The sequence below is a fragment of the Doryrhamphus excisus genome, linkage group LG14 (genome assembly GCF_037039965.1).
Source record: "Doryrhamphus excisus strain RoL-2023G ecotype Guam linkage group LG14, RoL_Dexc_Guam_v1.1, whole genome shotgun sequence".
NCBI lineage: Eukaryota > Metazoa > Chordata > Actinopteri > Syngnathiformes > Syngnathidae > Doryrhamphus > Doryrhamphus excisus.
Window position 1 is genome coordinate 2,881,378 of NC_136370.1, and position 70,982 is coordinate 2,952,359.

The following is a 70,982-nucleotide window of genomic DNA, read 5'->3' on the forward strand; positions in this document are numbered from 1 at the left end:
GGAACATTCTTAAACTTACTAAGTTGGTTACACTTTCACAATTCACCATGTCTGCACTTGTGTGTCAGCCATTACTGTCTGTTCACTTCCTGTGTTTAACATCATCTGTTACTATGTTCTCACGACGGACAGAAAGGTTAGTTTATGTCGCGAAGAAGGAAGTGTTAATGTCTCCTTAACAGTAAGACTGTGTACCCACAAGGACGGTCTGCCTGGTTTACCCCAGACCCCCCCTTTGGAGTTAACAATGACTTACATGAAGTGTCACTTTATGTCTTTGCAGGTTGTCGCCACACGAGTCGAAGACTCGTCCAAACACGGGAAGCGGAAGAGTGACGACACGAGACGTGAGCGAGGACGAAGAAACGAGAAGGTAAAACGCGTCTGAGCCTCAAAGCCTTTGTTGACGTTGACAAAAGAGACAGCCGTCACGTTCGTCAGCCCATTGTGTCGTTGTCTTGTCTGCGTGGGAAACTGTCATTGTCAGGTCATGTGGGAGGCAGGAATAATGAGCAGGTACCATCATGCGGGGTGACCGGGTCGGTAAATCACACCGGCACGAGAAAAGTCGCCATCAGCCGAGGATTTCTTTTCTGTTAGCTTCAGGGCTTGTCGGTTTTTTAAGTAGTCACTCAAAGTCGGTGTAGAGCTTGTTTAACAATGTAACTTTACTGTCCCCTAAAAGTAAGCCAAGACAGCCATTGTGTCTAAACCACTGGCTGGCGGGAATGGGGAGCTGCTGTGTTAAATCCGTGCTCTCATACTGGTTCCTGGAAGGTGACCAGTATAGAACATAAAGATGTTCTGGGATACAAGATTACCAACACCCTGAAACTGCTGTAGCCTGGCCTTGTAAGACCGTAACTTGAGTTGGTGTGAAGCAGTGATTCCCAAACTACGGCAGGACATGTTCCAGGTCGCTGCGATGGTCTCTCCATGGTCTCAATGTACCTCCAGACAGTGGAGCTTGATGATGGCATGGTCTCCATACTGTAGCTTTTCAGGCTTTAATTGTTGCAAAAAAAATCATCAAGCTTCCGTTTATCACAGCAAGTCTTCCAGGTCCTGAAGCACCAAAACCGCCCCGGACCGTCACACTACCACCACCATATTTTACTGTTGCTGTGATGTTCTTTTTCTGAAATGACTTTTCCGCCAAATGTAATGTCTGTCTTGTGTTTGGATTTATTCATAACAAGTGGTGACAGGCTGCGGTAAGAAGTGGTGAACTGTGATCTTCCAGGTCCTGAAGCACCAAAACAGCCCCGGACCATCACACTACCACCACCATATTTTACTGTTGCTGTGATGCTCTTTTTCTGAGATGAGTTTTCCGCCATATGTAATGGGGGACACACTTTCCAAAAAGTTCAACTTTTTTGGCTTTAATTGTTACCAAAAAAAACATGTCTTTTTTTCCCAACTGCATATATCAGTCTGTGGGGGGGGGGGGGGGGGGGGCGTGTCTCCTGGGATTTACTGTTCTAGAGTGGCCAAACATTGGTCTGTCTTGTGTTTGTATTCATTCATAACAATTGGTGACAAGCTGAAGAAGAAGTGGTGAACTGTGATCTTCCAGGTCCTAAAGCACCAAAACAGCCCCGGAAGGTCACACTACCACCACCATATTTTACTGTTGCTGTGATGCTCTTTTTCTGAAATGACTTTTCCGCCAAATGTAATGAGGGACACACCTTCCAAAAAGTTCAACTTTTGTTACGTCACACAGCATTTTCCTAAAGGTCAGTTGGGTTTGAGGGTGTGGGGGTGTGAGCCAAGTGTAAAAAGTAGAGTGGGTGGTCTGACTGTAACCTTCGTGAGTAGTGGGAACTACTGTAGTATAATGTTGTCCAAAATAATGTAAACCCAGTTCCTTAACTGATAAAACCCGTAAACGGCTGTGGCTCTTTCTTGTCTGCGCGGCATAATTCCTCTCGAAACGAAAGCCTTTTGCTGAAGGGAAGGAGTAACGATCACGTTCAGAGGCGTAAGAAAGATGGTCTATGGTCTCTCCATGGTCTCACTATACCTACAGACAGTGGCGCTTGATGATGGCATGGTCTCCATACTGTAGCTTTTCTGGCTTTAATTGTTACAAAAACCAACTGCATATATCATTCTTGGGTGGGTGGGGGGTTCCTGGGATTTACTGCTCTAGAGTGGCCAAACATTGGTTTGTCTTGTGTTTGGATTTATTCATAACAAGTGGTGACAAGCTGCGGTAAGAAGTGGTGAACTGTGATCTTCAGGTCCTAACGCAGCAAAACAGCCCCGGACCGTCACACTACCACCACCACATTTTACTGTTGCTGTGATGCTCTTTTTCTGAAATTACATTTCCGCCAAATGTAATGGGGGGCACGCCTTCCAAAAAGTTCAACTTTTGTTACATCACACAGCATTTTTCCTAGAGTACAATTGCTTTCCTGTGAACTGTGATCTTCCAACATGGCATCCAAAGAATAATGAATAAAAAATTGCAACTAATAATTATCAAAAACAAAGTTACACAAATCGATAACGAAATGAACTCAACGGGAGGCTCATTACTCGGCTGAATAGACGTATGAGCTCAAACGGCATGAGACTATGCGCCCCCGAAACAAAACACAGAGCTAACATTATTAAGCCTCACCTCTACGTACTTAAGCACGTCATTACCATCGTTGAACAAGGACAAGGTGAAAGGAAGAATAGAGAATACCGTGCAGCGTCTGAGGAAGTCTTTCACATAAGTCTCAGCCTTCCTCACACAGCACGTAACTTTAGCGTGTTCAAGGATGGCCGAACAATTAGTGCTAAAAAAAAGACATAAGTGAAACAGTTTGGCTGTGTGACCTTTGACTATTTGCTAGAAAGAAGTAGTAAAAGTAAAAGTAATGTCGTAGTGTCGGTCAGATGCTATGAAAAGGATGACGAGGTGATCATTCGACATTTGCTTTATTGGTTGTTGGCGGCCACAAGGACGAGCGAGCACGTAAGCTGGAAGAATAAGAGAATCTACTCAACGTAATTAACTCTCACCCGATCGTCCCCCCACACACCCTCAAAGCCCCTCCCTTTGACAACGCACATACTACAAATCACTGGGAGGGATGCAGCACCGTGGTGTTCAATGTCGCCAAATATCCATCGTTCCCCTTCATTGAATACGGCCTTTTCAAATGATAGTGAGAGCGCCATGTTCCATGATTTGATAGCCCCCCGAAAATGATGGCTTCTTTTTGCATGATTTGCATTTGTGTCAGGAGCCTGGATGGGAGAATACAAATAAGGGCAACGTGCTGAACTCCAAACGTGTACCATAACACGCACATACGTAGAATGGGGCCCAGCCTACTACTGTCTTGGGTCGTGGCGCCCACCAGTTTCTGTTTGTCGCATGTCACCAATAATATGACGTTGCACAAACATTTATTAATAGCAGTCGGCTCGAGACGATACAGGATATTGGGTTCACGAGATAGCTGCTATGACATGTTCCTATACATAGAATTTTGTATTTTGATCCGGCAAATCTCAAGTATGTTTAATCAAGTGTAGAATTGCTACAATTGCTTGGACATTAACACAACTCAGTTCATACAGCTTAAGTCTTTCTCCTCCGACCCCTCCCCAGTCACCACAGGTGTGCCCCAGGGCTCTGTCCTGGGGCCCCTTCTTTTCATAACCTACCTTCTCCCCCTCGGCCATATCTTCCGTAAATTTAACATTCACTTCCACTGCTTCGCGGATGACACCCAGCTCTACCTCTCTTCCAAACCTAACTCGACACTCCCACCCCCCTCCCTCACCTCCTGTCTCTCTGAAATAAAATCATGGTTCACCTCCAACTTTCTGAAACTTAATAGCAATAAAACTGAATTCTTACTCATTGGCACCAAATCCAGCTTATCTAAAGTTGACTCCTTCTCTCTCTCCATCGACAGCTCCTTAGTCTCCACCTCCCCTCAGGTCAAGAGTCTGGGTGTCATCCTCGACAGCACACTATCTTTCCAATCCCACATCAATAACGTCACCAGGTCAGCTTACTTCCATCTGCGCTCCATTAATCGTCTAGGGATAATAATACATTTTAAATAAAATGTATTATTATTTATTATTACAACGACAACTGTTGAACTCCAATTGGAAAAAAAAAATCAAGCAAACAAGTGAGACTGGGAACACCAAGTGCAGGTTGTATAGCAAGGTTTATAGTGTCCAGTTCCCTGTCACTCCCATACTGTGTGTATTATGGTGTATCACAGTTCACACCAGCGGGTGAGGTGACTTTTACAACAAAGTATCAAAACTTGTCCTGCGAAGGAGAAGGATACTGTTCATGTACAAATAAGAGGTACGACCTTAAGTATCTGAAAACTGACATATATATGTAGAATAAATGAACGCTAAAGAGCACATAAGGCACTTCACGTACCAAAGTGGATGGCTGCAGCCTTCCTTGATTCATAAGAGACCTTTGCATCATTGTCTCGAGGCTGTCAAATAGGCCACAGTGGGGAATCGACCCCGCCATCCTGTGTGAGTCCATTTAAGGACAAAGCCGTTCTCCTTAGATGAGATTTAGCGCCGTGTTACTCCGCTTTCAGGCTGCATTGCATCACTCAACAGGTAGCGAAAGTCCCGCTGAGAATGCGCCGCATGAGGTGACATCACAGATAGAAAACTAAAAAAAAATATTTTTGAATTGCAAGTAAATAATGTAAATGTACCTTTAACATGATTGTTTAACACATCCTGTCTGGATGGAAGGATGGATGGATGGATGAATGGATGGATGGGTGGACCACAGGTCAACCAGGACCAGTTAGCGGAGGTGATTGCAGATCTTGTAGTTGTTTGTTTGCTTCGTTCAACCAATTCCAATCAAGCTTGTGGCCGGTTTACTATCTGTCAGGAGTCTAATTGCTAATCAATAGTTATATGCGGGGGCAGGGTCGCTCCTTTTTAAAATGAAAGCACAAGCACCCCCCATTGTGACAAAATAAGTGCAGACTAAAGAAAGCTTTACAGCTGAGTGCAACGGTTCTTTCTTCAAACATTTAAAAAGGAGGCGTTTGATGCTCATCCATGTGTTCCACTTAGCTGGCAGGCACAGAATCAAATATTTTATTTCTCTGGCTGCTTATTTTTGGGGATGAATGATTGAATCGCTGAGAGAACAATACGCTTTTAGGGTTGCTTGAGCCCCGGCCCAGCCAATAGCACGCCAGATTGGAGTCATTATTCATAATCTGCCTGCGGAGGTTTAAGGCTTCACGTCTCAGGCTATTGTGTAGTTGAGCTAAATGGACTTATTTGCAAAACAAGACCCGGCCTTAAACATTTAACACCTGTGAAGGACTATAAAACGGCTTTGTAAGCGCTAAAAGGAGGTCAAGCCTCATCCGCAAGTTTTAGCGACGTCGCTGGGAATTAAAGGTGCATCCTTGGGTTCTGTTACTGAACTGCTGTGGGAGTGGCCTTTCCCTGCATGTCCGAACTTACGCCTACATTAACGCATAAGTCGCTCACACTGTACACAAAACACACGAAAGACATGCAGATATAAGAATTTATTCATTCATTCATTTTCTACCGCTTTTTCCTCACGAGGGTCGCGGGAGGTGCTGGAGCCTATCCCAGCTGTATTCGGGCTAGAGGCCGGGTACACCCTGGACTGGTGGCCAGCCAATCACAGGGCACATATAGACAAACAACCATTCACACTCACATTCATACCTATGGACAATTTGGAGTCGCCAATTAACCTAGTATGTTTTTGGAATGTGGGAGGAAACCGGAGTACCCGGAAAAAACCCATGCATGCACAAGGGAAAACATGCAAACTCCACACAGAGATGGCCGAGGGTGGAATTGAACCCTGGTCTCCTAGCTGTGAGGTCTGCGCGCTAACCACTCGCCGCTATGCCGCCCTATAAGAATTTAATCAAACTGAAATAAAAAAAGAACTTCCTGTTATCCCTGTGCTCGTTTTGCCGGCCTGTGATGCTGGTGCATGTTTATCCTGCAAATGTTCCCCGTGAAGAATCCCAAAATAGTTCCACGTTTGTCTTTGAGGGATTTTGTTTACACTTAATGGCTTTGCCAGGCTTGAATGTTGGATGTTAAATGTTCTTTCTCCTCCTTCCTCAGCTGTGCTCCACATGCTCTCCTGCTTTTTTTCCTGTTATTGGAGAGGAGCAGCATGATGGATTGGCTTTATTCCCGAGGAATCCCCGCCCAGCGAAGGCGGCATCATCATCATCATCATCATCATCATCATCAGCAGCAGCAGCATGCGTGGCGGTGAGTCAAGGTGAGAGGAGTCAAGGTCTGTAGGAGGTGTGGGATCAGAGCAGTAATGACTCGATGTGACCCTGGTGCTGGACTCCATAGACATTTTCTATCATAATCCAGCTGTGAAGGGACACTTTGATGCTGTTCAATGTTATTGTCCTGGTCAAGGGTGCTTTAACAGTGTTGTTGTCTCTTGATGGATGCACATGGAGTACACGGGCTCCAAGGCACCCTGGACCTGAACCACTAATGTCATTGTTGCCTCCATCATGTGAGAATCACACAAGGCCGGATGTTGTCTTGATTGGCTGGTGAATGCAGATTTAACCCGTACACCAAGTCGAGTATTCGAGGAATACAGTCAAGCATTGGTTTCAAAAAATCAAAATGTGCAAAAACTGAAGCAATTTTTCCCTTAAGAAATCATGGAAATCCAACTCATTCATTCCAGACAACCATAATACAGAAAAGAATATGAAATCATTATGAATGCAGAAGGTGATGCCAATACCGATCACATGGATTACCGTATTTTCTGGACTATAGTCACTTTTTTATAGGTTGGCTGTTCCTGCGACTTATACTCCAGAGCGACTTATAAATGAAAAAAGTGTTTATGTTCCATAAACACTGAACACCTTTTGTGTTCATGTTTATTTTTTGTGTAGCTGAATAAGCATTGTGTTAGCATATCTTACATCTATTCAGCCTGTTCTCTATTCTTTTATTAATGTTAGAACTTGCCTTCCAAGAGGACGTAATGTCTGTTTTGGTCAAGTAGTTTGTAATATGAATTACCTGCAAAAAATGCGACTTATGTATGTTTTTTTTTACCTAATTATGCATTTTTGGCCTAATGCGACTTATAGTCCAGAAGATTAATTGTAATTGTACATTTTTCAATGTATCCATCATGAGTGACATTGGCCAGGGGCGGCGTACAAGGGGAGAAAGTTAGGACAGTTCCAAGGACCCCTGACTGCTAGGGGCCACAAAAAATAGGTACCGTGGTGCCTTGGTTAACGTTATTAAACTAAACCGTTCAATTTAGACAATGGCTACGTTTACATGCAGTCAAATAACCCTATCATAACCGCAATAACCCGGTTGTGCACGGTTTGAAAACCGGAATATTGCACCTGAATATTGGGTCATGTATACGCCAAAGGAATATTGATTTGTGTTCTGTGCATGTTCCATTCGAAAGAAATCTTGGGTCTTTGACAGGAAGTATTGAATTTGAAAATTAACCATCTCACTAATGAGGTGAAAGACAGAAAAATGTCCTTTTTATAGAGATTCTACAGACGCCTTGTCTGTAGAAAAGATGTTGTTTTTGGATACAGTAAGAAGAAAACCTACTTATGAAAACTGCACAATCCATCAATATCAAATGAAAGCTTTTTAAAAAAAACATGGCATGGTGCAGGATGCAAACTTCACATCAGTCTCACAACAACTCCCTGAATGCTTCCAAGCATATTTTTCCGAAAATACAATCATATTTGGCATGCTATTCCTCCAAAATATAAAACTTGACAGGCCTTGACATCTGGCGTACAGACGGCAAATAAAACATGTGACCTTAGCATGCTAACGTGCATTATTTCTTTATCCCAGCTGGGGGAGGTACATGACTACATCCTAGGTTTTGTGCTGTATTTATTGGAAGTATTACATTATACTATACAAGACTTTATCCTGACTGAGCACCTTGTATAGCCAAGGTAAGCTAACAGCTGTCCGTGCATGCAAATCCCCTTTTTTCCCCCGTTGATCGCCCAATCATCCCGTCCTGTCACCCCTTGTGTGACTGCACAGTGTGTTGTATATGCATGGACGGATGATTGCACTATTTGGCTTGTCCTTCTGTAGAAGTGACAAGAATAAAGGCTCGTTCAGGAAGTTGTGGTCATGCACGGTTCACAGGCTGCGATGATATGTTGTAGTTTAATTTCAGAGGCAGCTTCTTCTCTCCCACGGGCAAAAAAAAAAGGATGTCCATCATCGCGCATCAGACGCGCATCTGCTAAGAGCGCTAGCCTTAAATAGCAATTTGCCAGTTAAGCGCTTCTGACAGTGGTGCCATTGGGTGACTCTTCCGAGGTGCAGCGTGGGATCACTCTGTCGTCCTCGTTCCTACTGTACCCGGCTGGCGGGATTAGCGTCAAAGCCTTCCTCCTGTAAAACCCTCAGCGGGGGGAGTGCAGATGCGCAACCTGCTGCGCCCCCTCTATTTTTTATTCCTCCAGCTCTCGGTGCTGAGCATTAAGACACATTTGTAGCTCAGTGAATGGAGATGGGAAACCGTGCACAGCAAAATTAATAATTCATACTGATTAGCGAAGAGAGCACAAACACCACACAATAAGTGCTTCCCAAAAGTGGAGGCCTGATAACGAGCGTGGCGGCCATGTTTTTTTTTTATTTTGACACTCTCACCTTCCAAAGACTTGCCACCAAAGAGCAAAATGAAGAGGTTTACTGCCTCATTAAACTGGCGGGATTTTTAAAAAGGATATTAGTGACTGTCTGGAGGCAGATAAGCATGCAGATTAGCACCCTTGTTCACGTCTTTAATGCAGCTGACAAAAATGCAATGCAAGTCAATGACGAACACATTTGGAAGGTACATGGAAATTAAGTGGTGGGGATGAAGGGGGATTAAATAAATACATCGCCGACGAACTTAGTCATTGATTTAAAGCGGGGGTCTCAAACTCAATTTACCTGGGGCGAGTCTACGTGAGGCTGGACGGGAATCGTGTTTCAACCATGTGTCAACAAACACGACCCGAAGCTGGCAAGCCTCAGCTGAAAGTCATACAAATACCAAGTAAAAAAGTAAGAGTACTTTTACACTCTAAAGATTACCAAGAGAGGCAGCAGTGGCTAGCGGCTGGCTAGTGGCTAGCGGCTAGCGGCTGGGTAGTGGCTAGCGGCTGGGTAGCGGCTAGCGGCTGGGTAGCTTCTAGCGGCTGGCTAGCAGCTGGCTAGTGGCTAGCTTCTAGCAGCTGGCTAGTGGCTAGCTTCTAGTGGCTGGCTAGCGGCTAGCTTCTAGCGGCTTCTAGCGGCTGGCTAGTGGCTAGCTTCTAGCGGCTGGCTAGCTTCTAGCGGGTGGCTAGTGGCTAGCTTCTAGCGGCTACTGGCTAGCAGCTAGTGGCTAGTAGCTAGTTGGTTCAGGCAAGCTTTTATTTGTAACGTGGCACCAAAATCAGAGCAGCTGGCTTCAAAAAAGACCAGAGACGAGTTCTCTTAGAATAATGAAAGGTTCAATTTCCTAAAAGTGACATGCAAGGAGACAAATCAATGGCACCTAAACGGACGGCCTCTGGAGAAAATGTCTAACTTCTCCAAAGTGTAATGTCATTGTTTGGAGTCTGTATATGCGAGGGGAGGAGTCCTTTGAAATGAGAGCCTGAAGCGATAATAAAATGCCCAGACGCCCAAGGCTGTCGAGTCTGAGCACGTGAAGGACTTGTTCTGGTGACAAGAGGCTGCTAGCCTCCAGCAGATACTCCAAGCAAGTCTGTGTATCACTGTGTTACATAGCTACATGTGGTACTGTATAGTTAAATCATTTGTTAAATCATGCTCGAAATTTAGCTGAGGGGCTGTCAGAATGGTATACTTGCTCACGGTGCAACAAAACAAAAAAACCACAACACATTCAAAGCGTTCACATTCAAGTGAACGCATCATATAAATAAGTGACTACTATGTGGGTGGTAAACATCTAAGCGCAAAACATGTTATTTCCAAATGCCCGCAAAGCATGCTGGGTAGTCCAGCTGTAACAACAACATTGAGCGTGCCACAATAGCACTGCAAGTCACGTCGCTGGCTACAGTTTTCATGTTAAATGTTTAAAGGAGGAATTTGGACATGTCCGGAAGGCCGGATTAAGACACTTGGCGGGCCTGATGTGGCCTGCGGGCTGCAGTTTTCATACCCCTGCTGAGGGTTATAGGGAAACCTCCAATAACGCAACCTGCCAGTGGGGGGCGAGGGGGGCGGGGGGAGGATGACAACCTGTGTTTCGGTTACGTTCCATTTCAGAACTCCAGAGAGGAGAAGAAACACCCAGCGTTTTGTTTTTGCTCCCCGCAAAAGACGAAGTCAGAGCGCCCCTCGACCCCCGGCGCATCTTATCAGCTGTTCACTGGGCAATTTGGGAGTGTGACAGAGAGAGACAGCCTTGTGATGTGAGGACTGGAGCGCATCCATCTTTGCTTGGCGCTGTCCTCCGCAGTCTGTCCCGCCTTTGATCATCTCCGGCTTTGCACTGAGTCAGACGCACAAACCCACACATGTTCCTCACACACACACACACACATACATATATAAAGCATTGAGCACTCCTATTGACAATATGCAAATAGTTTTATTTTCACATTCCTCCTCACACTTTAGCCCCGCCCCTCACGCTCATCTTTACCTTAGAAGCCTCGAAAGTCTTAACTGCTCTGCAAATAAAACCCGCACACACTTGCAGATGGAGCTTAGTGCGGCTAAGCTGATGCAGTTCCGCATGAGCGCTCAGCCTCCTGACGCGTCGCTTCACACCTGTCTGTCTGCATCCAGGTGGGCATCCGTGTCGCTGCACTCGAACCAACGCTAAACCCCTCTAACACACGCCGGTGTCAACACTAACGCGACATTGTCTGCACGCTGCTTTTTCTTCCTGAGCCTGCAGAAATGGCTCCTCGGGATGAAGTGTGTATGCCGGGCCAGTAGATGGCAGCGCAGTGTGCCTAAGCCTACTCAAGGTGACTGAGTGAGCGCATACTGTACATACATACACACAGTACAAGTGTACATGCTCTCAAGAGTGTAAATGTAGCTTGTTAGTCCATCATAAGTTGTAAACCGAAATAACGATAAAATAGTTTCTCGTCACATGGCCGTATCTCGTTTTTTAAAAGTGTACAAACGATAAAAAACGACACATTCAGATTGTGATTGCAGGATTCTACACTGGTCACTAGGTGACACGTACAGGCTATGAACATGGTAATGGTTCAATTTCATTTGAACATGCATCAGATTCCAATTGAGTGCATCCCATAATCAGTTCCCAGTTCCACATGTCCAAAAGAAGTAGGAAGAAGCAAAGCTTATTAAATCCTACCCCTCCATCTGGTACTTTTACAATCAGTAACTGTTACATTTGTTCACTTCCTGCTTTCCTAATATAATTAAAAATCTTTTTATTATTTATTTATTTTTGTCTTTATTTTATAATTTTATTTATTTTTAATTTTTGTATTTTTTAATAAAAAAATGTTTTTAAATATATATATATTTTTCATTTTATCTTTTAAATTTCTGATTGATAACAAATTTTGTTTTGTTCAATATTGAAATATTTCTGGCCACATATTCTATGAAGAAGGAACCCTTGAAGGAAATTCACAAATTTGGACAGTACATAGAGTTCCACAAGGATCTGTGTTAGAGCCCTCAAAGTTTTTCAATAAAACAGTCAAAGAGAGGCCAAAAATGACCCGCGTCTTTCCAATCTTTGTTGCCTGTCCTGTGAGATGCCAAACATTGATCTACAGGCTATGATAATGATCCGGTATATGATTGTAATTAACAAGCATAACAATATCTAGTATGGTTTGTTGGAGAGAGTAGCAAGTGTACATGCTCTCAAGAATGTAAATGTAAATGTACATGGTAATGGTAATGGTTTTATTTAATTTGAACATGCACCAGATTACAATTGAGTGCATCCCATAATCAGTTCCCAGTTCCACATGTCCAAAAGGAGTAGGAAGAAGCAAAGCTTATTAAATCCTACCCCTCCATCTGGTACTTTTACAATCAGTAACTGTTACATTTGTTCACTTCCTGCTTTCCTAATATAATTAAAAATCTTTTTATTATTTATTTATTTTTGACTTTATTTTATATTTTTTAATTTTTGTATTTTTTAATAAAAAATGTTTTTAATATATATATTTTTTATTTTATTCTTTTTTAAATTTCTGATTGAGAACACATTTTGCTTTGTTCAACATTGAAATAGTTTTGGCCACATATTCTATAAAGAAGGAACCCTTGAAGGAAATTCACAAATTTGGACAGTAAGTGGAGTTCCACAAGGATCTGTGTTGGAGCCCTCAAGGTTTTAATAAATCTTTAATAAAACAGCCAAAGAGAGGCCAAAAATGACCCGTATCCTTCCAATCTTTGTTGCCTGTCCTGTGAGATGCCAAACATTGACCTACAGGCTATAATAATGATCCGGTATATGATTGTAATTAACAAGCATAACAATATCTAGTATCGAGTATGGTTTGTTGGAGAGAGTAGCATTTGTCTGTTGTTTCTTAACGCTGAGCCTAAAATGCACCTGAAGTAGCATTATGTTGTCTTACTTGTGCAGATTTCCCAATCCATCGTTCCCTGCTACCTTTACGTTTAGCACATAAGGCGACACAAAGAGTGGCAACACAAATCCGCAAACCTCGACTGAACTCGCTCATCTGGAGGCGGTCGGGAGTCAAAATGTGCTCTTTATCAGCCACCGAGCAGAGCCTCTTTTCTTTCTCTCTCCTTTTTTGGCTATAAAATTGGCAGAGGTAGAGTGGGAAATTGTCTGCATGAAAGCGGCCGCCGGGATTGTGCGGAAGAGCGTGAATTTGTGCTTTTGTGGTGGCGGTCGCGGCCTAACGAGAAGGTGTGAAATTGTTGGTGCATATGCCGTGATGTGAGTTTATCCGCAAGGAGAACCTTTTAGGCGCCCACCGTCTCCCCACTCCTCCACGTGATGGTGGGCTCGGCTTTGTGTGTTTGGTCCGACCCCATGTTTGATTTGAGCGCTGCTCGATCCTCCGCCTGATAAACTATGCTCTCTCAGCGAGCCGAGCTCGCAGCTGCTTCCCGCTCTTGTCCTCCATCTTCCACCCTTATTACCTTTCACGCTTACTGGCTTTTATGGAAGCCATAAATAAGCTCACGGTGTCTCCATGTGTAACTCTGTTTTAGAGGCCGCCGGAGCAATGCTAACATCACACTTTACTAAAGCGCAGTTAATCTGGCTTTCATCCCTTCTGTGATATAGATCGGATTAGCTGAGTTTATCGTCAACTAGCCTAACACGTCTTATTTTATCTCAATTTAGACCAACTTAGCTTTACTCTTACTTTATTTTAGCCTTGTTTTTCTTATCCTAGTCTACAGCAAGGGTGGGCAAACTTTTTGACTCGTGGGCCGATTTAATTGATTTAACTAAATTGACGAGGGGCCAGACTATATAGCACCATCGCTCAAAAGTTTGGGATCACTTGGAATTTTTTTGGGCCAGTCTGAGATATGGCTTTTTCTTGGCAGTCCTGCCATGAAGTCCAGCATCCTGAAGTGGCCGCTTCACTGTTGATACTGACACTGGTGTTTGACGGCTACTATTTAGTGCAGCTGCCAGGTGACGACCTGTGAGGCGTCTTTGTCTTAAACTACACACTTTGTCTTCTTGCACAGTTGTGCAGCGTTTTTCTGTCCTTGTTAGACCCAGTTTGTGCTGCTCTCTGAAGGGAGTAGTTAACAGCATGGTAAGAGATTTTAGTTTTAGTTCAGATTTTTTTAGATGGGTTTTCTAATAATCTATTAGCCTTATAAAATGATGAACTTGGATTAGCAGCCATACCAGGAGATTGATGCAGAGGACTGACAGTTGTTGATAGTAGGCCTCTATGCAAAAATGTACTTCCTTCTTTGAAAATCATCTGATTCATTTTCATTGTTTGTGAAACCGGCCAATTTATGTACACTTGTAATAGTCCTATGAAAAACGGTGAACACCGAGTGGACATGTCCTGGCAAAATAAGACTTCTGGTCTCCCTAGTTAAAGGGATAGTTCTGATTTATTGTCATGAAGTTTTGACATCTTCATCAGCAGTGTAGTACATCTACGGTGACATTTCTATCCACTTTGTCCTGTGAGCCAAGTTGTGGTTGGCATTCTGTGTTCCTTGCTTCTCAAAACAATATGCGTTCAAAAGAGTCATTTAGAGTACCGAGCGACGTGAGGCTTTGGCAGTCGCTGAGGCAAAAACTCGGACTTGGGGAAGCCCTAGAGAACAACTGGAGGAGATAGATTTGCTGTGGCGACCCCTGAAGGGAAAAGCCAAAAAAGAGAAGAAGAAGAAGATAGAGAACCGCATCCAGACGGCTTTGAAGAGATTCTGGACCGTTGTCCCCCTGTCTCAGGAGGGGGAAGTTGCACGGTCAACACAAGCTATGGAGTGGATGGAATACTTGAAGTGAAGAAGCAGTGTCTGAGGACTCTATAGTGGGCTCCTCCATGGCAGGTTGAGATCCACCTGGAGTTCCTCAAGGCCCTGGATGCTGTGGAGCTGGCTCGGGTGACACAGCTTTGCAGCACTGAGTGGACATCGGGTGCCTCAGTGCCACCCGGTGGTGGACCGCAGAGCGAAACCATCATGGGATCCGCTTCTCAGAAACAGGCATGATTTATTTATTCATATAGTTTTGAAAAACCGCGATGTGGCGACGGACATTACGTATATAGAAAAATGAAAAAGATAATTCTCTCAATTCCGTTGTGGTTTTGTTGCTTGCTTGATTTGTAGCGTGCAGATCTTGGCATCTTCTGTTTGGGTGCCACCAGCAGTGGGACGGTACCTAAAAGGTGGCGGATGTACAGGAAGTGAAATGTTACAGCCAAAAGCCACGATTGAGCCAGAAAGCGCTTGCGTGGTGTTGTTGTGTCGCTTCCAGAAGAAGACTTCTTCCTCGATTGTGCACGTTGAGTCTACATCTGACATGTGGGATGTGGAAAGCTGTTTTGGGCTGCTGCTTCCCTCCTAAAAACGCTAGCAGTGAGTCATTATGACTAATTTATTTAGTCCAACTGTCACAGCGAGCACCTGCCTCCCACACGTTAACGCGGGGAATGAAATTTGGCACAGGACTGTCACCGAGCGGAGTATGCAAATCATTTGGCGGCGTGGAATCATTAACGGCTTCTTGTCTTTCTCAGAGCGGAGGACAACGACGTGGGCGGCTAATTATTTTTCCCAGCCTCTTCAGGATCAATTGATTGCACGTCTTTTGAGGCGTCGGTGCTGCCACGCCGGCGTCACAAACGTTGTTATTCGCCGCACAAGCTTGTCACTTTCTAATTAAATGTTTCCTTAAGCTCTCCCCGGGAAGTCTGCAAGACGCCCTCGCCGCTGCCTTGAAAGAACTCATTATTTCCCCTTTTGCCCACTGATGTCCGACCACCAGACCACCCTGTTTCATCCAGATAATACAACTATTTCATTTCAGTGTGTTGGCATGCTAGCGTGTAGCGCTCCAGATAATGCGCGGCAACAAGTTGGCTTAAAATTAACTTCTGTCAGCCGCCGGAGTGACGAGGCCGGAGAGCGGCGGCTTGTTCGTCACTGCCGGTTCTGCTGTGACGACTTCTGGATGGAGGTTGAAAGAAGGGCACGGCCACCAACGTAGGACGCGACGTTTCAACTCGTTAAAAGTTTCCACTCTGCGGTACACTTTTGTTGTAGAATTCTTCAGCCAATGGATACTCCAAAGACGCTATGCCGCTAAGAACGGGGCACCGAAAGGGGCGGTGCTAAATCATTTGATTGGTGGGCAAAAACAATAAGCTGGCCCGTCTTACTTCATGTAACTTCCTGTTTATACAGTAGATCCCTGCGTTTATACCACCACCAGCCAATGATGTGTCTCTCTTCAGTTACCATTGTTCGCTCATGACGCAATGCAGGTTTAAGCCCAAAATATAAATTTCCAATGCCGCTTATCCTCACGAGGGTATGCTGGAGCCTATCCCAGCTGACTTTGGGCAAGAGGCGGGGTACGCTGGTCGCCAGCCAATGGCAGGGCACATATAGACAAACATTTATTCATTTTCTACCGCTTATCCTCACCAGGGTCGCGGGGGTGCTGGAGCCTATCCCAGCTGTTTTCAGGCAAGAGGCGGGGTACACCCTGGACTGGTACTGGGACAAAAAGACAAACTCACATTCATACCTATGGACAATTTGGAGTGGCTAATTAACCTAGCATGTTTTTGGAATGTGTGAGGAAACCGGAGTACCCGGAGAAAACCCACACATGCACGGGGAGAACATGCAAACTCCACACAGAGATGGCCGAGCGTGGAATTGAACCTGGGTCTCCTAGCTGTGAGGTATAAACAAACACCCATGGACATTTTGGAGTGGCCAATGAGCATGTTTTTGGAATGGGGGAGGAAAAATGTGTGAGGAAACCGGAGTACCCAGAGAAAAAAACCCACTCACACACAGGGAGAACATGCAAACTCCACATTTGAACCCAGGTCCTCCTGATCTCCTGGCTGTCCGGCCTACATGCTAACTACTCGTCCAAAGAAACGGGATCAGGCGTCACAAAACGTCCTATTAGCATCCTATTAGCATCCTATTAGCTGGCTACCAAAATGGAAACAGAATTCTTGACAGTAAAAAAATGTTAACTTGTGACTTAAAACATGGCTTACACTTAATGAAGCAGCACCTCAAACCTGATAGCTTCATCATTAAAGTCTCCTGAAGTCAGCTGAGAAGTCCCTACTTTTGACGGACAGTTAGCCCCCACCACCATTCATTATTCAGTCCTCGCGCTGCGTTTTAGGTGAAAACACATACATTACAGTTGAAGCAGGAGGAAGGCGCTGCGGAATCACACCACTATATAAAGACCCACAGTCATCAACACTTACGTGACTCATTGTTGAATGCATGAACATCTCCAGCTGCATGGTCACAACTCCACCTCGACAGCAGAGGAGAACGCTGCCAACGGCTGACAATGATGATCTGATTGAGTTCTAATTACCGGCAATTTCAACAACAGCAGTTGTTGGAGTCTAAAAATGCTGCTGCCGCAAAGTCCAGTGGAAACTGTCGTTCACTATGTCTTGCTAAGATTGGAATGGATTGAGTAAGGAAATCAAACAATGCACAACGATGAGCCAGTTCAAGAAACAATACAAGCAGTTGATCACTATATTGACACTTACTATGGTAACCATTATGTCATTGGATGCTCATATCCAAAATAAAAATAAAAAATTAATTAAACTATATTAGGAAAGCAGGAAGTGAACAAATGTAACAGTTACTGATTGTAAAAGTACCAGATGGAGGGGTAGGATTTAATAAGCTTTGCTTCTTCCTAGGGGCGGCACGGCGATCAAGTGGTTAGCGTGCAGACTCACAGCTAGGAGACCAGGGTTCAATTCCACCATCTCTGTGTGGAGTTTGCATGTTCTCCCCGTGCATGCGTGGGTTTTCTCCGGGTACTCCGGTTTCCTCCCACATTCCAAAAACATGCTAGGTTAATTGGCCACTCCAAATTGTCCATAGGTATGAATGTGAGTGTGAATGGTTGTTTGTCTATATGTGCCCTGTGATTGGCTGGCCACCAGTCCAGGGTGTACCCTGCCTCTCGCCCGAAGAAGAACTCTGGTTGATTAATAGTCCATGTAGTATCCATTATTACACAAGTATATTTCTGTATGGCTCCAGTCGTTGTTAACATTTTGTAAGTAAAAAGCGCTGAACACGCATTTCCTGATCAAATACAAGGCGGAATGATCACAAGATGAGGCTGCCTCGAGCATCTCTTCTGTTTAGTACGCAAGCCTTTGCTGCCAGTTTCTGTTGGTCAGCATGCTGCTGATAATATCATTTATTATCCAGTACATCGTGACTTTTTACAGCTCACTCATTCACTACTGGCCATTTTGATTGATCTTTCAAGGCACACGGAATATTATGTGCTATGTTTATATAAACATGGAATCCACCAATACAAAGATTAGACTCCCCTTTTTCATCAGGAAAACAAGTTTGTTTCTACCTTTTTCCGTCCTGTAGTAATCAGTAGTCAAAAATTTGGTGACTTTCAGGAAAATATCAGCTCCCAACTAAAAGGGGAGAAAACCAGATTTTTGTGAAATTATACATTTCAAGCCTAACTTTCACTTTGACACCGTTGGTTTTGCTTTTGTGAAAGCTCAAATATTTAAACAATTATACCACATCAAACAACAACATTGGGTTGTTTTACACCAAAATAATTTATTCACAAATATGAACTATTTCAGATAATTAAAAAAACTAGGGGGCTGCATGGCGGTTGAGTGGTTAGCGTGCAGACCTCACAGCTAGGAGACCCTGTAGGTTTTCTCCGGGTACTCCGGTTTCCTGCCACATTCCAAAAACATGCTAGGTTAATTAGCCACTCCAAATTGTCCATAGGTATGAATGTGAGTGTGAATGGTTGTTTGATTATATGTGCCCTGTGACTGGACACCAGTCCAGGGTCGACCCTGCCTCTCGCCCGAAGACAGCTGGGATAGGCTCCAACAACCCCTGCGACTCTTGTGAGGATAAGCAGTAGAACATGAATGAATGAATGAATAAAAAAACTAGGACTAAGAAGTATTTCAACACAGTTCAGATCCTCACACCTGGTGGGCTATTTCCCATAAAATGTGTAACACTGAGGAGCTAAGTACTGTGTCTCCAGTGGAATACTTCCTTCAGATCATTGCAGTAAGTGTACCGTGTACACAACCTCCGCTACGTAGCAGAGATGGCGACTATTCAGGGTAGTAAGTGTCCATCACTGCTAATTCATCATTTCATGACGAAGCGCTCAAAGTAAAGGCTCCATCATGCTACAGCATCACGGCGTCGACATAAGGGACACCGGTTTTCGCCTGTTCTTCGTTGGAGCCGAACGTGTACTTCCAATCGCAGATATATTTGATTGGCTGGCTTTTTTTAGTTCATCATTTCTGTTTTTTCCCTCCCACAAAATTACCAAAAAATCCAACAAAACAGAACAAATAATACGCAATCCTTCCATTTGATGGTGGAGTACTCATAAAATGTCAATGTTGGCAGGATGGATGGATTTAAAAGGATTCTGCCCTTCACCTGCCAGTGAACCCCTCGTTTGACTCATGGTCATTCAGAGGGGAAGTAATGACTGCTGACAGTCATCATGACATCAAAGACAGAGCGTGATGTCATCACTTTCCAGTCAGGTCAATGCTGATCACCGGCGTGCGGCTGTAAAATCGATATGTGTGTACTTATCTCTGCGGATGACGCCGCACTCTGCTGACAAAACAAAACAATGTTTTGCCTTTAAATTATGCAGCGGCTGCGAGCCGTCGGAGCGGCCGGCGATGCAGCAGGGTCGTTATTTATCAGGCTGGAGGAGAGCGGAGAGGACAGGACGGTTATCTCTGCCGTTAGAGGCCACGCCAAGAAGCCTCGCCGACGTCGTTTTTAGCACCGGTCTAATCCACTGCCGACACGGTGGCATCATCAATCTGGGGTGCGACGTTATCCTCTGGCCTCATTTATAAGACCATACGTTACTTTGGCTTTTCTCAAGGAGCTGCTGTCACTACACACTACACAATTCCGCTAAGGCTGCATCCGCATCCGCACCAACGCCAAACACCTCTCCTCTCTGGTGTTAAAAACTGGATCTCATCTCTCGCATCCCGGGATCGCCGACACATCACCAGCGTGCCAAGACGTGACATGGATAATGGATGAGACGTGAAAAAAAGCTGGCAGGTGTATTATTTTTTGTGCGATGAATGTGTCGTAGCGTGATGGCAATTCACAGTGAAAAAGGAGCGAAGAAGAGGAAAAGGGTAAATACCGCCATAGTCAATTTCCGTGAGGACGCAACACCAGTAAATAGATTTGGGACAGCAGCACACAGGAACTAAATTGGTCTCCAATGGAATACTTCAACAAGTTTACCGTGTACACTGATTCTATTCAGGGTACTAAGTGTCCATCACCGAGCACTCACCTTTTCCAACGACTCTCAGGCACTGAGAGACATTTATGGACTCAAACACTAAAGGCCTGAATATGTTACATAACAGACGCTGAAACAAAAGACACAATGGCTCAATTTGAGGAGAATCCTGCCATCAAAATATGCAAATATCAGCACTTATACGACTATAAAATAACAGTGAACAGTTTTTCAGCACATGGAAGAGATCCATCTGGACGTTGCTTCTTTCACTCACCATTGTTTACTATTACACACAGGAACTTAAATAGCTAGTCAACAAGAGTTGTGGTCGTTCATGCACACAACGTGCTCAGCCCCCCCGCCAAAGCACTATGAAGCATTATGCTAATGCTAACATAGTCACCAGAAGCATTTAGTAGCGTTTTAATCGAGAATGATGGCCGTAGAAGTCTAACTAGTACAACATTATATGGTGGAACCTCGGTTAGTGTACATCCTGGTTAGTGTATTGTTTCCCGGTTAACAATCAATTAACTAATTCAATCCCAGACATTTTTCCAGGCACAAAGAATATTGTGTTGTCGGGCTATATAAACATGGTACCTACCAAAAGATTACAATCTCATCTTTCACCAGAAAACAAAAGTTTATTTCTTCCTTTTTCTGTTCTTAAGTAACCAGCAGTAGAACATAGGTCACTTTCAGCAAAATATCAGCTCCCAACAAAAAAGGCTTTTTGTGAAAAGAACTTTCTCTCTGAAACAAATGTAGCCATATATATTTAGCCAAAACATACCGTATTTTCCGGACTTATAAGTTGCACTTTTTTTCATAGGTTGGCTGTTCCTGCGACTTATACTCCAGAGCGACTTAGAAATGAAAAAAGTGTTTATGTTCCATAAACACTGGACACCTTTTCTGTTTATGTTTATTTTTTGTGTAGCTGAATAAGCATTGTGTTAGCATATCTTACATCTATTCAGCCTGTTCTCTTTTCGTTTATTGTTACAACTTGCCTTCCAAGAGGACGTAATGTCTGTTTTGGTCATGAAATAAATTACCCGCAAAAGATACGACTTATACTCCAGTGCGACTTCTCTATATTTTTTCTATCTAATTATGATATTGGCTTTGTGCGACTTATACTCTGGAGCGACTTATCGTCCAGAAAATACGGTACCCACAAAAAATGAGTCTTATACTCCAGTGCGACCTATGTAAGTTTTTTTTATACCTAATTATGCATTTTTGGCCTTGTGCGACTTGTACTCCAGAAAATACGGTACCCGCAAAAAATGCGACTTATGTATATTTTTTTGATCTAATTATGCATTTTTGGCTTTGTGCGACTTATACTCTGGAGCGACTTATCGTCCAGAAAATACGGTACCCGCAAAAAATGCGACTTATACTCCAGAGCGACTTATGTATGTTTTTTTCGACCTAATTATGCAGTTTTGGCCTTGTGTGACTTGCGACTTGTAGTCCAGAAAATACGGTATATACTGTATTTTCCAGACTATAAGTCACACTTTTTTTCATAGGTTGGCTGTTCCTGCGACTTATACTCCAGAGCGACTTAGAAATGAAAAAGTGTTTATGTTCCATAAACACTGGACACCTTTTCTGTTTATTTTTTGTGTAGCTGAATAAGCATTGTGTTAGCATATCTTACACCTATTCAGCCTGTTCTCTTTTCGTTTATTGTTACAACTTGCCTTCCAAGAGGACGTAATGTCTGTTTTGGTCATAAAATAAATTACCGCAAAAGATACGACTTATACTCCAGTGTGACTTCTCTATATTTTTTCTATCTAATTATGATATTGGCTTTGTGCGACTTATACTCTGGAGCGACTTATCGTCCAGAAAATACGGTACCCACAAAAAATGCGTCTTATACTCCAGTGCGACTTATGTAATTTTTTTTTCTACCTAATTATGCATTTTTGGCCTTGTGCGACTTATAGTCCAGAAAATACGGTACCCGCAAAAAATGCGACTTATGTATATTTTTTTGATCTAATTATGCATTTTTGGCTTTGTGCGACTTATACTCTGGAGCGACTTATCGTCCAGAAAATACGGTACCCGCAAAAAATGCGACTTATACTCCAGAGCGACTTATGTATGTTTTTTTCGACCTAATTATGCAGTTTTGGCCTTGTGTGACTTATACTCCGGAGCGACTTGTAGTCCAGAAAATACGGTATATACTGTATTTTCCAGACTATAAGTCGCACTTTTTTTCATAGGTTGGCTGTTCCTGCGACTTATACTCCATAGCGACTTATAAATGAAAAAAGTGTTTATGTTCCATAAACACTGGACACCTTTTCTGTTTATGTTTATTTTTTGTGTAGCTGAATAAGCATTGTGTTAGCATATCTTACATCTACTCAGCCTGTTCTCTTTTCGTTTATTGTTACAACTTGCCTTCCAAGAGGACGTAATGTCTGTTTTGGTCATAAAATAAATTACCCGCAAAAGATACGACTTATACTCCAGTGCGACTTCTCTATATTTTTTCTATCTAATTATGATATTGGCTTTGTGCGACTTATACTCTGGAGCGACTTATCGTCCAGAAAATACGGTACCCACAAAAAATGCGTCTTATACTCCAGTGCGACCTATGTAAGTTTTTTTTCTACCTAATTATGCATTTTTGGCCTTGTGCCACTTATACTCCAGAAAATACGGTACCCGCAAAAAATGCGACTTATGTATATTTTTTTGATCTAATTATGCATTTTTGGCTTTGTGCGACTTATACTCTGGAGCGACTTATCGTCCAGAAAATACGGTACCCGCAAAAAATGCGACTTATACTCCAGAGCGACTTATGTATGTTTTTTTCGACCTAATTATGCAGTTTTGGCCTTGTGTGACTTATACTCCGGAGCGACTTGTAGTCCAGAAAATACGGTATATACTGTATTTTCCAGACTATAAGTCGCACTTTTTTTCATAGGTTGGCTGTTCCTGCGACTTATACTCCATAGCGACTTATAAATGAAAAAAGTGTTTATGTTCCATAAACACTGGACACCTTTTCTGTTTATGTTTATTTTTTGTGTAGCTGAATAAGCATTGTGTTAGCATATCTTACATCTACTCAGCCTGTTCTCTTTTCGTTTATTGTTACAACTTGCCTTCCAAGAGGACGTAATGTCTGTTTTGGTCATAAAATAAATTACCCGCAAAAGATACGACTTATACTCCAGTGCGACTTCTCTATATTTTTTCTATCTAATTATGATATTGGCTTTGTGCGACTTATACTCTGGAGCGACTTATCGTCCAGAAAATACGGTACCCACAAAAAATGCGTCTTATACTCCAGTGCGACCTATGTAAGTTTTTTTTCTACCTAATTATGCATTTTTGGCCTTGTGCCACTTATACTCCAGAAAATACGGTACCCGCAAAAAATGCGACTTATGTATATTTTTTTGATCTAATTATGCATTTTTGGCTTTGTGCGACTTATACTCTGGAGCGACTTATCGTCCAGAAAATACGGTACCCGCAAAAAATGCGACTTATACTCCAGAGCGACTTATGTATGTTTTTTTCGACCTAATTATGCAGTTTTGGCCTTGTGTGACTTATACTCCGGAGCGACTTGTAGTCCAGAAAATACGGTATATACTGTATTTTCCAGACTATAAGTCGCACTTTTTTTCATAGGTTGGCTGTTCCTGCGACTTATACTCCATAGCGACTTATAAATGAAAAAAGTGTTTATGTTCCATAAACACTGGACACCTTTTCTGTTTATGTTTATTTTTTGTGTAGCTGAATAAGCATTGTGTTAGCATATCTTACATCTACTCAGCCTGTTCTCTTTTCGTTTATTGTTACAACTTGCCTTCCAAGAGGACGTAATGTCTGTTTTGGTCATAAAATAAATTACCCGCAAAAGATACGACTTATACTCCAGTGCGACTTCTCTATATTTTTTCTATCTAATTATGATATTGGCTTTGTGCGACTTATACTCTGGAGCGACTTATCGTCCAGAAAATACGGTACCCACAAAAAATGCGTCTTATACTCCAGTGCGACCTATGTAAGTTTTTTTTCTACCTAATTATGCATTTTTGGCCTTGTGCCACTTATACTCCAGAAAATACGGTACCCGCAAAAAATGCGACTTATGTATATTTTTTTGATCTAATTATGCATTTTTGGCTTTGTGCGACTTATACTCTGGAGCGACTTATCGTCCAGAAAATACGGTACCCGCAAAAAATGCGACTTATACTCCAGAGCGACTTATGTATGTTTTTTTCGACCTAATTATGCAGTTTTGGCCTTGTGTGACTTATACTCCGGAGCGACTTGTAGTCCAGAAAATACGGTATATACTGTATTTTCCAGACTATAAGTCGCACTTTTTTTCATAGGTTGGCTGTTCCTGCGACTTATACTCCATAGCGACTTATAAATGAAAAAAGTGTTTATGTTCCATAAACACTGGACACCTTTTCTGTTTATGTTTATTTTTTGTGTAGCTGAATAAGCATTGTGTTAGCATATCTTACATCTACTCAGCCTGTTCTCTTTTCGTTTATTGTTACAACTTGCCTTCCAAGAGGACGTAATGTCTGTTTTGGTCATAAAATAAATTACCCGCAAAAGATACGACTTATACTCCAGTGCGACTTCTCTATATTTTTTCTATCTAATTATGATATTGGCTTTGTGCGACTTATACTCTGGAGCGACTTATCGTCCAGAAAATACGGTACCCACAAAAAATGCGTCTTATACTCCAGTGCGACCTATGTAAGTTTTTTTTCTACCTAATTATGCATTTTTGGCCTTGTGCCACTTATACTCCAGAAAATACGGTACCCGCAAAAAATGCGACTTATGTATATTTTTTTGATCTAATTATGCATTTTTGGCTTTGTGCGACTTATACTCTGGAGCGACTTATCGTCCAGAAAATACGGTACCCGCAAAAAATGCGACTTATACTCCAGAGCGACTTATGTATGTTTTTTTCGACCTAATTATGCAGTTTTGGCCTTGTGTGACTTATACTCCGGAGCGACTTGTAGTCCAGAAAATACGGTATATACTGTATTTTCCAGACTATAAGTCGCACTTTTTTTCATAGGTTGGCTGTTCCTGCGACTTATACTCCATAGCGACTTATAAATGAAAAAAGTGTTTATGTTCCATAAACACTGGACACCTTTTCTGTTTATGTTTATTTTTTGTGTAGCTGAATAAGCATTGTGTTAGCATATCTTACATCTATTCAGCCTGTTCTCTATTCTTTTATTGTTACAACTTGCCTTCCAAGAGGACGTAATGTCTGTTTTGGTCAAGTAGTTTGGAAAAGAAATTACCCGCAAAAAATGCGACTTATACTCCAGTGCGACTTATGTATGTTTTTTTTCTACCTAATCATGCATTTTGGCATTGTGCGACTTATACTCCGGAGTGACATGCACACAACGTGCTCAGCCCCCCCTGCTGAAGCACCGTTCCAAGGTCAAGATGTAGTAATTCAGCTTTAAGTATGCAAGTATACCAAATACAACATAAGCACAGCGTACACTGTGTACTTCATTAACTGTACTGATGAAAGTATACCATTAAGGCATTTTACATTTCTCAGACTCCGGCTATTAATCACGAGGCTATTTTTTTTAAATCACATTTGACCTGCAACATAAGGTAAACATCTTCTTGACAAGCTCAAGTATTTACAGAAGACGTGATTACTGAGTACGGAATTAATTTCGGTCCTTGGAGTCCGGTCCACTCGGCCCGCTAACAAATCAAATCATGTGTTTCCTTGTTAGTAAATTAGTGTTCTCTACCCTGACTGCTTGGCTTCTTTTTTTTTTGGCTGAGGGAAATGAGATTTAATGCCCGGCATCCGCCCGGCACCCGCCCACCTGCGCCATTGTCGGTTGAGTTATTTAATGACAAGAAGCCACATGGATGCTCTTCTTCGATTAAGCGCACCCGATGGCATGACGAGCACGACTCGTTGAATGGAAATCGCCACGCCAATGCTGCAAAAGCCGGATTCCCCCCAATGTGTCCGCTATTTATTTGCCGCTTGCTGCTGTAAAACCAAACCCTCACGAGATGCCGAGATGTCGTCATTTACCTTCTCACCGCTGCTAATTACATTAACGACACCGCCGATCCCGCCCGAGGAGGCCTCACGGGGGCAGCGGCGGGGACTTAGCCTACGCCGGCGCAGTCATTGCGCGTCGGTATCGAGCGGCGGTTGTGTTGTTAGCTGCTGGCGACTTAATTCACAAGCCGCTGCTTCCAACGCTTCTCCGGGGACGCTTTGAAAGCCGGTCAATATTTATGGGAATTGCTGCTGGGGGCGCTTCTCTAATTTGGCGGAGTGGAGGACCCCCCCGGGGGTTCCAGGAGTGTGTGTATGAGGGAGAGGGAGGTGACAGCGAATGGAGGAGTGTGTGTGTGTGTGTGTGTCATCACGCACATTGACATGACCTTTGTAATGGTGATGTGGTAATTATCGGACTCCAGATGAGAATTTACTAGGATTCTTAGTGTTGCGCTCTTGGCGGGTGTTAGCGGCTTATTGGATGAAATAAAGTTGGACATAATACGTGTTTCACTTCAGCATGCCCACCGTGTTTTTGCAGTGCTGCTGTGTTGTGTTTAATGGCATCCAGTAAGTGTGGGCTTTCACACGCTGTAAAATATTTGACTAACACCAATGGTTAGTCGGTGAACTGATGTCGGTGGTTACTTTATTTAATAACATGTTATTAATAAATACTCTAGGTGTCAATAATCACAGAGCAGCAGCAGCCTTTTGGTGGAGCCACCTGGTGAAAGTGGCAGCTTACACTGTTTAACCCTTAGATGCACGAGTGACTGGACCCTACACTCAAAAATGACCCGTTTTTATGCCAATTTTGCCGTTTTTGTTAGGAATAATCACTTGTATGATATTTAGTATTATATTTAGGACCACACAAGAATGATTTCATGTTAGAAACATCTTCATTTTTCACTTTTTTACATCTTTGAAAAAGAAAATGACCCCGTACAACAATAGAAAATGTGAGGATCCATTGTGTGTTGCATAAAGGTAAGTTAAAAATGTGAATGGCATTACAAAGATATTTCAAGAAAACAACCTGACCGGGTCATTTTTGACCCACTTATGGAACGTTGGGGTAGTAAAACAAAAACAAAAATTTCTTAAAATGTATAAAAGTTAAAAATGTGAATGGCATGATATCAAAAACATGTTTTTGAGGAATACCTGGAATATGAAATGATAAAAAATTTTCATTACGAAGATATTTCAAGAAAACAACCTGACCGAGACTGCAGAGGACATCAGCATGCTGGTGGGCCTCATTAGCGCCGTGTTTGTTCCCAGTGTATAAAAACACGGAGGTGTGCTGTGGATACGTTTGACTTTTAAAGAGTCCGTGTGCTTCGGACTGACGCTAAAAGTGTTTTCAGCTTTTCTGCTGAAGTACAAGAGAAGAGGAAGTCCTCTGTGTCTTGTCCTGCTTGACCCTGCTGTGTGTAAAATCACACCTCCATCTTTTTTCACCCTTGGCTCTGCGTGTGCTAACATGCTAATGCTAACATAGTCACCAGAAGCATTTTGTAGCGTTTTAATTGAGAATGATGGCCGTGGTACAACATTATATGGTGGAACCTTGGTTAGTGTACATCCTGGTCAGTGTATTGTTTCTCGGTTAACAATCAATTGTTAACTAATTCAATCTAATTTTTCCAAATAGAAGTCCAACTATGGTGGAACCTTGGTTAGTGTACATCCTGGTTAGTGTATTGTTTCTCGGTTAACAATCAATTGTTAACTAATTCAATCTCATTTTTCCAAATAGAAGTCCAACTATGGTGGAACCTTGGTTAGTGTACATCCTGGTTAGTGTATTGTTTCTCGGTTAACAATCAATTGTTAACTAATTCAATCTCATTTTTCCAAATAGAAGTCCAACTAGTCCAACTAGTACAGCATTATATGGTGGAACCTCGGTTAGTGTACATCCTGGTTAGTGTATTGTTTCTCAGTTAACAATCAATTGTTAACTAATTAAGTCTCAGACATTTTTCCAGGCACACAGAATATTGTGTTGTCGGGCTATATAAACATGGTACCTACCAAAAGATTACACTCTCATCTTTCACCAGAAAACAAAAGTTCATTTCTTCCTTTTTCCGTTCTTTAGTAACCAGCAGTAGAACATGGGTCACTTTCAGCAAAATATCAGCTCCCAACAAAAAAGGCTTTTTGTGAAATGACACATTTCAAGCATAACTTTCTCTCTGACACAAATGTAGCCATATATATTTAGCCAAAACATACCGTATTTTCCGCACTTTTTTTCATAGGTTGGCTGTTCCTGCGACTTATACTCCAGAGCGACTTATAAACGAAAAAAGTGTTTATGTTCCATAAACACTGGACACCTTTTGTGTTCATGTTTATTTTTTGTGTAGCTGAATAAGCATTGTGTTAGCATATCTTACACCTATTCAGCCTGTTCTCTATTCTTTTATTAATGTTAGAACCTGCCTTCCAAGAGGACGTAATGTCTGTTTTGGGGAGGCTTATACTCCAGTGCGACTTATGTATGTTTTTTCTACCTAATTATTAATTTTTGGCCTTGTGCAACTTATACTCCGGAGCGACTTATAGTCCAAAAAATACGGTAGTTTTTATTGTGGAGCTGCGTCATCACCTCTTTTTGCCTCTGGCACAAAAAAAATGTAAAATAAGCATAAAAACGTTTTTGGTAGCAAAAGCGTTAATCATGTTGGTCGTGCATCCTCCTAACGGTGTCTGGTGAAAATCATTCTGGCCTCCCATTGAAGGCCCAGTTACCAAATTAACCAGCGAAGTATTAACGACTACGATGATTGCTAATTGCAGCCAGCTGCTCCACACAGCTCCACTTGGGTACAGCAGCTGCACATTACACCAGACAGGAAGTACATCATACAAAATAAAAGTGCAGGACAAGACGTAGCAGCCTGATTCCATGAAGGCCACATTTTGACCCTGGAACAGACTACAGTAATCCCTCATTTGTTGCAGTGAATTAGTCTCAGACTCACAAGGTCAGATTCCTTCTTTATAAATGGAATATTTTTGTAATTAGAGCATAGAAAACCTGATTATGAGTTTCCAAATGCAGTTTAGAACATCATTAGAGTCGGATCTGGAACCAATTACCTGGGATAAACGAGGGACAAATCCGTCCTATTTCCAATAGGACAAATAGCTTCTCAATGTAAGCAAATGGTGTCTTGGAATGGACGGTGTCGTCTTCTACTGTACTTCTACTGTACTTTTCCTGTACTTCTACTGTGCTGCTTTTCAATGCGCACTCGCCGGCTGTCGGACGTCAAATGCGGTCTTTGCTCAGCACAAGATGAACCCAGAGCGCCAACACGGCGGCTGCAAACTTGATGACTTCCACTAGAACGCTCTGAGAGATCATGCTCAAGGAAACTTGCAAGGCGACGTACGTGTTACACTCACGCAGCAGTTACAACATTTAAGAAATAAACTTTGAGGCTCGGAGCGTGTTGGAGGAAACTTTGCTTTTGGCCATACGACGACTTGACTCCTGCTCCGTGATGGAGCGCCGAGTGTTTTCCATTAGCCGGAGGAATACTCTGGAGACACAATGCAGCAGCTGCACGCACACTCAGAGTGTTGCAGAGACAAGAGTGGTGTAAAAAGTGGTGTAAAAGAGCCAGAGAGGCTCAGAGAGGAATAAATATCTCTCGGCTTGAGAGACCACACACACACACACACACACACACACACATGCACACAAGGCTCCCCTGTGGTTCCCTCCCAAAAAAGCCTGCTTGTTGGCAAGTGCTGCGTGGCCATCGGGTTGAAGTGTGGAGGAGGGAGGAGGGAGGAGGACGCCCCTGGAGGACGCTCCCTCTTCTTATTGCTCCACACTGCCGCACTTGGCAGGTGAGGCACCAATACTTTCTATTATTGTGCACATTTATATGGAAATGTGCCGACGACCAGCAACACGAATATTAGAATTACACGAAATGCCTCAATAGGAGATGAAACGTCATGAGAATACAGGGAAAATGTGTATTTTTAATGAGATATTGTTGTAGTTTATTGACAATTAACAAATACATTACAAATATTTGTCTGTTGTGCATGCTGGGAAATAATACATACATAGTCGCACATCGATACGCTGAGGAAGGCCGACTTTAACCTCCGTCATGTCTTGTTATGCCTCTTCAGATGGCAGCCAAGGAAAGGAAAGTGAACACAGGTTGCATGCCTGAACCAAGTGGCACTTACAGTGAAAATGGTGTCATTGAACACATCGTTGGTCTCTGGTTCTACCATATCTTACTTATTGTGTGGAAATATGGGCTAATAACTATAAAAGCAATCTTCACTCGCTAAATGTACTCCAAAAAAGGTCAGTAAGGATAATTCATAATGCCGCCTACAGAGAACATACTAACTCCTTATTTCTAAAATCACAAATACTTCAACTTGCTGATATAGTTCATCTTCAAACAGCTAAAATAATTAATAAGGCTAAAAATAACCAATTACCTAAAATGTCATCCAATACTTCTCTACAAGAGAGGAGAAATATGATCTCAGGGAAGAAGTACATTTGAAACACTTCTATGCTAGGACTACGTTATGCTAGCCATAGCATTTCAGTATGTGGAATCAAACTATGGAATGGATTGAGTAAGGAAATCAAACAATGCACAACGATGAGCCAATTCAAGAAACAATACAAGCAGTTGATGTTTGCTAAATACAAGGATGAAGAGTCTTGAACCAGTCATGATGTGCTATATATATCACTATATTGACACTTACTATGGTACCCATTATGGCATTGGATGCTCATATCACCGAGTACTTCGCAATGTGACAAAAAATTACAAAAATAAATTTAAAAATCTATATTTTACAAAAATTTAAAAATTATAAAATGAGGTAAAAAATAAATAAATAATTAAAAAAAATGATATATATATATTTTTTATAAATGATATTAGGAAAGCAGGAAGTGAACAAATGTAACAGTTACTGATTGTAAAAGTACCAGATGGAGGGGTAGGATTTAATAAGCTTTGCTTCTTCCTACTCCTTTTGGACATGTGGAACTGGGAACTGATTATGGGATGCACTCAATTGGAATCTGATGCATGTTCAAATGAAATTAAACCATTACCATTACCGTTACCGTTACCATTACCGTTACCGTTACCATTACCATTACCATTACCATTACCATTACCATTACCATTACCATTACCATTGAAGGCATCTACTCATATGAAAGGGACAGTTAGATTATGTTCAATTCACTTCCCTCGGAATCCTTAGAAAATCCAAAACACGACCAAACATCAGCTTGTTGTCGTCAGCTTGTTCTCGGCGATGTTTGCTGGATATATATTTCCATCCATCCATCCATCCATCCATCCATAGGGTGCCACCCCACATTCCCAAGCCAAACATTGCAAACTGCGCATGTGTGTCCTCTTCTGCTAACCATCAGGATTCCCCCTCATACATCCCTCATTGGAACCATTAGCCATATGATACAGTCCACTTTAACTAGAACAGTTCTTAGCATATTGTTCAAAGAACAACTTCAAAGTGAACGTCATCTTTGGAAAGGTGGTTTGTGCGTGGGTACCGAATGTCGAATGCGAGTGAGCGTTTGTGTTTTCGGACAATGGAAGTTGATTTCAACCTTGTTGTGGTTTATGGAAAAGGAACTTGGGAATTCGGCGACTCTCTTCTGGTATCGATGCTGCCATCGATTATCGCAGGCTACGTTGCAGCATCCGATGGTAGCCGCCCCGGGGGCGGATTTCGGGTGTGTATTATTTAATGGCTTTGCTGTGGAAGCAACCCTCCGCCTCCACAGTTCAGATCCCCCCCGAGGTGTCAGGAGGGTCATTATAGTAATGGAAAAGCTTTGTTCGGCTCCACTTGGACAAGACCACTACAACACAAGAACAGGGTGGGAGGGGACGTGGGGGGTTCCTTTGAATTAATTTCTATTTTCCACCGACAGGGGGCGCTTTGATGGATGACCTGGTCAACATTCCTCATTCAAATTCAGTCTTTGGTGTTTGGAATTGATCACACAAAAATATTATGTGGTTTATGTTGACACGGTCCAAAAGGTTTGGGACCAGGGGTGTCACTAGGTCCTGAGGAGGGGGGGGGGAGGTATAACTTTCCCACTTTTGGACAGATTTAGCAGAAATACTCAATAGTTTTAGGCCACCATTAAATGTACACAAGTACACACAATCTACACTGCAAAACCGCTGCTCAAGCTCTGCAACCATTCTGTCCAGTGGACAGTCATCAATCATATCATAATCATTATTATATTATTCATTAGCCTATTATTATTACTATCATTATTAATTCTTCTTCTGATTATTACTAGGCTAGTATTAGCTTATGGGCTTGCTTATTAGCCTGCCTTTGCCCTATTATATGAAATTTGTCAGATAATTTTTTGGTTAAAAAAACATCTATACAGTGCATCCGGAAAGTATTCACAGCGCTTCACTTTTTCTACATTTTGTCATGTTACAGCCTCATTCCAAACTGTATTAAATTCATCTCTTACCTCAAAATTCTACACAAAATACTCCATTATGACAATGTCAAAAAGGTTTTTTTGACATGTTTTGAATTTATTAAAAATAGAAAACAAAAAAATCACATTTACATAAGTATTCACAGCCTTTGCTTAATACTTTGTTGATCCACCTTTGGCAGCAATTACAGCCTCAAGTCTTTTTGAATATGATCCCACAAGTTTAGCACACCTATCTTTAGGCAGTTTTGCCCATTCTTCTTTGCAATAAGTCTCAAGCTCCATCAGGTTGGATGGGAGACGTCTGTGCACAGCCATTTTCAGATCTCTCCAGAGATGTTCGATCGGATTCAAGTCTGGACTCTGGCTGGGCCACTCCAGGACATTCACGGAGTGGTTCTGAAGCCAATCTTTTGAGATCTTGGCTGTGTGCTAATGTCTACTGTCTATATGGTCAAGGTACATGACCAGTCTACTGAGGTCAAGAGCGCTCTGGAGCAGGTTTTCATCCAGGATATCTCTATATATTGCTGCATTCATTTTTCCTTCTATCCTGACTAGTCTGCCAGTTCCTGCTGCTGAAAAACATCCCCACAGCATGATGCTGCCACCACCATGCTTCACTGTAGGGATGGTATTGGCCTGGTGATGAGCAGTGCCTGGTTTCCTCCAAACATGGCGCCTGGCATTCACACCAAAGAGTTCAATCTTTGTCTCATCAGACCAGAGAATTTTGTTTCTCATGGTCTGAGAGTCATTCAGGTGCTTTTTGGCCAATTCCAGACGGGCTGCCATGTTCCTTTTACTAAGGAGTGGCTTTCGTCTGGCCACTCTACCATACAGGCCTGATTGGTGGATTGCTGCAGAGATGGTTGTCCTTCTGGAAGGCTCTCCTCTCTCCACAGAGGAACGCTGGAGCTCTGACAGAGTGACCATCGGGGCCTTGGTCACCTCCCTGACTAAGGCCCTTCTTCCCCGATCGCTCAGTTTAGAAGGCCGGCCAGCTCTAGGAAGAGTCCTGGTGGTTCCAAACGTCTTCCATTTACCAATAATGGAGGCCACTGTGCTCATTGGGACCTTCAAAGCAGCAGAAATGTTTCTGTATCCTTCCCCAGATTTGTGCCTCAAGACAATCCTGTCTCGCAGGTCTACAGACAGTTCTTTTGACTTCATGCTTGGTGTTTGTGCTCTGACATGCACAGTCAACTGTGGGACCTTATATAGACAGTTATTATATTTCCAAATCATGTCCAATCAACTGAATTTACTGCAGGTGGACTCCAATGAAGCTGTAGAAAGATCTCAAGGATGATCAGTGGAAAAAAGATGCACCTGAGCTCAATTTTGAGCTTCATGGCAAAGGCTGTGAATACTTATGTAAATGTGATTTCTTAGTTTTCTATTTTTAATAAATTCAAAAAAAGTCAAAAAAAAAACTTTTTCACATTGTCATAATGGAGTATTTTGTGTAGAATTTTGATGTAAGAGATTAAATTAATACAATTTGGAATGAGGCTGTAACATGACAAAATGTGGAAAAAGTGAAGCGCTGTGAATACTTTCCGGATGCACTGTAAATTAAAAAAAATCAATGAAAAATATAAAATTATTTAGGGGGGCTCAAGCCTAAAATAGGCCTAATGACGCCACAGTTTGGGACACACAGGAGGGGAACATTTCCTCTGAAAAGGTTAAGTCGCAACTTATACCTAAATTATTACCCTGTGGCATGTTGTAGAAATTAAATCAGACACTAAAAATAAAAAAAATGGGAAAAAAGTGCACCAAAATAGAAAAATATCAAGAAAAAAGGTGAAATGTTGATACACAAAGCTTTGGCTTTATTTGAACACACCCGGCTTAGACCGAGCATGCAGCCCTGAGCGTCTTTCAATGTCTGCTTTCACTTTTCCTTTCCTTTGACTCTTTGACTCTGCTATCCGAAGAGTTTGCCTCATGCTTGGACGATCTGCTTATCCGCATCTGGGATAAGCGTATCCCGGAGCCTGTTGAGCCCTTGGCTGGCATAGGTGGCCCGTATAGACAACCATTCCCACCCAGTCTTACCTTTGGATAATTTGGATTCGCCAATAACCCAACACAAACTCCAAACAGAGATGCAGGTAATCGAACCTTGGTCTTTCTGATCTCCCGACTGTGTGGCCAACATGCTAACCACTCGACTGTGCGGCCACAAAAGTGTCGTTCCTACATGCAACTTTCATCCTGTTTTCCCCCAAATGTGTCAAAATGGCGACCGTTTCCGCCTCAATGACATTCCCTCCAACAGAATAAAGCCTGATTGCTTCCATTGAGCGTCGTTTAAAATTTGTTGGCAAGAGAGTGAAGTTGCTGCGATAGCATCTAAACAGAAAAAAAAGCATTCTGCCTTCGTAGCTGGCCGCTAATGGAAAACCTTCAGTGGACGCTCCGACGCGGTTTAAAAGAAATTCACCGCTGGTTGCAGAGCAATAAGCCAAGAAGTATTTTGCTGGAGTTAATTTGATAGAGTGCAGCCTGCTGGAGGCACACTCCGGCGTCTGGAAGCTGGAATCTCGAGGAATCCTAATGAGAACATTCACTACAACAACAACAGCAGCCCTGGCAGTAAAAACAACGGCCGTCTGCTTATTCATTTGCTGCATGAGAATATTGCGTATTGGACGTCAGCGTTCTAGCGCCTCCTTTAGTCCCACTTTAGATGGTTAGCAATGCTAACGTCCACGCTCTTAAAGGCATCTTCTGATAGCCAGGCCGAACTCCTGAAGATATGTGTGTGTGTGTGTGTGTGTGCCAGGTTTGTGGGGGGTTAGCTCAGAAATATTACTAAAAAAGAAATCATCTCATTTACAACTCTGCGTATGTTAAACATTAATAAGTGCTGGGAAATAAGTGTACATATTGTAGTAGCGATGTCTTGGTGGAAATGTGGAGCAGCGACACCCCCCCCCCACAAGATTGAGAGGAGGATTGAGGAATTAAAACAACACACACACCATGGTCTACATTCGCTGATGATGTTAAATATGGAGACCCGATTAGCATGTTGTTATGTCACACGTCATGCCCCGCCCTGCACGTTTCACACCGCTGTCATGACAGCCTCGCGGCGAAAGGCGAAACCATCTGGAGCACTTCACTCATGACAAAAAGATGTGTGGGATCTTGGATCAACTCCCATTCCTCGTCGGCGTACAGCTTACATAATGTAGCGGTGTCAAGATGGCGTCCCCTCAAAGTAACTCAACACAACACAACCACTCAGTCGGTGATTCTCGGGTATTTCCTGTCATGCCCCCGTATACCCCCTGTATCATTTAATACAAATCATTCATAATTGACCTAATGAATGGATAATGTAATACGTTATTTCAAATGTGAAAATGGTTTGGTCCTCCATAAAGAAGAGTGGATTTTCTTACCGTATAGAGACCAGGATGGCCTAGAAAGCTCCTGGTAATCTTAAAACAACACGCCAGACACTCATAATCTTACACTTCATAAGTGGAATTAAAACTCCTCAGGAAATGAGAAGTAAAATAAAATAAACGATAAGGAGATTTTCCCAAATGCAGCAGTTATGATGGTTCTAAACCTCAACACCAGCCAACCTGGAAACAATAAAAGTCCTAATTTTCAACTTTGGGACTGTTTCACATGATTTGTACATTATTATTACTTGCTATAGGGGAACATACTGGACCGGGGCATGGGGGGGAATGAAGGACCCTGTTACCGTATTTTCGGGACTATAAGTCGCACTTTTTTTTCATAGGTTGGCTGTTCCTGCGACTTATACTCCAGAGCGACTAAAAAATGAAAAAAGTGTTTATGTTCCATAAACACTGGACACCTTTTGTGTTCATGTTTATTTTTTGTGTAGCTGAATAAGCATTGTGTTAGCATATCTTACATCTATTCAGCCTGTTCTCTATTTTTTTATTGTTACAACTTGCCTTCCAAGAGGACGTAATGTCTGTTTTGGTCATGTAGTTTGGAAAATAAATTACCCGCAAAAAATGCGACTTATACTCCAGTGCAACTTATATATATGTATATTTATATATATATTTTTTACCTAATTATGCATTTTTGGCCTTGTGCGACTTATACTCTGGAGCGACTTATAGTCCAGAAAATACGATAAGTGCAGTTCAAAGGCATCCACATTGTTTATTCATTCATTTTCTACCGACTATCAGTGCTTATAGGTGCTGGAGCCTATCCCAGCTGTCTTGGGGCGAGAGGCGGGGTACACCCTGGACTGGTGGCTAGCCAATCACAGGGCACATATAGACAAACAACCATTCACACTCACATTCATACCTATGGACAATTTGGAGTGGCTAATTAACCTAGCATGTTTTTGGAATGTGGGAGGAAACCGGAGTCCCCAGGAACCGGACTCCCCAGTAGGATGAGGGTGGGATTGCACTAACCACTTGTTTCTTTTCAGAGAATTTGAGATTTGAGATGTAACATTTTTTTCCGATGCTAATATCAGGAATTCATTCATTCATTTTCTACCGCTTATCCTCACAAGGGTCACAGGGGTTGCTGGAGCCTATCCCAGCTGTCTTTGAGGTGGGGTACACCCTGGACTGGTGGCCAGCCAATCCCAGGGCACATATAATCAAACAACCATTCACACTCACATTCATACCTATGGACAATTTGGAGTGGCCAATTAACCTAGCATGTTTTTGGAATGTGGGAGGAAACCGGAGTACCCGGAGAAAACCCACAGGGTCTCCTAGCTGTGAGGTCTGCACGCTAACCACTCAACCGCCATGCAGCCCCGTAGTTTTTTAGTTATCTGAAATAGTTCATAGGGTTATTTTTGAAAAGAAATTATTTTTGTGTAAAACAACCCAATGTTGTGTTGTTTGATGTGGTATAGTTGTTTAAATATTTGAGCTTTCACAAAAGCAAAAACAACTGTGTCAAAGTGAAAGTTAGGCTTGAAATGTATATTTTCACAAAAATCTGGTTTTGTCCTCTTTTAGTTGGGAGCTGATATTTTCGTTATAGTCGCCAATTAACCTAGCATGTTTTTGGAATGTGGGAGGAAACCGGAGTCCCCAGGAACCGGAGTCCCCAGTGAGATGAGGGTGGGATTGAACTCGGGTCTCCTAGCTGTGAGGTCTGTGCGCTAACCACTCGTTTCTTTTCATAGAATTTGAGATTTGAGATGTAACATTTCTTTCCGATCAGGAATTCATTCATTCATTTTCTACCGCTTATCCTCACGAGGGTCACGGGGATTTTTGGAATGTGGGAGGAAACCGGAGTACCCGGAGAAAACACACACATGCACGGGGAGAACATGCAAACTCCACACAGAGATGGCCGAGGGTGGGATTGAGCTCGGGTCTCCCTGCTGTGAGGTCTGCGCGCTAACCACTCGACCGCCGTGCAGCCCACTAATGTCAGGAATGAATGAGAAATGTAAAAGATGTCATACGCCTTGAAAACCCTGATCTTGTTCTGAGGTTTCTGAGCTCCTGGTCTCAGCTGTTCCTGATTGGCAGTCAGTGGGCTTCTAAGCCCAGTGTGGTCACCATCCTGGACCATTACGTTTGTGTGGGATTATTGGAAGTGGTTTCACTGGTGAGTTTATGCCATTCTGTACTTCTACTTTGGCGTTGTTAGATTTTTTTGAATAACCTTGGTTTTGGACCTTTTTTGGAACTATAGCATCTGACACGTCTTTGCACGCTGGGATGGTGTTACAACAACAAATCATAGCATTCATTGATTCATTTTATACCGCTATTTCCTCACGAGGGTCGCAGGGGGTGTTGGAGCCTATCCCAGCTGTCTTGGGGCAAGAGGCGAGGTACACCCTGGACTGGTGGCCAGCCAATCACAGGGCACATATAGACAAACAACCATTCACACTCACATTCATACCTATGGACAATTTGGAGTGGCTAATTAACCTAGCATGTTTTTGGAATGTGGGAGGAAAGCGGAGTACCCACGCATGCACAGGGAGAACATGCAACAAATCATAGCAAAACATAACAATTAAAGGGTACAATTGTAGGATGCTGCCCCTTTAAGATTTCTGTGTCAGTGTTAACAAGCAGCAAGTAAACTCATTCCCTCCAACCCAAATTAGAGCATTAATAAATGACACAAATATGATTAATTATGGGGGGCGGGGGGCACTGGGAAACATGCAAACACAAGGCTAAATGGGCCAAAAGACAAGCGTTCATGTTTGGGAGTGAAAATGTGCCGCTGGAGCTAATTCCTCGGCTCGGGAAAAGAACCCCCCCCAGGAGGCGATGAAATGTATGTAAATGTAATGTAAATGAAAGAGCAAAACAAACAATTTGGGAAAGCAGGCCCGCGCCGTCGGCCCCTGCTGCTTCCGAGTGCCAGCAGCACGCGCTCCGTTCCGCTCGGCCGTGAGCTGCATTAATGAGGAGCGTGGGCGTGCGGGAAGGTGAAAGGTAACGCCCCCCCCGGGGAGGACGGTTATTAGATTAGCGTGGGATGAGAGTGTCGCCCACAATGCCCTCAGGCCAACGCGATGGAGCTCTGAAGACACATTGAGTTCAATTAAGAGTCCATTTGTTCCACTTGGGGACTCCCGTTGGAGCTGATCACATGATGGAAAGATGGCCGTCTTTCCTCCTCAGCAGCGTGGAAGCCAGTCCTTCCTTCTCATATTTTCATTTAGATTTCTTTCCTTCTCCTCCTTTTTCCGTCTATTCTCTTTGGCTGGGTAATTAAAACTTCCCTCGCTTCCTTTTCTTTCCTCCTTCTCATTCCCGTTATCCCATAAGGAAGATCCCAGTGGAGTTGGCTTGCAAGATACAATATATATGAAGTACACCCCCCCACCCCACTAGTGGTAAAGCACTGGTTAGTGGGGTCATGGCTAGCGAAGGAGAATCCAGAGTTTCAAAACTTTTGTCCCTGTTTGGGAACACCCAGGGCCGGATCCACTAAGATCCCAGGTAACAAGCGCTAAATAAAACGTGTTTTCAGTGGGCGGGGTGCCGGGCTGCCCTAATCAAATGAGGATTTGTCGGCATGGAGAGTTTGGGAGAGTCGAGCGGCCATAATGGAAACTCTGAAATCTGCGGAGAAGATCAGCAGAGTGGACGGCAACGTCAACAGCCTGAAGAAACCATTTCTCCACATTCCGTTCCAAATCACAAGAGAGGGGCAAACTCTTCAGCGGGATGACGCCTCTTGGTATTCGTACTTCAGCCTCCACATCAAAGTTCCTGGAACAGAAGAAGGTCAAGATGCCCCGGGAATGGCCGGCCCAGTTAGCGGAGGGGAAGATTATCCGGCCATGAAGGAGGAGGCTTGGAAGATGAAATCTTCATGAAGTCCGGGAGTCGTGCAAGACCGCTTTCTTTGCCATTTCAGATGATTTGAGTCCTCGGTGAAATGCATGAATGCAGTTTTCCAAGCTTTTCAAGGTACTAAGGTACCCAGACTTTATGTGCTGATGTTATTAGTAATATTTTTATACGCAACAAGACTTTTAGTCCAATCTGACCTTTCCGCCCTAATGAAATCATCATGTAATCATGAATGATGAGACTTTATTTTGCTATAATAAGCATAATCTATTATTTTCTCTCATTCTATTTATCAGTACAGACTGCACTCCAAAGTGTCTGGTAGAGAGCGAGAGAGTTAGGACGATTCCAGGAGCCCCTGAATGCCTCTTTAAGGAGACGTTCAATGTGAGAGGACTTTGTCTGGTGGAGCTCTGCAGGGCTTCCAGGTAGCTGTGATCCAAGTGAGAGAGCAGGCAACGGAACCTGATGCGTTCCACCGCTGATGGATAGAATTTTGGGGAGGGTTACTTGCTGGTTATTTGCTAATTCTACCCAGCGTTTTGGCTGCGTTAGCCGCCGTTTGACAGATGCCGTTTCCAGCACCGTGAACCTGGAAAAGTCGCCATACTCCCTCGAGTGGTTGTTGTTCAAATGCCGTATTTAATAAAGCTACTTATCGTGCTACTTCTGCAAGATGTTTTTCGTGGCATGCGTTGCACGATGCAAACTTAAATCGGTCTCACAAGATGGTGGGGGGGGGGGCAGTAGCCAAGACATTAGAGCAGGACGCTACACACAGGCGCCTCTACAGGCTGCAATGATGTCAGCCACAGTTTATCCATTTTTGTTGAAGGCATAAGCCGTTCACGTACTTTTCCATGGCAAGCAGCCGATACTGAGTGGGGGTGCTGGAGCCTATCCCAGCTGTCTTTGGACGAGAGGCGGGGTACACCCTGGACTGGTGGCCAGCCAATCACAGGGCACATATAGACAAACAACCATTCACACTCATATTCATACCTATGGACAATTTGGAGTGGCTAATTAACCTAGCATGTTTTTGGAATGTGGGAGGAAACCGGAGTACCCGGAGAAAACCCACGCATGCACCGGGAGAACATGCAGACTCTGAGGAGGGGATTGAACTCGGGTCTCCTAGCTGTGAGGTCTTCACGCTAACCACTCAACCGCCGTGCAGCCCACAACTAAAGTTCATTAATTAATTTTCTACTGCTTATCCTCACGAGTGTCGCGGAGGGGGGGGGGGTGCTGGAGCCTATCCCAGCTGTCTTTGGGTGAGAAGCGGGGTACACCCTGGACTGGTGGCCAGCCAATCACAGGGCACATATAGACAAACAACCATTCACACTCACATTCATACCTATGGACAATTTGGAGTGGCTAATTAACCTAGCATGTTTTTGGAATGTGGGAGGAAACCGGAGTACCCGGAGAAAACTCACGCATGCACGGGGAGAACATGTAAACGAGGGTGGAATTGAACTCAGGTTTCCTAGATGTGAGGTCTTCATGCTAACCACTCGACCGCCGTGCAGCCCACAATTGAAGTTCGTTCTTTCATTCATTTTCTACCGCTTATCCTCACGAGTGTCGCAAGGGGTGCTGGAGCCTATCCTGGCTGCCTTCGGGCGAGAGGCGGGGTACACCCTGGACTGGTGGCCAGCCAATCACAGGGCACATATAGACAAACAACCATTCACACTCACATTCATGCCTATGGACAATTTGGAGTGGCTAATTAACCTAGCATGTTTTTGGAATGTGGGAGGAAACCGGAGTACCCGGAGAAAACCCACGCATGCACGGGCAGAACATGCAAACTCCGAGGGTGGGATTGAACTCAGGTGTCCTATCTGTTAACCACTTGTCCACCGTGCAGCCCACAACTAAAGTTATCAGCTATTATTTATTGTTGTTGTTGTTTTGTCAGGGACTGTAAATCAGCTTCAAGTGTGCACGTCTTTATTAAACAGGAAGTCAGTGTGCTGCCATGGTTCAGGAGAGATGGGGAGGAGAGCTACAAGCGGGAATCATCCATGCTACACTTCAGCCCGGAGATGAACCCCACTGTCGTCCCATAATAGCATGTTCTTGACTAGCCATGGCGCCATAGAACTTTATCCTGTCATGCATACGGTATACTCACATGCAGATCGATGCTTACTTCCTGCTTCCAAACAAACATCAACAACGTGTCATGAGTCGGTCAGCAGTCAGGACGTGAATCTGCCATCCTGGCATGCTGCGGAGTGGAGTGGCGCTTGAGTGTGACATGTTGATCGATGACGGCCTGATGTGGAAAGATTAGCAACAGTCCTGAGAGGACAATGCTGATGATGCGTCGTCATATTTATCGTGCATCCTCGTCGGCCTCATCAGTCACCATCGCTCACCCGTTGGGATCGCATAGCGCTCCTCCTGACTTCGCCGAGGGAGAGGCGGGTGGTGTCAGGACAGGGTATTTACCACGTTCTAAAAATAGCATCGATTTCGCCCAATATTTGCTGGCTATATGTGTGAATAATGTGCAAGTGCGGCGGGTGATGGCGGCCGATAGAGAGGCAATTACATAGTAATAGATTCAATCTGGAGCCCAGAAGAACCTGATTGGAGTGCGAGCGCTGGCCTGTGGGACATAATATTGTGTGCGCCGCGACTGGCAATGCAACACAGCAGGGATGGCGTTAGCCTCGCAACATTCCCATATTAAATAGGACGCTTTGGATCATCGCTGTGATTGCAGCATAATGTTTTTTGCCGGAGCCACTTTCAAAACAAATCGCCTTATTCACCCGCTCGGCTGCGACCGATGAAGGACAATCGCAATTATCGCTCACATCGTATCATATTATCATATTATTTGTATTTATTGCACTGATCCCTAAAATTAAAGCAGTTTGGAATCCTTTGGGACATATAAATACATGTGTGAGTATCGATAAACAACAATAAAACATAATTTGTTTTAGTTGTAGTCCAGGAAAAGATGTATCTTTAGCCTCAACCAGAAGGGGGCGCTCATGACACAATTTTTTTTTTATTCAATGCATTTAGGTCGGGATGGGCAAAGTTTTTGACTTGCGGGGCCGCATTCAGTTAACCATATTGTCCAGGTTACGGCTATATATTTGATACATGCCAACTGTTTTACGTTTGTAATCCTAACAGTCCACCAGGAATAATTAATCCGTAAAAGTGTCATACATTAAGTCACCCTTTTTTCAGGGGCACTTTAAACATCAGACCCCATTAACTAACGAAATAGAATTACAATAAAAAATGACTATTAAAGAGTATGTGAACATCCCTGACTAACTAAAAAACCTTAAATTATGTTAGGAAAGCAGGAAGTGAACAAATGTATCAGTTAGTGATTGTAAAAGTACCAGATGGAGGGGTAGGATTTAATAAGCTTTGCTTCTCTCTACTCCTTTTGGACATGTGGAACTGGGAACTGATTATGGGATGCACTCAATTGTAATCTGATGCATGTTCAAATGAAATTAAACCATTACCATTACCATTACCATTACCATTACCATTACCACAATACAGAAATAAATGACACAATAACCATGTTATTAATTAATTAATATTACCATGTGCATGCCCGCCTGTTTCCCTCGTTTCTCACCTCCAAACGGGCCGCAAGAGAGTTCACTGAGCGATTCCTGTGATCCAGCATCTCCATGCTTCATAGAACAATGGCGAACAGAGGGACACCTGTGGAGGGGGGGAGGGACCGGGACCGCTAGCATATGCAAGGTAACAGTCACCAGTTACCAGTTAAACAACAGTTAAAGTTGTGTGCGTTCACAGAAAGTCATGCTGCTCTTTAATACAGTGGAAAAAGCAGCCTTTCAAGAAATGCTGCAAATGTTTGACAGAGAGTGAAAATTGCCCGTGTGAGCAAATACATGCCACAAAAGGAAATTATTATGACATATTATTAGTCATCCATTTTGTATAGCACTTATCTTCACTAAGGGGTATGCTGGAGCCTATCCCAGCTGACTTCAGGCAGGAGGGGTCCACCCTGGACTGGTGGCCAGCCAATCACAGGGCACATATAGACAAACAACCACTCCCACTCACATTCATACCTATGGACAAGTGGTATATTATTATTCATTCATTCATTTTCTACCGCTTTTTCCTCACGAGGGTCGCGGGGGTGCTGGAGCCTGTTCAAATGAAATAAAACCATTACCATTACTGACTACAACATGACTCTGACTACTTGAAATTCATGTTGCCAGCTTGTATTTTAAAGGTTTAAAAATTTTGGAACTGGAACAACTGGCGGGCCGGATTCAAACGCTTTGCGGGCAGCATGTGGCCCCCGGGCTGTAGTTTGCCCACCTCTGATTTAGGCTTTTACCTGAACATAAGATGACATGTAGGCGGCACGGCGTTCAAGTGGTTAGCGCACAGACCTCACAGCTAGGAGACCAGGGTTCAATTCCACCCTCGGGCATCTCTGTGTGGAGTTTGCATGTTCTTGTTTTGCATGTTCTTGTTTTGCATGTTCTTGTTGCATGTAGTTGTGCAGTCAGAAGAAGCCGAGTGCGTCCAACAGGATAACAAGTCGACACCACTCTTTGGCAGAACATCACACGTGTTGTCGCCGTGTGCAAGCAGGAAGAGGCGACAGGCGTCACAACATGCAGACAGCCGACTGCGACAAAGTCGGCGGTGTGAGATGAGCGCACGCAGCTCCACAATGAGTGGACTGACTCCCCCTCCTCCATAGTAGTCCACCATGGAACTAAACCAGGTGTAGGAATCCACTGGCTTGCTTTCCTATCTGATGCCGAGTAGAAGTCAGGCTGGTAGAATATCACGATTTTCATTTCAGAATCAATTTTACAGCACAAAGGTGTGGAACTATCGTAAGTTTGGATATTTCAGTATCCAGCCGCACATCACCATCACCAATCCTGTGATGGCAATCGAACAGTCCATCTTTGGGACCTTGGAGGCAAAGCTCTCGAGTTATCGCTCCATCATGTTCCGAGTTTTCCATTGTGACCGAAACAACAAGATTGCAACCTCTATGAGATAGGGTGAAGACCTCGGTCATCCAGGAGGATTTCGGAGTAGACCCGCTGGGAGGACGCCCTGGGGGGCAGACCCGGGACACGCTGGAAGGATCGGCTTGGGAATGTCTCAATGTCCCCCCTGTAGGACTGGAACAGGTGGCTGGAGACTCGGAAGTCTGGACTGCCTTTCTAAGACTTCTCCTACGACCCCGACCACCCGGGTAAGGACAGATGGATATGAAGAGCACATGAAGAGCGCCAGACCTGAGCCCAGACCCCAAACATCGGAGGTGTCGGTGCACACCACACGGGCGAGCAACGAGCATGGCGTGACATGCACCTCAGAGCACTTAACTTAATGTGGTTATGATTATGATTATTAATAATTATTATAAAATAAGTATTATCATTATTATTAATAATAATAATAAAATATAAAATATAAAACATTATAAAAATAATAATAATTGTTATCATTATCATAATAATGATAACAATTATAATAATTATAATAATAATAATAATAATAATAATAATTATAATAATTATTTTTATGATGTTTTTATGATGTTTTTATGATGTTTAATAATTTATAATAATAATAATAATTATTATTATTATATGTTTTTATATTGTATAATTATTATTTGTGATAATAACATTATTATTATTATTATTATTATTATTATTATTATTATTAAGATTGAAATGAAAGCAGGGTGATAAAGGAAGCCCAAACTTTTAAACTAATTAATTCTCATATTTTACATAACTGCATTCAAGACTGGCATGATGAGCTACGTTCCAATCAGAAACTGTATAAGGTTCCTAAAATATTGTCACAGGTCAATAACACTCAATAGGTTATTACTTAGGCCTAAAAATATATATTTTTAACTGTGCAATAAATACTTACAAATAAATAAATACAATAAAGGTAATTGTAAAAAATAATATTTGCAAAAACTAATTATATTTTTAATGACTTCTCATGGCCCACCTGCAGTACCACCACGGCTCACCAGGGGCCCGCAGCCCACATTTTGGGAATCACTAATCTACGCTGCTTATTGATGAATTGATTGCTGGATTGGATGAACAATCAATGGAGGAGTAGATAGGCGCCTTTTACCCTCGCCACCACATTTATCTGGATAATCCTTTCTTTGGAATAGACGGATAATCCCTGCAGATTAGTCCACAAGTGGATTGATGGTCAATGCGATGTGTTTTTTTGTCCGTGTCTCTTGGCTTTTGGGACAAAACAACACTTTCATGTTTTTTAAGGAGGGAAGCTTGCGCTCGTAAGCCGACACGGGTCTCGGAGGAAAACAAACATCAATCTTTCACAGGCGGTGTCGACTGGGAAAACTCTGCGTGTTGTGACTGACAGCCGCCGAACGTGAAGTCATTTATAATTCCATTAAATGTTAAACTGCAATGACTTTTATCAGGACGCTACGCGGCTGCGATAGGATCAGTTGCAAAGTCTGAATAGAACCTTACAGGGATGTTCTTCTCAGGGTTCCACTCATGCTCGGATTTTACAATCTTTGGTCGTTTTTGGAGAAGTTTGCCAATGATTTCATCGTTTTGTTTCTGACTTCCTGCTGAATGTTGAACTTCATTTACTTTCAGAGTTTGTGTCCTTTTCTCAGTGGTTTCGGAGGCATGTGATGCGTTTGTGTTACTATCTTAGTGTCATTGGAATATCAATTCTGTCCTTCTCGGGAACTCTTGGTCGCTTGTTTGCCTTAGCTAACTTTTTTTTACTCCTGAAACGCTGCACGCGAGGTCTGAACACGGTGAACATTTGTCACGCACGCTTCGTGTGTTTCCTCTTCTGTTATTCTTCAAATAATACACAAATAAAACACATGGTGGTGCAATTATTAAATCCCAAAGTTCCACCCCCTTGAGTTGAGGTTTTTCACACAGCTTATTGAACCACCTGCTGTAGCTTTATTTACATTTTTTATTTTTTATTTTTTATTTTTTATTTTTTTTTTTTATTTTTTATTTTTTATTTTTTATTTTTTATTTTTTATTTTTTATTTTTTATTTTTTATTTTTTATTTTTTATTTTTTACATTTTTTTACATTTTTTAATTATTATATTATTATTTTTTTAAAATTTTATTTTTTTTATTTATTTATTTATTTTTTTATATATATATTTTTTTTATCTTTATTTTTATTTAGCCTAATCAGTACAAAATTTGGTACACACCTTTGGGGGACTGGCTAGCACACGGCTGTAAAATTTGAACAAGATTTGTGTGAAGACATGCCCACCATCAAGCAAAACATCTTAGACCATCAGTCTAATCCATGCAAACCTTTGAGGAGATGACTTATTCTGCTGCTCGGCCATGTTTCCTCCGTAACCGCTGTCCAAGGTGCCAGTTAGCGGTTATAAATGAACAGGAAGTGGAGGCGAGGCTCAGCTGTTTGTGACGAAGCGAGTGTTTGGAGTCTGGCCTCCACCTCTCCCACAAAGTCCTCCTAAAAGTGCGGCATCACTCCCATAGCATGAAAAGTGGGACGAATGGAATGACTAATTACAAAGAGAAAATGTTTGTCCAATTCTAGCTCTAAAAGATCCCCCACGTCCCAATGGCGGACTCCAGCAATTCCATGACAAACAAGAGTATGTATAGTATATCTTTAAAAGTCCCATTTCTTTTCATGGGCTGTGTAGAGCAGCGATAGCCTCGGGGGAGCGCCGCGTGTTCAAAGACAATCACTTTGCTCCATAATTTATACAAAAAGCTCCAACACGAGCGCGAGCAGCCGCTCGGCTCGCAGTGAGACACGTCTTCTTACATCAGCCTGCATGTAAACTCATATTAGCGTGACTATTCCTGCAAGTCATCTAAATGAGAAACACTGCTTTCTGGCTCTGCTGCAGGAAGAGGAGGCCTGCATTCAACGCTCAGCAGCGTGCAGAGAACCAACAGTAGGATTTGTACTACAGCCACGCTCAGACACAGCCGTTGTGGCCTCCGCCATTCGCCGCGGTACATACATACGCGGTACATACTACATACGCGGTACATACATACGCGGTACATACATACGCGGTACATACATACGCGGTACATACATACGCGGTACATACATACGCGGTACATACATATGCGGTACATACATACGCGGTACATACATACGCGGTACATACATACGCGGTACATACATACGCGGTACATACATACGCGGTACATACATACGCGGTACATACATACGCGGTACATACATATGCGGTACATACATACGCGGTACATACATACGCGGTACATACATATGCGGTACATACATATGCGGTACATACGTGGTACATACTACATACACGGTACATACATATGCGGTACATACATATGCGGTACATACGTGGTACATACATACACGGTACATACACGGTACATAGTACATGCACGGTACATACACGGTACATAGTACATGCACGGTCCATACACAGTACATAGTACATGCACGGTACATACACGGTACACGGATTCCTTCCTTGGGAAGGAAGGAATCCATCCCATCCCATCCAACCAACCATCCATCCTTCCACCATCCTTCCTTCCCTCCATCCATCCTTCCTCCATCCTTCCATTCATCCTTCCAGTCATCCTTCCATCCTTCCACCATCCTTCCATTCATCCTTCCATCCATCCAACCAACCTTCCATCCATCCATCCTTCCACCACCCTTCCTTTCATCCTTCCTTCCATCCTTTCTCCATCTTTCCTTCCATTCTTTCATCCATCCATCCAACCATTCATCCATACATCCACCGTCCCATCCCACCTTCCACCATCCTTCCTTCCATCCATCCAACCATCCATCCTTCCTTCCTTCCTTCCTTCCTTCCTTCCTTCCTTCCTTCCTTCCTTCCTTCCATCTTTCCACCATCCTTCCATCCATCCATCCAACCATCCATCCTTCCTTCCATCCATCCATCCATCCATCCTTCCACCATCTTTCCTTCCATCCAACCTTCCATCCATGCTTCCTTTCATCCTTCCCTCCATCCTTCCATCCATCCTTCATCCATCCTTCATCCTTTCTCTATCCTTCCTTCTATCCTTCCATCCATCCATCCTTCCATCCATCATCCATCCATCCTTCCTTCCTTCCTTCCTTCCTTCCATCTATTCCATCCAACCAACCAACCATCCATCCATCCTTCCTTCCTTCCTTCCTTCCATCCATCTTTCCACCATCTTTTCTTCCATCCTTCCATTCATCCTTCTATCCTTCCACCGTCCTTCCTTCCATTCATCCATCCCAATCCCCATCCCTATCCCCATCTTCCTCCGTTTATCTGTGTCACGGGCGCAGCAGTTTCAGTAGGGAATCCCAGACTTCCTGGTCCCGAGCCACCTCTCCCAATTGAGAGCTTTACCTTCCGTGTCAGTTCTCTCCTCACCAGGACGGTCCGGTACAGCGACGGATGAATGGCGACTCTACGCTGTCCTGTCAGCGAGCCATCGACTGTCGACTGTTTTTGCCTTCTTATTTTGAGCATGAAGTTGAGCAACCAGTCGTAAACAAAGACACCAGGAGTGTAAGGTGACTGTAGGGGTGCTTTTTCATGTCTACCAGGCTCTAATATTGGTAAAAAAAAAAAACTTTCCGACATCATAAGCAGGTTTTTTATGATCTAACTATGAAAAATAGATATACAAACATACTTCATGAAAATTCATTTGTTAGTACTATTTCATAAAAAAAATGTAGTCAGTATGCGACACAACTTTTGTCAACAGTTCAACTTCCAATATCCTTTTTTCCCACGATTGGACCCAACCCTGCTTGAGGAAAACAAACAATGTAATTAAAGTGTGAAAATGATGATGCGTTCAAGCGCAGTAATGAGACGTTGATATTGTGTTTCATCACTGCAGGCGCGCATGGGTGCAGCAAAGTGGGCAAACTTTGCTCGACTCGCGTGTTGACACCGAAGCAGCCCGAGGACGGCAGCAGGACCAATGGAGGTGCAGCACGGCCTCTTCAGGTAAGTTCAGTGAGAGTTTGAACGTGTCCGCGGGGATTAATGTTGTACAAAATGGTCTTGCGTGTGTCAACCGTGCTGCTGTGTGCGCTTATTTTATTGCCAACAAACGAAGCAATGAAATTAGCTCTGCAAACGGCAACAAATTGTATTCATTACTTTAATAGCTTACGTGTCATTCATCAATGTCGACTCGCGTAAACATGATATACTCAACACTGAATATAGTCAATTAAAGTGCAATCAGTAAAGGACCGCCTACTTTGCCCACCTAAAGGCTTCCAATGTGTCTTTACAAACATTGGGGGCTTAATTTTGCTCTATGGGTTATTATTAGCTAGTATCGGCTTGTCTTCAGCAAACTAGCTTTCTCGTGGATCATCTTTACAAGAGGCTTCCTTCTGGGACAGCAACCATGCAGACCAATTTGATGCAGGATGCGGCATCTGGCCTGGACCAACCCCCCCCCCCACCTCGTCAAACTCTGCCGCAATGCCGGTAGCGCTGACATGTTTATTTTCCAAAGCCAGCCCCCGGATAAGATGCTGAACATACACTCCCAGCATCTGTGGTGGACCCTGGGTGGGCTTGATGTGAGCGGAAGCTGTCCTCCTAAAGCTCTGGATCACCTTGGTCACCGTGATGCTTCTTAGAGCCCACAGCATCTTCATGAGGCACAGCAACAATTCTTTTATCCAAAAGGAGTAGGAAGAAGCAAAGCTTATAAAATCCTACCCCATCAGTCACTGTTGCATTTGTTCACTTCCTGCTTTCCTAATATAATTTTATTCATTCATTCATTTTCTACCGCTTTTCCTCACAAGGATCGCGGGGTGTGCTGAAGCCTATCCCAGCTGTCTTGGGGCGAGACGCGGGGTACACCCTGGACTGGTGGCCAGCCAATCACAGGGCACATATAGACAAACAACCATTCACACTCACATTCATACCTATGGACAATTTGGAGTGGCTAATTAACCTAGCTTGTTTTTGGAATGTGGGAGGAAACCGTAGTACCTGGAGAAAAACCCACGCATGCACGGGGAGAACATGCAAACTCCACACAGAGATGGCCGAGGGTGGAATTGAACCCTTGTTTCCTAGCTGTGAGGTCTGCTCGCTAACCACTCGACCACCGTGCCGCCCTAATAAGTTTTTTTAAATTGTTAAATTTTTTTAATATTTTTTTTTTCTGTATTTGTATTTCTATTTTTTTGTCACGTACTGAAGTACAAGGTGATATGATCATACAATGACATAACGGGTACCATAACTGTTTTTTTCCCCACACTAATGAGTCACATGACCCTGGGGAAAATGGCTAATTGGGCCCATTTTACACAGTAAGCATAACATTGATGACTGCTATGAATCTAGGATGTGATTCCAGTTTCCTGTTGCATGTGTTTTATGGCGTTTGGATCATTTCTGTGTTGGCGGGTTTCTACTTTTCAGCGTTATGGCGGAAAACAATATTCTATCATTATTTTGTTGCTAGATGCTATCTATATCCGTGTTATAGATATCACAACAGAGATGTTCGGGAGATGAAGATGAAATAAGTGCATGAGGATGAGGAAGCATGACAATGCTCCATGTGAGCACAGCAGATGAAAGCACTCCTCTTCCTGTTCCTGTTCACCTCGCTAAGTGAGCATCAGATGACCCGTCAGCCACGGTGATTGATAGCAACGCAAAGGCAAAGCCAGATGAAAGTCATGAGCAGGTTTGTTCTCAGGATGAAAGTGGACCACCGGGCCGCTGCGGAGCGCACGTGCTGCCCCGGAGCGAGCGCACACGAAGACTTGCATCATTTATGAAGCAGCCTCCTCATTACAATGACACAATTACAGCGAATCAGCATCACGAGCTGCCACTCCGTGCTGCTCCTTGGTCAGGCGTAGCGCCGTTAATGCCGCTGACTGGTGGCGCGTTTATGCTTGGGTGCTCCAGTTGCGCTGCAAATTGTTGCAGCTTTTGTCACTGGATGCCTTTGCGGCTGCCATATTGTGGAGTTGCGCAACAGCACCTTTTCAAAATGTAAAGAAGACATTCAGTTGTCTCTTAAACCAAGTGGAAGTTTATTGAGTTGTTTCTCCAGGTTCAGAAATGGCAACTAGCTCATTAGCCGCCCAAATTCTTTCAGTTGTCACCTGATGACTCGTCGTTCAAAAGCCAAACTCAACAACAAATCGGTTTGCTGGACTTAAAAATGAAAAAGCTACTGTGGTGACTCCAGAATCGGGAAAAAGCCGAACATTTGTTCGTTTGTTCATTTTCTACCGCTTATCCTCACAAGGGACGCGGGGGTGCTGGAGCCTATCCCAGCTGTCTTCATGAGAGGCGGCGTACCCTGGACTGGTGGCCAGCCAATCACAGGGCACATATAGACAAACAACCATTCACACTCACATTCATACCTATGGACAATTTGGAGTGGCTAATTAACCTAGCATGTTTTTGGAATGTGGGAGGAAACCGGAGTACCCGGAGAAAACCCACGCATGCACAGGGAGAACAAACTCCACACAGAGATGGCCGAGGGTGGAATTGAACTTGGGTCTTTTAGCTGTGAGGCATGTGCGCTAACCACCAGACCACCATATAGCACCTCTAGGAAAACATTCATTCATTCATTCATTTTCTACTGCTATTCCTCACGAGGGTCGCGGGGGTGCTGGAGCCTATCCCAGCTGTCTTCGGGCGAGAGGCGGGGTACACCCTGGACTGGTGGCCAGCCAATCACAGGGCACATATAGACAAACAACCATTCACACTCACATTCATACCTATGGACAATTTGGAGTGGCTAATTAACCTAGCATGTTTTTGGAATGTGGGAGGAAACAGGGAATGATGAGGAGAACATTCAAACTCCACACAAAGATGGGCGAGGGTGGAATTGAACTTGGGTCTTTTAGCTTTGAGGCATGTGCACTAACCACTAGACCACCATGCAGCCCCTCTAGGAAAACATTCATTAATTTTCTACCGTTTATCCTCACGAGGGTCGCGGGGGTGCTGGAGCCTATCCCAGCTGTCTTCAGGCGAGAGGCGGGGTACACCCTGGACTGGTGGCCAGCCAATCACAGGACACATATAGACAAACAACCATTCACACTCACATTCATACCTATGGACAATTTGGAGTGGCTAATTAACCTAGCATGTTTTTGGAATGTGGGAGGAAACCGGAGTACCCAGAGAGAACATGCAAACTCCATACAGAGATGGCCGAGGGCGGGATTGAACCCTGGTCTCCTAGCTGTGAGGTCTGCGTGCTAACCACACGACCACCGTGCAACCAAAAGCCGAACGAAACAAACAAGTCATAACGTAATGTATGACGTACGATAAAGTGTAGAGTCAAGTAACGTAATGAATAACATATCAGTGTTTCCCACAGGACTTCAATCTATTGGTGGTGGTGGACCGCATGGTCTTATTTGCATAACGCCAGTCCTTTCCCCGGCGACGTGCTGTCCACCGGTTCCTTGTCTTGCGATACTTGGAGAACATCTCTGCAGTCGATTTACTTCTTATCAATCCGGGATGCTTCTACCAATGCAACAATATCTCAATATCTGGAATTGAACCCTCAATGTGCTCCCTATTTGATACTAACGGTACAAATAATGACTTTTCCCGTCCTTCCAGTATCCGTGTTTACTTCGGTTAATGAGGTGCAGTCACTTCTCTACATTAGGAACGCTTTCTATACGCGTTTGCTGCTGCTTCTTTGGTTTTGCAGACTCATTATCAACTGTTGGGTCGCAGCCGTGTTAATGTACACACGCTAACGAGCTTTGGCGATGTGCTTTTCAACAAGTAGAATATTGTTAAGCTCTCCTGTCAGGTCAGCTTGCAGCGCCACATGAAATATGCATGAAGACGCTCAGGCGGGCAAATATTCCTCACGTGCGAACGCCGCAGTCTTGTTGCTTGTTGCTTGAGGATGTTTGCACCCTTGCTAGCGGTGCAGGTGATTATTTACCTTTTAGTATTTGGTGCAACGGGGTGCAGCTGCTGTCGGTAAAATGAAAAGAACTTTCTAGAAGGTTGCTGCGGAACGGGCGTCGGAGCACCAACGTGTGCCCGCGACCATGTTGTATATCAGCTAGCCAAAAGAGGACGAGTCAAGGGCACCTCGTGAAGCCGCCGCCGTGAGATTTATCCCAGCATTGCGGGTGTTGAACTATTGACCCCCGAGCAGCAATTGTTTTATTCCTCTAACAAACTGTTTAAAAGTCAAAGAGCCGGAAGGAGAAGAGAGAAATCCACAAAGCCTCACGCGTCAGAGGCCCAGTTTTTTTTTTTTTTTTTTTTCTTTTTCCGCTCCAGTGTGTTTTATAGCGATGCGGAGGATCAATAGTCCTATGGCGCAAGTAATCGCTCGGCAGCACTATTAGACAGACAGGATCATATTAAATAGGAGGCAGGCTCTCCACAGCGTCCAGATGATAAAGATCTAGAGCAGGTTGGAAATTTACACGGGCATCTCAATGACAAACGGATGTCATTAGCTTGCCGCTTCCAATTTAAGGACTTTTTTTGTCCTTTGCTGTCCCCTCTGTGTTTCATTATAGCAGCCGTATAAAAAACCTGGACCAGAATACGTAGTATATTTATAATGTACAGTACAGCAGTACAGGTGTGATGTACAATTTGTACAATGACTTCAAACTATTTTTAATGAATGTACTGCTGGTCTGGAGCTAAAGCCACACGACTGCTGCCAGCACCGGGGAGCTGCCGTTAATTAATTTGGAGTAGGGCTGGGTTAAACAATTATTTCTGTAATCGATTAATATAGAAAATAATTTTTCGATGCATCGATTAATCCCTGAAAGTCCCTGATTAGTCCCTGAAAACATAAACTACAAACACATACACAGGTTAATAAAATAAATATTTGTAAATGATCTGCCCATATCAATAAAGTATAATAATAATAAGTTCCTCAATAGGTGCTGATGCATCGCAGTAGTGCTTTTGTGATATGCCATCTCAATTTTGCTGTGACGTATTCCCATACTTTGGATACTCTATCTTTTCTTCTGGCCAGACTCACTGAAACTTGTTGAATCAAACTTGTGTTTTGATTCTGAGTAGTGGTGTGGCGTTGGTGAACGAACGAGTCAAAAGAAATAGTTCTCTTATGCGAAAAAATGAACCACCCATAAAATACCCGTTCAGTCAGCCGGCCGTTTTGTTCATGACCGATACAGCACTAGTTGGTGAGCTGTTGAGTCAAAACAAACATTAACATGAGTGAACGGACTGACTCGACACGACTGACCGGGTCTATGCACAGGGGGAGATCACAGGCTAACGACCAATTCACCGAAATGAACGGCTCTTTTTACTGAATGAAGCTGAATAATCCTGTTCACTGAAATGAACGGTTTTTCCCACCACTAATTCTGAGTGGAGGCTGCACGGCGGTCGTGTGGTTAGCACGCAGACCTCACAGCTCAGAGACCCGGGTTCAATTCCACCCTCGGCCATCTGTGTGGAGTTTGCATGTTCTCCCCGTGCATGCGTGGGTTTTTTCTGGGTACTCCGGTTTCCTCCCACATTCCAAAAACATGCTAGGTTAATTGGCCACTCCAAATTGTCCATAGGTATAAATGTGAGTGTGAATGGTTGTTTGTGATTGGCTGGCCACCAGTCCAGGTGTACCCCGCCTCTCACCCAAAGACAGCTGGGATAGGCTCCATCACCCCCCGTGACCCTCTGAGTGAAGGCGCATCGACATGCAGTTTTTGTGTCAACGTATTTTTTGTGTCGATATCATCGATGATGTCGACACGTCGTCCTAGCCCTAATTTGGAACCAGGAGTCATTGCTGGGAGAATTGAAACGGCCGACGTTGCAGCATCGAATTGGCGCCACACGCAGTACATCACATAGTACTTCATAAATACATACTCTCCATTGACACTGAAACATTACGGTAATATCCTCACACGCCTCCGGGTCAAGGGAACCTATGTTGTTGACGTATGTGCTGTTGCCGCTGTGACTAATTGAAAATTACATTTTCGATTAATTTATGGACGCAAGTTCGGATCCATAAAATGTGAAATGGTGTAAAACCGATGAGCACCCGTGCCGTGTTGACGTTTTGGGTGGATAACAAATGGCTACTGCTACAGCAGCTGTACACTAGCTGGTCTACAGCATCCAAGGTTCGATACTGTTTGACCGCGTGGAATAAAATCATTTCTGCAGGGGAACAAAGAGCACTGAAGGTGTTTAGGTTGCTCTAGGTTTTTTTGAAACAGTTCCAGAATACCAGGATTATTATGGTTTTTGTTTGACTTTGTTGCTCCGCCCACCTCCTAAACTTCCCCAGACGGGGTCAAGAGCCGTGAAAACAATGAGAGCGGGTTATGAGAACCACTGTGCTGTGAAGTCGGCAGCTCACCAAATAAGGACGCCTCCTTCACGTGGACGCCATAAGCAGACATTTACCCGCCGTACAAAGATCCGCTGTTTGCCCTGAGGCCATCCAACCGGATCCAGGGATGAACCAGAAGAAATAGGAGGAGGAGGAGGAAGCTGACGGAGGTCAACAACAAACAATTCACGGGCAAAATGAGAGACAGCTATGCCTGAGGACATCATCTAATGAGCAACCAATGTCTCTTTATACAAGACTCAGAGAACCACCCGATGGTCTTTAGGGGAACAATGGAGATTTGGATACCAATGGAAAAGTAGGGGCCATGACAACCCTGCCCCCCTTGAACTGGTGAATGAATGGTCCAAAAGGAACGCATCATTAGTACTTTGGTTTTACCGTCATGACTCTGCTCCCATTTGCATTTCCTAGAAATCATTTGGAAATCTGGACTCCTTGGGATTCTGTTTGGACCCGCAACCATCGGCATAAACAACCAACAAAGTCAAACAAAAACATGAGCGGCTCAAAGGCGCTTCAGACCAAAATCTTTTAGTGCTAACAGAGAACATTCCATTATTAAATACCCCCAGGATATCTGACCCCCGTCACCTGAAATATTGGTCAAAGCCAGTAGGATCATTGCTCCATAGAGTAATCCTGATAGAAACATCTGATGTTTGACCTCAGCCTACTCCAGTTTTACTCCAAATCTGTGGGATCCAAATCCTTCCATCAGTCAGTAGAATTCTTGCTCTATCTAGAAGAAACCTGATGGATCGTCTCAAACCTCTGATGTCCACCTTCAGTTTGGTGAGGGCCCATAGAGGAACATCTAAGCTTCACTGAGGTTTCACTGAAACACGGGGCTGAGTTTTGGAAGTTGCTCCTTTGGTCTGCTTGATGTTTGGCGAAGGAACGCTAATGGTGGACGCATTAGCTTTGTTTTGCTACTTCAGAAACCTTGCTTAGGTGCACGGGAGCACATAAAAGAAAATGACAACATGAAATGGTCTGCAGTCGAAATAAGTTTGTCACATCAAAGTTGGTCCAGAACTTTGTGAAGGACACCAAAATGAAGGTTCCGGAATGACCCTCTCAGAGCCCCAAATCTCAAACCTATGGAGAGTCTGTGGAGGCAGCTCAAGGTTGGAGGCCAAGCAATTTGGATGATCTTGAAAAATGTGCCATGAACGAATGGGCCAACGTCCCTCAGGAGGAACACGCCAACTCAGCTAGAAACCAGCAGGACGGATTAGTTTCAGTTTGGAATCAGAAAGGCGACACGATGGACTCTTTTATCCGAGGGCGTTTGTATTTAGAGTTGCGACCCATTTCATTGAGAAGACAAAAGTTTGATTTGATGTCATGAAGGAGTCTAATCAGTTTGACCCTCCTGATGTTTGACCTCAGTGGGCTCCAATGTTGCTTCAATTGGGAGCATTTTTGCTCATCAAGCGTTATCACCTTTAGTGTATTGCCAAGAAACATCCCATGTTAGTAGGGTTAGGGTTAGCGTTAGAGTCGTAATTTTGATTTGGAGGATAATTGCTTAAAATAATTGCTTTTTAATTTCTCTTGGAGATGAATAAAGTATCTATCTACCTGTCCGTCCGTCCATCCGTCCATCATTGAAAATCAGCATCATTCTTGCCCGATCGAGGAGTGATCCACATGGATGGTTGGAAAATGGTCAGCCAGCAGTTTAGTGCTTCGTGGGAACACTGACCTTTGACCTCAGCTTCCTCATATATGATTGCAAATCAGTAGGATTCTTGGTTTGGGTTTGGGGTTGAGGTTGCGTTTGAGGTTGAGTTTGAGGTTTAGTTTGAGTTTTAGGTTGAGTTTGAGGTTGAGTTTGAGTTTGTGGGTTGAGTTTGAGCTTGAGTTTGAGGTTGAGGTTTGAGTTTGAGGTTGAGGTTTGAGTTTGTGGGTTGAGTTTGAGGTTGAGGTTTGAGGTTGAGGTTGAGGTTGAGTTCGAGGTTGAGTTTGAGTTTGAGGTTGAGGTTGAGTTTGAGTTTGAGTTTGAGGTTGAGTTCGAGGTTGAGGTTGAGGTTGAGTTTGAGGTTGAGGTTGAGTTTGAGGTTGAGTTTGAGGTTGAGTTTGAGTTTGTGTTTGTGTTTGAGGGTTGAGGTTGAGTTTGAGGTTGAGGTTGAGGTTTGAGGTTGAGTTTGAAGTTGAGTTTGAGGGTTGAGTTTGAGGGTTGAGTTTGAGGTTTGAGTTTGAGGTTGAGTTTGAGGTTGAGGTTGAGTTTGAGGGTTGAGGTTGAGTTTGAGGTTTGAGTTTGAGGTTTGAGTTTGAGGTTTGAGGTTGAGGGTCGAGTTTGAGTTTGAGTTTAGGTCGAGTTGAGTTGAGTTTATTTCAAACATAAAAAAACATCCAAAGCACAACAAACCAACCAAAATCAATACAAATAAAAATACATATGTATATATAAACGTACACATGTTCAAAAGGGAGTGGGAAGAAGTCAAAACCTATCTAGTCCCACCCAGATTCCAACCTCTTCCCAACAAAAACAGATATTATTCCTTATCCACACAGAAAAAAAACCATAGCCAACCACCCTCACCCAGCTTGAGGCACCCAACCACGGCCCAAGAGAAACCAGTTCATTATTAGTCATCCTACCGTACGTAGTCCAGTACAAAAGAAAGAAAGAAACCACCCCGACTGAACAGTCACCACACAAGGCATCACAAGCTAACATGGATAGAAAAACATCAATGTTATGGGATTGTTTCAGGGAGATTGAAAAATAAAAGTGCGTCAGAGACAAAAAGAAAAATATTCTTAAAAATACCTCAAATTAAATCATCACAATCTTATTACTTCCCAATTGTCACTGCTATCCCACTACAGTGTTTTTCACTTCCACTTCCTTTATTCTTTTTAATTAATTTTTTTTTTATAATGACCTATGATGACATGATGACAGAGAACTACATTCTAATCATAAACTGTATAAGGGTCCTAAAATATTGTGACAGGTCAATAACACTCAATAGGTTATTACTTAGGCCTATAAATATATATTTTTAAATAATTGTCAATAAATATTTAAAAATTATTTTAATTATTATTTTATTATCATTTAATAATAATTAATTATTATTTAATTATTTTAATTATTTAATATTTTTTTAATTTCAACATATTTTTAAATTATTTTAAAAATAGAGAAATAACCACAAGGGAATTCATAGGGAATCATAGAGACCAAAGTAGAGTGTGATGACCGTGTGATGATTGACGTCAGCCACCTTGCTGACAGTTCAAAATCAACAGGACCAAAGTAGAGTGTGATGACCGTGTGATGATTGACGTCAGCCACCTTGCCTACAGTTCAAAATCAACCAGAGTCCGTTGGGCAAATAGAGAGCTGCGCCGTGACAAGGAATGTCTGCCGAGTCCTGCGTCTTAGCGACGCAAGAGGCCTCTTGGTGGATATTTGCGAGGTCGTGAAAACACTTTACAAAAAGTCGTTTGTCATGCGTGTGAACGACATTCCCGGGATGGAAATCGATAGCGGCGACACAATGGATGGTCTCGTTGTCGGGTCCCTCTGCGGCGGCTTGTGTAATGGCGCCGCCTAATAAATTCCCCGCCGCTGAGAGTGAAAGCCAGCCAGCAAGCTGAGCCTTTATCTGGGAATGATAAATCCCCAGCCGCAGCCACACAGAGGAGCACGTTTGGGAACCTCCGTCTGATTTATGGAGCCCGGGAATACGTGGAGAGTGAGGAAGCTGTCCTCTGGCTGGTGAGCATCGCCTTTCGTTATCGGGATGACGCTCTTTAGGAATATTTACATGAGTTTGTCCCCAAGTGTCTTGGCAAGATGCTTGTTTGCCGCCCAAGACCAGAACCACTGGTACTAGGTACTTTTTGAAAACGGTGCCCTAAGCCTGGCATGCCTATTTGTAGGCAGGTTGACCCTTTCTGCTTGGATCTGGTGACATTTTCACTTATGCAGACGTGGTTGTTCATTCAACGGGGACATTCACAGGACTGTGCAGAAGATAGTCCTTTGGGATGGATGTACCGCTGAAAGATGAATCCTCGCTCAGTCTGAGGAGCAGGTTTTTATCCTCGTTGTTGCATTCACCTTTCCCTCAATCCTGACGAGGCTGGGAAACCTCACTTCCTGCCAAGGAACGTTCCCACAGCATCACCATGTGGTGAGCGGCTTCAGGATCCTCCAAACATGACATCTGTCTGTCACCCCAAAGATCTGGTTTGAGAGTCTTTCAGGTGTTTGAACTAAGGAGTGGTTTTTGTCTCCGGCCGTTCTACCATCGGTGCATTGCTGCAGAGATGGTTGGCCTTCTGGAAAGTTCTCTTCTCTCCACAGAGGAATGCTGGAGCTCCGTCAGAGTAACCATTGGGTTTTTGGTCTCCTCCCTTTAAATGGCGAGTCCTGCTGGTTCCAAATGTCTTCCATTTCCGGATGTTGGTTGGAGGCCATGTTCAAAGACAACGTACAGACATTTCCTTTGACTTGATGCTTGATTGATGTCCTGCCATGCATTGGTCTTATCTAGATGGGCGTGTGCCTTCCCAAAGCATCAATCAACTGCATTTGGAAGGCGGATTCCAAAGAAGCTGTAGAAACAGGATCTGTAGGAGGATCGGGATCAGACACAGATTGCACCCGAGCTCAATTTTCAGCTTGATGGCAAAGTGTGCGAATTGAAAAATGAAGATTCTCGATGAAATCTGTCAGGACAAACACAGAATAAAGATATTGTTTCTCTGTCACGGCACTTGGAGATAATAAGTTGAGAATAATTTGAGCAAAGCGTAAGCGGAGGTAGATCTTGTTGGATGGATGGGTTACTGTCCAGATGGGTGTGTATTGGCAAGAATCTGGCGATACGATACGTGTCACGATACTGATAACAAGGCGATATTTTTTTTGTTTTTCTTGTAGTTAAAGATTATTTCCTGGAAAAACGGAATTACAGCAGCAATATGCACTTACTAAACACATTTGTATTCCATTAGAACAGTATGTTATGCTGTATCACAAACTTTTCCTCTGGAAAAACCTAAAGAGTAGCATTTGGATAAATAAATCTTTAACATCCAGCTTTAAATTTACAAAAAAAAACAATAAAAAAACAAATAAATGATGTCTCAAGATCCTGCTCAAATGTTCACATTCTATTAGCTGTGAAAAAATGCAGAGTATCCAGTCCCTGACTTATCCACCATCAGAAGAGTATTTTTGTGGAACAAAGTAAATAACATCAGTAAAAAGTCCTTTTAGGATGCTTGAAATAACTATAATTATTTAACAAAATAGTCATATCAATGTGAAAAACAAAATACCTGCAATATCACAGTACTACTTTTGTAGTATACAAAAGGACCTTGGCATTGCTTGCTAGCGGCAGGTCCTCATGGTGTTTCGCTAAGTGGACTCGCAGATTTGTCGTGTTTCCCAAATACAGTAAAGTCTCGTTATATCGATATCGGTTAAAACGAATTACTACTTATTACGATACTATTTTCATTTCCCTGCAAATTTCTAGTCTTTTATGATATAATTAGCTCCGTTAGTACGATACACGGTTATTATGATAATCCGGTTACTAGGATGCCCTTTTCATCTCCCGCCAGCCAATTTGGTCTGCTTATATCGATACAAAAGCAGCTTAAATCAATCTTTGCTTAAGGATTTCAATACCAAAAAAGAACACGGCGAACGGCTGCTTCCGGTCAACTTTATTTTTCACACTTCCACCACCAGAGTGCAGCACACACAGCGGAAAACACCCGTCCCTCGCGCCTACCCCTCCGGGTGGCAACACCTTCCCTATCGATAGTTCCGGGGTGAATTATGTTCCGGTAACCTATCACTACAGCGTAAGTTTATTTTTATTTACTGTAGTACAAAATGTATTGTAGTACAAAAGCATGCTAGATACACAATCCATGAACTCAAGGAGAAAATTACATGCCATATCAAAGATCCGCCCACTTTTAATGCAGTTCGGCGCAGGATCGGATATATGGATAGTCCGGTTATATCGGTATTTTTTCCGACTCCCAAGAATATCGATATAACGAGACTTTACTGTACTTTATTCGGGCATGACACATTTTCCAAACGGCATGGCTTTTGTCCATTTCTGCACACCCTACTTTGTGTAGAAATCCAAAATGTGTCCACACTTGGGACTGCTGTTATGTGCTGGCGTTCCGCCATGTTGAACCGTGTTTATGTGTGAGGACGTTTCACTGGACATCGACGGTTTTGCTTGCTGTGCTCACAACTCGGACGGTGCAGCCTCCGTACCAGGCTGTGATGCATGGTGATGATGTTGTCACATGATTGGGGGGTGGGGGTGGGACTCCGCCTCTCTTCAGCCTGTGGATGAAGTTTGGGCCTTTTTAGGTTGATCTGCTCATCCTGAGCCCCCAGCGTCACTTCCTGACCGTCTCCTACTCAGCTCCTCTTGGACTGGAACCCATTAATGCCTGTTGGAACTTATTTGACATCTAATGTCAAAGCATTTTTTGTATTGTTGTGAGGAATGTTATTTGAATAGAAACTGAAAGAGTACACAAAATGTATTTATTAGGTCAACCGGATGTACCTTATTTTGAAGGGTGCTAAACAGGATGTTCTGTCAGCCATTTTTGTCAGTTAAACAGAGAGAAGTAATAACAATGCCTTACGTCAGGGGTCTCAAACACGCAGCCCGCGGGCCAAATGTGGCCCGCAGGACACTAGTTTGAGACCCCCGCCTTGATATGAAAGTTTAATGTAAAGTTTGATATGGATGCTGTATGGTATCATGTACCCAGAAAAAATTATTACGTTTGATTCATGTTCATGTTAAAGGTTAAATAACTGTTAATAGTTATCCTCCCTATCTGTGTGGAAGTGGTAAGTTTTTGGCTATTTAAGTTTAAAGGAAATAACTTGGAGGCTACCGTTTAGGTCGCTAGCTCTCTAGTTTGCGAGTTAGCATCTCAAGACCCTGCAGTTGCGCAATATGTTGTAAATAAAAAGAGTATAAATGTGACTATAGTCGTGTTTTGTCATGTCTACAGGGCTCTAATAATGCTTTGTTCATTTTAATCTGAAAAAAATCATTTGTCTACCCACCAACTATATGTGCTTTCTTAACTTTTTATTATTTGCCGTTTTATTATTATTATTATTATATTTATTTATTTATTACTGATTGATTGAACTGCCAAGATGACAGACGGACTAGAACGGATGAAAAGGAAGCGAGCAACTGTACGTGCCGCTACGACAAGACTGTTAACTCGTCTAGAAGAGGAGATGAGCGAAGAAGGACCCGTGACTTCCTGGCTGTTTTATCTTGGCAGTTCAATAGCCGTTGGCTGTTCACTTCGTTCCAAAAGTTCCAAGAAAAAGTCCTTACTTCCCGGGTTTTGGCACCAAAATGTAGCGGAGTGAAAGCTTCTCAATGATAACAGCGACGGATGTCCTTTTTTGGAAATAAAAGTTCCCTTTTATTGACGGTCACACTGTACCAACAACGTAAGGCATTGATATTACTTCTCTCTGTTTAACTGACAAAAATGGCTGACAGAACATCCTGTTTAGTGCCCTTCAAAATAAGGTACATCCGGTTCACCAAATAAAATACATTTTGTGTACTCTTTTTGTTTTGTTTCTATTCAAATAACATTCCTCACAACAATACAAAAAATGCTTTGACATTTAATGTCAAATAAGTTCCAACAACGCCATACACACAAGTATGAGTCTTATTCATAACTTTAAAGCAGGGGTCTCAAACTCAATTTACCTGGGGGCCACTGGAGCTAGGGTCTGGGTGAGACTGGGCCGCATCAGGTTTTCCAAAAAAACCCCCAACAAAAAACGCATTTATTAAAAACAGAAAAATGAATAAACTTTGCTTTGGTTTTGATTTTCTACAAGAGAAGCTCTGATAAAACATTCCACTGTTCTCAAATATCTTTTTATTTTTCTACACAAAATAAGATGAAAAATAAATAAACAAATCAAGAATAAAGAAAATCAATCAATCAGTAATAAATAAATATAATAATAATAGTAAAAAGTTAAGAAAGCACATATAGTTGGTGGGTAGACAAATGATTTTTTTCAGATTAAAATGAACAAAGCATTATTAGAGCCCTGTAGACATGACAAAACACGACTATAGTCACATTTATACTCTTTTTATTTACAACATATTGCGCAACTGCAGGGTCTTGAGACACATGCTAACTCGCAAACTAGAGAGCTAGCGACCTAAACGGTAGCCTTCAAGTTATTTCCTTTAAACTTAAATAGCCAAAAACTTACCACTTCCACACGGATAGGGAGGATAACTATTAACAGTTATTTAACCTTTAACATGAACATGAATCAAACGTAATCATTTTTTTCTGGGTACATGATACCATACAGCATCCATATCAAAGTTGCGCAGGCCGCACTAACATTAAACTTTTATATCAAGGCGGGGGCCTCAAACTAGTGTCCTGCGGGCCACATTTGGCCCGCGGGCCGCGTGTTTGAGACCCCTGCTTTAAAGGTTATTTTCTGTTCTTATGTTTGGTCACAGTGCTGGCAGGATGTGTATAACACATTGTGTCCATGAAAGAAGCTATTTTTTTTTAAAATGCCTTCCATTTTTCTCCTAGCGGCGAGTCCATCAAGGGCTCAGCCGTCCTCCACAGGCTGTCACGCTCCACACGGTGAGACCAGTTGAAGGACGGCGGCAACGTCCCACACCTGGACAACAGCCATTTGTCACCAAATCAGCCGAGAGCGTCAAAGTAGGAATACTGTAAGATGACTTCATGGTCATTTGTTGCTTTTTGAAGGCCACCGTGTATCCTGGTCCAACACAACACGGGTAATTACTGTATATGACCATAACATACCGTATATCTGATTATTATATCTGGTAAAATGTGATAAATAAAATATTCAGGGGGGAAAAAGTCTAAACTATTGTAATATACTATATATTTACTATATATAATATACTATACTATATTGTGTGATAATACAGTTGTCCCTCGTCACTTCACGCTTCTAATTTCAAGGCTTCACTCGATCATAGTTTTCAAAAATCCATCCATTTTCTATCCTGGCCAGGCTGGAGCCTATCCCAGCTGTCTTTCAGTGAGAGGCGGGGTACACCCCAGACTGGTGGCCAGCCAATCACAGGGCACATATACACAAACACCCATTCCCACTTTTTGGAATGTGGGAGGAAACCTGAAGAACATGCAAACTCCACACAGGGATGCCTAAGCCGAGAATCAAACCCAGGTCTTCCCCATCTCCTGAGTTTGTGCACAACATGCTAACCACTCAACTACCATGCGTCGTCTTAACATTTTTTTTTTAATGATTGCTGTTTTGTATTTACAGATGATTTTTTGTCAGAGAAATATAAATATATAAATGAATATAAAACATATATAAATATATTTAAAATATATTATATATATTTTTATAAATAACATAAATAAATATATCAAATAATATAAATATAGAGCAATTTTTCTTCCTAAATTGATATTTTTATACATAAAAATGGCTAAATAAACTTCAATATAAATATAAGGCATTCGAAAAGATGCATTCAAAGACATTGTGATAACATGTAGTATTCTCCATTGGTCACTAACTAAGCTAAGTAAGCTAGCATGTGCTAGCATGGGCTAGCATGTGAGTCTAGACCAGTGGTCTAGGACCCCCCCACCCCCCTCCAAGTGACAGGAAAGGATAATAAGATTAATATATATATATATATTAATTTATTTGTATTTTACAGACTGAACGTGGAAGAGAAACTAGGAAAATGCACCAAAATGGAGATCATCCAAGCGTATTCAAGTCTAATTGCATGTTGGCATTGAAAGCCTCTTGCGCTTCCCCCGACAGTTCACCATGGGCCCCCCCGGAGCCCCACCCCATTATATGAGAAGCACTGGCATAGACCGAGTCTATAGAGGTTTTCTATGCTTTAACTAAAATATTAGATTTATTAATATGGAATCCACTTCTGGAAGCTAAATGCGGAAAATGAGGGATTAGCACATAAGCATCATCCTACAAGAAAAAGTTCTAGTTAAAAAATACATTTTACAAGAATATCCATCAATAATCCATCAAGCGGTCACCATCGCGTCTTTCTGGCGTCGGCGACGACTCGACCCTGAACGTCACGAGGCGTAGGGCTCGCCCTCTCCATCCAAGCGCCTATTTGTTATTCCATCCTGAAAACCGTGGCCATAAATCAGCCGCCAGCTTCCAGTCATGCGGCGGCATCGCTATTTGTCCTGCCAATCATGGAGGCGTCGGCGTCGGCACAACCACCAATCATGTGTCTGCAGGTGGACAGCGGGTGAGTGATTGGTGGTTACAAGCCCAGAAAGGGGGGGAAAACATGGTTGACTTTCATGTCATCACCCGCAGATCAAAAATAGAGTTTTAACTTGTTGAAATAAAGCAGTGGGGAGGCGGGGCCAGCTTTCACGCGTCATTGAGTCATGCTGGAGGCTTCTTCTTCTTGTGCTTCCAAACGTCCTTCTGTCTTTACAAGGTGACGAGAATGGCTCCGTCTGTTTTGTCAGCTAACACAGGAAAATAATAATTTTGAAAAAAAAAACGTTAAAGTTGATGCAACTGCAGCTTTGGTTCTGCTCACTACTGATACCTAACATTTGACCACGCTTGGCAGGAAATGTGGCTCCTTCAAGGTCAATACAGGAAGTTCTTGTCACCTTTTTAGCTTCAAAATCTTCCCAAAAGTAACATTAGTAAGAAGTGATCACCCTGATGGATTCCCAGCCTTCATTTTCCTTCTGCAGTCCAAGAAAAAAAACCCCAAGTCATCTCTCATTTGCATATCTTCGCCACATATCACGAGCCGCGTTCCATCGCCACAGCCTGCCCCAGATTCCACGAACGTCTCAATCTGTAATATGCATCACACCACAAAAATATAATTACACTTGGAAGTGTGACCACAGTGTCGACCCCGCCTTCCCTGACGGACACCTCACAGCACTTCCTGCCTCCGTAGACATTAAATATGAATTTCATTTCTTCAAGTCGACTTTGGTTAGGAAGTACTTCCGCCTGCCTTCCAATTAAGCCTTTGGAGTCCGGGGTCGTTTTCAGCCTCTTGACGTACTTTTCTGTTACATCTCGTCTTAAAAATGGTTGGTTCCCTTTTTCAGTGGAGCCTCGTGGTTGACTGGACACTTCCCCCCCACCCAAACCTAAAGGAGGACACTTCCAACCTTGCAATCCTACCTCCATTAGCTCGTTAGCTCAGATGATGAGACTTAAGATGCTACTTTCTGAGCTGGAGTCCGTAATTCTGCACTTAATCAAACATACTTACAGATTGCAGGGCTCTACATTAAAAACCAAAATGACTTGCCCATAGGGAATCCTTAAGGTGAGAACTACTTGCCCGAACTTGCCCCACGTAAAATGAAAAGACTGCCATAATGATATCATGTAATTTTTTGTGGCATCACATGAGAATCTCAAATAAATAAAATAATAAAATAAATAATACTGTAGCGTTGCGTGTGTGTTGTATTCCGGGCTGTAGTTTCATGCATGGACGCTGGGGGGCAGTCATGTTCAGCTTGCGGTCTTGGAGCAGGCGTTTTGGGACCAAAGAAGGAAAAAAAGGAGAAGTTCGGTTGCCGTGCGCCCAGCTAGTTAGTTAAGTCTGCAACAGGCCAGTAAGTTGTTTTTCATGCTGCCTTGGAAATAAAAACCATGCAACGATAGAGGTTCATCACTTTTTGCTGTTTCCTTCAGAATTAGACGATGTTGGCAGCGACGCCATGATGGATGTTTTCGTAGTCAAACGATCGCTGATTGGTTGATCGCGAACAAGAACGGGTGTGGGTAAAACGCGGACTGTGGATTACGGACCGCGGTCTAAATAAACGATTCTGATTGGTCCATTGCAAGGATTGCTTTGCAAATTCCCACCGGAATTACACAGTCCGTGTTTTACCAACACCCAACAAGAACCGCTTTTAAAAAAACTCTTGGCAGTATGGCATGCCAAAGTGCATTCCCGACGGGAATATCACTGATTAGATTTACTTGCCCCAATTTTGTTTTAACTTGCCCCGGGCCATCGCTACATGGTTATTGTCGAGCCCTGGATTGAGAAAAAAGTAGCAGCTTATACACTAGAAATTACGGTAAAGCTACATGCCACAGACACTACATGCTACAAACGCTACAAAACCTACATGGTACCAGGGGTGGGCAAACTTTTTGACTCGCGGGCCGCATTGATTTAACAAAATTGACGGGGGGGGCATACTATACATTTTACACGTAACAGTCCACCTGGAATTATGATCATGATCCCAGGTTGTATATTATTAATAATAATAATACACTTTATTTGTATAGCACTTTTCAAAATACTCAAAGACGCTTTACAGAAAAATGGACTTGAATAAAATCAAGTAAACAGAGTAAAAGATACATTAAAATACAACATTCATTCGTTTATACGCAGTTAAAACATGGGTAAAAGCGGGGCACAGCAGTCAAGTATAAAAGTTCATTCATTCATTCATTTTCTACCACTTATCCTCACGAGGGTCGCGAGGGGTGCTGGAGCCTATCCCAGCTGTCTTCAGGCGACAGGCAGGGTACACCCTGGACTGGTGGCCAGCCAATCACAGGGCACATATAGACAAACAACCATTCACACTCACATTCATACCTATGGACAATTTGGAGTGGCTAATTAACCTAGCATGTTTTTGGAATGTGGGAGGAAACCGGAGTACCCGGAGAAAACCCACGCATGCACGGGGAGAACATGCAAACTCCACACAGAGATGGCCGAGGGTGGAATTGAACCCTGGTCTCCTAGCTGTGAGGTCTGCGCGCTAACCACACGACCCTGTGCCGCCAGTATAAAAAGTTAGACATTAAAACCAGATTTAAAGAGGTGGGTTTTTAGTTGTTTTTTGAAACTGGGAAGGTCAGGGCAAACACGCAGCGAATGGAGCAAAGAGTTCCAGTAGGGTGGGGGCAGCAATGGAGAAGGCCCTGTCACCCCATTAAGTTTAAATGAAATACTTTGGAAAGAACAGGCGATGAGATAGTCATCAAGATGCCTCCTGGAGAGCAAAATGAGCTAACCTCTGACGAAGAAGAGAACCATGAGGAGCCATCTGAAGGAGAAGAGACTGTCTGAGACTAAGTCTTAGTTTTATTGTGCGCTTCAGAGACTTCTACTTGGAGGGTTTGTTGTGAGAACCCCAAAAATGGGCCCTCTTAAAACAATTCTAACACTTGGCGGGCTGGATGTGGCCCCCGGGCCGTAGTTTGCTCACCCCTGGTATAAACGCTACATGCTACAAAAGCTACATGTTACAAACGCTACATGGTTCAAATGCTACATGCTACAAACGCTACATGCTACAAACTCTACATGCTACATATACTACATGGTACAAATGCTACATATGCTACATGCAAAAATGCTACATGCTACAAACACTACATGGTACAAATGCTACATGCTACAAATGCTACAAACTCTACATGGTACAAATGCTACATGCTACATGCTACAAAAGCTACATGCTACAAAACTCTACATGGTACAAACGCTACATGCTACAAATGCTACATGCTACAAAAGCTACATGCTACAAATGCTACATGCTACAAATGCTACAAGCGACAAATGTTACATGCTACAAATGCTACATAGTACAAATGCTACATGCTACAAACGCTACATGCTACAAACGCTACATGCTACAAATGCTGCATGCTACAAACACTACATGCTACAAATGCTACATGCTACAAATGCTACATGCTACAAATACTACAAGAACCTTGGGGGTTCAAATAGACGTTTTGTCATGGCGACGCCCCTCCTCATCATTTTCCTCCTTGACGGGAGGCGTTACCGTGATTGCGAAGCTCTGGAGCGACTCCTCGGCATCTTTGCAACCTCCCTGACCTTCGCCTACGGTCTCGTTCAATGCTGCTGCACTGGCCGGACTGGCAGCCATGTTTTATTATGCTTTGAAGATATTGGCTCGAGCAGCCAAGTATAGAAGGCGGCCATGATGGATTGTAAAGTATTTATTTATCGGACGTAATTGAGCTGGCTTTATTGTGGGAGCATGTTGAAATGCCACTATCAGCACAGCGCTAATAGCTGCCATAAAGCCGTCACCTTACAGGATGCTAATGTCAAAGAATTGAAGGGAAAATAACCACAGAGACGCAGGGAAGCGATGAGGTTGCGGCAAGTGAAGTTTGTCTTTGTTTAGCATAAGATGAAGAGACAGCAGGAGGATGCTGGTGAAATAGCTAAATCATCACTGGAGATGCCAACGTGTGGCGTTTGGGACACCTTTCTTCGGGAATGACGGTAAAAGGAGCGTTGATCTAGGATGGA

General features: G+C 43.1%; 1 long non-coding RNA gene across 1 annotated transcript; it reads left to right on the forward strand.

Annotated features, from left to right (window-relative positions):
- Positions 1-283: 283 nt before the first annotated feature.
- On the forward strand, positions 284-51,968 carry LOC144901696 (uncharacterized). Its single transcript, XR_013629756.1, has 4 exons — positions 284-373; positions 6,139-6,301; positions 50,023-50,132; positions 51,652-51,968. It is a non-coding gene; the product is annotated as an uncharacterized LOC144901696 (long non-coding RNA).
- Positions 51,969-70,982: the final 19,014 nt, after the last annotated feature.